General features: G+C 39.5%; 1 pseudogene across 1 annotated transcript; it reads left to right on the top strand.

Annotated features, from left to right (window-relative positions):
- Window positions 1-18216: 18216 nt before the first annotated feature.
- On the top strand, window positions 18217-38135 carry LOC144370813 (cytochrome P450 2G1-like; annotated as a pseudogene). Its single transcript, XR_013430769.1, has 5 exons — window positions 18217-18958; window positions 19519-19681; window positions 20974-21123; window positions 24573-24635; window positions 37537-38135. The product of XR_013430769.1 is annotated as a cytochrome P450 2G1-like (transcript).
- Window positions 38136-72089: the final 33954 nt, after the last annotated feature.

Below are 72089 nucleotides of genomic sequence, written 5' to 3'. Positions count from 1 at the left end.
ATTTTGGATTTGTGTACAGCCATGAGCAGGTGTGTGTTCATGCACAGATGTGTAAATGTTACAGAGCCGGGGCCTTTCAAGAAACCAAGGCCTTGTGAAGAACCCCCCTTCAAACCCAATTCTTGTGATCAATTCAGAAATGTTGCTCAGAGTAACATGAAGGAGTTTATTGAAGGGACAGGTAAAGGGAAAGGGGACACTCTCAAGGAAGAGAGTGGCTCCTCTCAGAGAGGAGAGGGACAACTTGCCTCTTCTGCATTCCAGTATCTTGGGGGATTCCAAAGAAGTTTCTAGAGAGTTCGGCCCAGGTTCATCCCTTGACTTTTGACTGACAGCCAGATAACATCAGACTTTCAAGTCCCCACTGCCATTGCAACTCTGTCACCTTTGCCCATGCCGATCACTTCTAATTGGACTCTTTGCCATATATTCTTACAGATTTTATGGTTAGGAGGAACTATCTTTATTCCCCAGAGTTTCAGGATCTGGTCACAAAAGTCTTCGCCTTAAGGGTAACTTGGATTCCTCTTGTCAACAATATTTTGGGCCTGCATTTCTCCCACAGTTAGCAGACAGTTTGCTGAGAAATGCAACATAGCCTGTTTACTTTAGCAGGCAGGATGCAGGTAAATTTCTTTTTGGAAAAGAAAGCACATGGGGGTCAGCACAACAGGCCGATTTGGTGGAATTATTCTCTCAACCTCATGTTCCCTTCATTCACATGTGTCTGTTCCCTAACACAAGGATATGATTACATATTCTGCCATGGGTTTCCATAGGTGAGGTGCTCTGAGGAGTCAGTGATCAGCTGTAAGACCCATTTTCAGAATCACCTGCTTCCTGCTGTCTGGTGAGGTAATGCAAATCTCCTAACAAGGAGGATCCTTGAGCAGTGTACATAATCTGAGCATTTGCATACATCAGGATCTCCACATTTCTTAAATGTTACACACACACACACACACACACACACACCTGTTTTTTAACAAATGAACATTCAGATCCACCAAAGAGAAATCTGTTCCCTTGGACTTTGCAATTTTCCAAACAGGAAGTGATTCTCATGTTTCTCGATTTCTGTTATCTATGTCTTACAACCTGGGTTCTATAAATGGTCTCTTCCTGTTCACTGGAGTGGGAATGAGAATGGACCCAAAGTCTCACACCCCTCTGTTGTTACCAACATGCTGGTCAACAACCGGCATCAGCATCAAGCCACATCCTTTCATTTGCATGTCTCCTTAAAGCGCTTCTAAAATCCTTGACTCAGGGAATCCTTTTTTTTTAAATATTTTTTTCTGTTTTAATATTTTTTTAGTTGTTAATAGACCTTTATTTTATTTATTTACATGCAGTGCTGAGAATCAAGCCCAGGGCCTCACATGTGCTAGGGAAATGCTCTCCCATGGAGCCACAAATCCACCCCAGGGAATCTTAGAATTGTGCAGTGACAAAACTGTCACATTCTAAAACTGTGGTGTCTAAAGTTCAGAACCTTGGAATGACAACTACCCAGAACTTTCACCTCAGAATCTTCGGATCACTGATGCTTGGAACTCTTGGTGCTCACAATTTTCATAGAACTTGCCCCCCACACATTTTTGGGAAATTATTCCAAGCACCTCAGTGGGAGCAAATGTTCATCCTCCAAGCTGAATGTTCCTATTGAGAAAGAGGAGAGGAATGAGAGGCTGGTGCCATTTGTGGGTTCTGCCAATGAGACACACCTCTGGTGGAAGACAGATGGCTGGTAGGTCTTTACCCTGTAAGAGGGGAGAGGAGAGAAAAAGAACAAGTACTAATTCTCATAACCCTCAAACTTGTGCCTGGTAAGAAAACCAAAACCAAAACCAGGAGTTCATCAAGGCATTTCTAGAGGTGCCACCAGCAGCCATTTTCACTTGTTCAAACAGGATGCCTTCAGCTGTGGGGCTCTGGAATGGCCAACTCTGCAGCTGTGCTGAGACTGAGATGGGAGCATGACCCCTGGATCTGGGCCAGGCTTTGCTGCCAACTTCTTGGGGCACTTTCTCATCTCTCCTTCCTCACAGTAGTGATGTGAAGGTTGACAGATAGGCCAGTTCTGGAGAGCTTCAAACCCTAAATGGTTGTAGGGATAGGTGGATGAGATGGGGTGATGTTTTGCGAGTACCTTTATTTCCACCAATATTTCCGTCAAACCCAGAGTTCCAAGAGTAAAGCCATACACATGCATGGCATGTACAAACACACACACACACACACACACACACACACACACACACACACACACCCCTGTTCTTGCCATGGTGACAACAGCCTAGGTTGTGCCAGAGCCTGTGCTTAGCCCCTTGTATTAATCCACCACACGACCAGCATGCTGGTTTTATACAAGAAGTTCGTAGCATAGAAGTTAACTAGTGAGATCAAAATAAATACACAAGACTCAATTACCTTTTTCTTTGACCAGGTCCAAGACCCCCCTCCCTCTAGCTCTCGCTTCTAACCACCCGGTGGGGCAGCAAGGCTTACTCAGGACTAGTAGGAGAGAGAGAGAGAGAGCATTCCAGGGAGTGGCCTTTTATTGGGGAACAAGAAATTCAGGGGAAAATTCTATTCAATGAAGGTCAAGGGGGGCAGCATTCCAAGGTCAGGGTCAGTGATTGGTCTCAGGGTCAATGGTCAGTCACACCTCCACATGGACAGGCTCTCGACCTGGAGAGGGTGGGGATTAGCTGCAACACAGTTTGGCCCAAATGCCTCATACCCAATCAGGGAGGTGCCCAGTCACGTGCGAGAATGGCTCCCCACATATTCCCCCTTTTTTTCTCTTAAAAATCAGGCGGTGGTTCACTCTTTTGAGTTTCTGCATTCTTGTTCCGAAGACTTGCCATCCTATAGTTACAATACAAAAGAGAATTAACAGCAAGGAGAACAATCCAATAATGTACCAGGCCGAGTGTTTAAGAATATTTCCAGGGTTAAATCCATTTAACTCCTTCAATATTTGGTTAACCAAAGAAGAAGGATCCGAAAAATCAGCTCTATTATTTTGAATGTCTTGGATATGATGATGAAATTCCAAAAGATCCAAGCTATTATTATTATTTTGCCAAATACCTAACAAATGGTTTTTAACCTTCTCCCAATCCCAGAGAGAAGCATTGTACTTGGCAGCTGTAACACACACATATTTATAATTTGCATGGCATTTAAGCCTTTCTTTAAATTTTATAGCTGAAAGTCCATTACTTATGTCTATAACAGTCGCCTCTAAGGCGTTTAATTTAGTCTCAATCCTTTCATCAAAATTTACTTGATTACGCAGAACCTTGGAAGTATTTTGAGCTAAATTATTAAGAAATTTTGCATGCTGAATGTTTTGAGACAATGTCAGAGATGCAAAAACAGTGGATGCAATGAAAGAAACTAACACCAAAACACCAACAATTATAATTCGAATAGCACGTTTAGGTCTTGCTAGCTGGGCATAAATTTGCTGCAAGACTTGTAAACCAGGATCAGCATACCATGGCTCTGAAATATTAGCAGGTAATAAAAGAGGGCTGGTGAATTATCAGCATTCCTTTTCCTCCATTATACCTAGTAATACAATTGGTTAGGTTACATTTATTACATGTGACAACATATCTGTCATCTATCCATTTAACTTTTACATTTCCAGTAATTAAAACATAAGGAGATTGGACACAGGCTCATAAGCCATAGCAAGATCCCTCCTTACAGTTCTTGCCAACAAATTTTGGTAAAGGCTTGTCTGTAAAATGTAAGAATTCTGAGGAAGCAATTAAGTGCCAAACATCTTTTTGAATACCACCCTCACTATAAGTCAAAATATTACTAACAAATACTGCAGTTGTCATAGCAGATTTTTTTCATAATTATCTCTTATCAATTTTTGGAGATCATTCTAAAATATACCCACTATCTTCAGACACCTTGTGTTGTACAGGAAAAGTATTTACACAATCCATCCATCTAGGAAAGGTGCCAATATCAATTGTAGAACTGTTTGGATAGTGGGGTGTCCATGGAGGTTTTGCAGAAATGACTGGCTTGTTATGGGAAAGTCTCATCTTAATTACTGATCTAGTATAAGGTTTTAAGTCTCCATAAATAGAATAATTAGTCAGTCTAGGTCTACCAGTTGCTGTCTTTTCCTCAAATGATACTTTCAGACAGCAGCATGTTTATCATGGAACCAACACAAAGGTAATTGGGCACCTTAGCCAGAATAATTAAATCTAGTCACATGATTGGGAATAGTATGAGTATCTGTAAATCCTCCCATCATGAATGAGTCATTAGTAAACACTGGAATAGATTCTCCAGTCCACACAGCTAGGTGTACCAGGGGTGGATCTGGGGAATATGTCCAGTAAGTGTCTATCTGATTCCCCTTTACCTGACAACCCAGCGGGGCAATTACTGTCACTACCATCAAGACTGGGGTCCTGTTCTTTCCTAGGAGTCGAATTATTCGGGAAGCCTGTGTTGTTAGCTTCTTCACATCTTCCCATGAAATCAGCTTTTTGGCTGGGTCAATCTGGTTTCTCTTTGTCTTTTTCCGATATCTCTTCCTTTTGGATGGGGGCTTCTCTGGGTCGATCTTCAGTCGGTTGAATCTCGGTTCTATCTCTTCCATGTCTGATTGCGCGTTCAGGCACCAAGATAGGATGAAAGGCACCTTCTGGAAAAATACAAGCATGACCTATGCCCCACATAATCACTGGGTCTGGGCCTTTCCATTGACCAGTCTGTAAATCTTTCCACAAAACTCTGCCTAAAGGGCCTGTTACTGTGGGAGACATTTGCCTCTCAGCTGCAGTGTGACCTTCTACGTCACAGTTTAAAAAATTTAAAACAAACAAGTCATGATTGAGGCTATTTTGAGGAGTCATAAACCTATTCCCCCCTTTTAATTTTTGTAATTGAAGCTTAATAGATAAATGAGCTCATTCCACAATGGCTTGAACTTGGGGGTTATAAGGAATTCCTGTTTTATGATTAATTTGAAACTCTTGGCAAAATTGTTGAAAAGAAGAGCTTACATAAGCTGATGCATTATCTGTTTTAATCTGCACAGGGCACCCTAACACAGACAAGGCTGCTAGGCAATGAGAAATTACATGTTGAGTATTTTCCTTAGTACATGCTGTGGCAAAAATAAATCTGGAATATGTGTCAACTATGACATGTACATAACATTGCTTACCAAATTGAGGAATATGAGTTACATCCATTTGCCATATTTGATTTGGTTTTAATCCATGGGGATTTACCCCTGATGGTGGAGATGGAGTGTAAATAACACACTTAGGCATTGGCTTACAATTTGACGAGCTTGTTCTCTGGTAATATTAAATTTTTTACGCAACCTAGAAGCATTTTGATGATGCAAGAAATGGGAAGCTTGTGTACAGTCATATGAAGACATCTGTTGACAAAAAGCTACTAATTTATCAATTTTGTCATTACCTGAAACTAAAGGTCCTGGAAGATTAGTGTGAACCCATATGTGTCCTATGAAACATGAGTATTTTTGCATTAGCACTGTCTTTTTTAAATTATGAAATAATTCAAATAACTCTTGTGATGAAGTATACCCAATAACTGAAGTTTCAATATTTTCGGTAACTCCAACTGCATATAAGCTGTCAGAATAAATATTAATAGGCTCATTTGAAAAGTAATTTAAGGCACAAATCAGAGCTTGAAGCTCTGCTCTTTGGGCAGAAGTATATGAAGTTTGCATTACCTCTGTGTGAACACGACTATAAAAACCTGCTTTACCTGAGCTTGAACCATCAGTGAACACTGATAAAGCTTCATCTATAGGGCGTGCATGCACAATCTTTGGAAAAATAAGTGATGTTAATGATGCAAATTGGATAATCTTATCACGAGGGTAATGGCTATCTATCTGGCCAGGAAAATCAGCAAAAGGTATCTGCCATAAGCTAGAAGTTTGAAAAAGCCAATTAGTCTGTTGAACAGAAAATGGAATAATTATGATATCAGGCTCAGATCCAATTAATTGTAAAATATTAGTTCTACCTTTAATTACTAATTGAGCAATAGAGTCATGAAAAGGAATCAATGTTTTTTGAGGGGAGTGGGCTAAATAAATCCACTCAATAACTCCTAATCTTTGCCATATGGCTCCTGTTGGGGTATGTTCAGCTGGAAATATTAATAAATACACTATTTCCTTAGGATCAACTCTAGTAAGCTGTGCATTTTTAATTGCATTTTCAACCCTTTTTAAGGCTGTTCTAGCCTCTAAGATCAGCTGATGTGGAGAGGTTGGAGAAGGATTTCCTTGTGATATCTGAAATAAAGGACTTAACTCACAAGTAGTTAGTTTTAAGAATGGCCTCAGCCAATTAATATCTCCTAATAGCTTTTGAAAATTATTAAGGGTTTGTACGGAAACTGTCTGTTCCGCTCTGGTAAATAAAGATGGCGGCCCACATGGTCGGCGCGATGACGTCAATTTGCGCGACCATCATCTACTTCCTCATTCTCGGCCCAGGGGAGGGCTGACCTGAAGTTTGTGTTCTGGCCAGGTGGGAATGATGATAAGAAGGCGGGCTCATCTGCGCCATCTTGATCCGCCACGTGGCGTTGAGTCCTGCAATATCTATTATCAACAGTAGATGGAGCCCTGAACTTAAAATTATGTGTGCCACATTCTCGCACAAAATGATTATTTTTCCCGCAGAGATAGCATCTTCTGCGGGGGTTTTTGTACTAATTCCTGCGGTTTTAGGGTTTCTTTCAGGGCCGCAGCTAGCGTTACTATCTGCAAATGGGTGGGATCAATCTCACAACACAAGCGGATAAACTCAGAAACTGTTTCCTTTTTACGATGCAGTCTGAGATCATCCTGACAATATTTATTCGTATTTTCAAATGCCAAATGCTTAACAATAAACTTGCACGCTCCTGGGTCTCCGATAGACCTATTTGCTGTCTGATACAATCGGGCTACAAAATTCGAATACGGCTCACTGGCACCTTGTTTGACTCTGGTAAGAACTAAATTGGACTGGTCCTTGGAAACTATTTGTTTCCAGGCACGTTTAGCACAGTCACTTATCTGATCACACACTGCAAATTCATATTTTAACTGTCTTTCCAAATCAGCAAATTCACCCGTTCCTAAAAAAATTTCTACTGGGGTCTGTAAATTTTGTTTTCTATTCCTTTTTGCTTGTTCAGTACAAAAATCAGCGCAATAAGATCGCCAAAGTAAGAAATCCCCTCCACTCAAACAAGATCTGGCTAACGAAATCCAATCACTTGGTGGAAGTGGTTGTGAGGATATGGTATCAATCAAGTTTTGTACAAAAGGTGAATTCGGACCATATATCTCACAAGCACTTTTCAATTCCTTAATAGTCTTAAATGGAATTACAGTATGAACTCCAACTCTTTGGTCTTGGTCATTAACCTGTTCAAAAACTGGGAAAAGTTGAAAACCGCTAATGTCTTCCCCCACCTCCTGTGCCTTCTTAATACCTTGCTGGAATGGGGTAAGAAAAGTCATTGTTAATTCAGAGTACCTGTTAAATTTTGTCCTTTTAGCAGATAATGGCTGAATTCTAATAGCCTGGGCAGGCGGCGTTAAACGCAGTCTGTTAAAATTTCTCCATAAGTCCTGAATTTTAATATCTGTTTCCTCTCCCTCAGGCTGCGACTCGTGGGAAGAATCTCCGCTGTCGCCATTTTGAAATTGGGCTTCTAAGCTACATGGTAGAGAAGGGCTCTGTGCCTCTCTAAGAATTTCTTCTGGATTTTCCTCTCTGGGAGGATCCGTCTATCTCTTCTGGAGGACTCTCTCTGACTGCGGAGGTTTCCTCTCTATGACCTTCCTCTCTATGATCTTCCTGCAGGCTACCCTGATCTTGTTCCTGCAAGTTTAAAGTCACATTCCTAACTTTCGGTTTAGCCCCAAGAGCTTTTGTTTTTAAATGGCTCAAGGGAAAAGAAATTAACTTAGCCTCAGGCGGATTTTCCATTTGAATAGACCTAATAGCTCTCTGAATGCCTTTCAATAGATCTTCAGGGGGCCATGAACTCTGGCCCATGTATTCAAAAAGACAAATTTCCAGAGCTGTCCATGTTTTCTGTATATTTTCTATGCCTCCAGGTAATTCATTAGAAAGGCAAACTTTTTGTAATTTCCTCCCTAGTTTCTCCTAAGTAAGTAAATTTGGGGATTCCTGGTCACAAAACCAAGGGCAAAATTCACCTACAACCTTTAAGAATTGTAATAACTGAGTTTTAAAATCTGTTTTCCTTTCTGATTAATTATGGTGTCTAGAATAGTCAGATACATCTCCTTATCCGTAGAAGTTGAATTTCCCATTTTAATTAATTTAACGTCTCATTCCTTCAGTACCTCCAGGTACTTTTGTGACCCCAATTTGTCACCAATTCCTTTATCTTTATAGAGCACTCCCACTCAATCTAGTTAAACTAAAATGCCCCACGTTGGGCGCCAAATCCACTGCACAACCAGTATGCTGGTTTCATACAAGAGGTTCATAGCATAGAAGTTAACTAGTGAGATCAAGATAAATACACAAGACAAGGTCAGGATCAGTGATTGGTCTCAGGGTCAATGGTTAGTCACACCCCCACACGGACAGGCTCTTGCACCTGGAGAGGGTGGGGATTAGCTCTGACACAGTTTGGCCAGAATGCCTCACACCGAATCAGGGAGGTGCCCAATCATGTGCGAGAATGGCTCCCCACATATTAACTTCCCAGGGCTACCAAGAAACAATAACACAGAATGGGTGGCTTCAAACACAGAAATGTATTGTCTCACAATTCTGAAAGCTAGGAGGTCAAGATCAAGGTATTGGCAGGGTCATGCCATTTGCAACACAAAAGGGAAATTTTCTGCGCCTCTTCCTAGCTTCTAGGCTTGCTGGAAATCTGGTGTTCCTGGGCTTCTAGCTCCATGACTGCCATCCCTGCCATTGTTGTCACCTAGCATTCTCCCTGTCTGGCCACCTTGGTATAAGGACACCAGTCACATGGATTAGGAATCCACCCTACTCCAGAGTAACCTCATCTTCACCACATCTTTCATGACTCTATGCTTAAATAAAGTCACATAGCAGGGGTCCTGAGGATTAGGACTTGAACCTTTTGGGAGCACACATTTCACCCCCATAACGTCCCTATGCATGGCATATTCAATTCTATAAACCAGCCTGTCAGGCAATTCGATGATGTCATGTTAAGGATAAGTTCACAGGTTCATAGGAAGTTTAGGAACCTGCTTAAAGTCACACAGATAGGACATAATGAAGGACAGAAAGTGGATACAGGACAGGAAAATTCTGATGTGCTTCTCTTGAGCTTTCAGAGAAGAGTTAGAGACAACTCTAGACCCAGAGGAACCCTGGGGGAGGAATCAGCTTTTGGGAGAATGTTTCCCAAGGAAAAGAGGTCAGAGGCTGGGATTTAGCTTCCCATCATTCCTCACTGAAACCCATGATGTTCCACTTTGGGCTGCCTGTGAACCTACATAGTATTTCCAAGAAAAAAATGCTGGAATAATTGAACATCCACATTGAAAAAATGAATCTAGACCCAGAGCTTACGGCTTTCACAAAAATTAACTCTAAGCATACCCTAGACCTAAATACGAGGTGAAAAACTGTGAAATGTTTAGAAAATCCAGGTGACCTGGATTTAGTGATGAAGTCTTAGAATAGCAAATGCATAATCCATGAAAGAAACAACAAATATGTTCAATTTACTTAAATTTAAAAACTTATAAGCTAAAGACTGAAAGAAAATATTTGCAAAGCATACTTTCAACACTGTATCTGAATAATACAAGAGCTTCTGAAATTTGATGGTAAGGAATAAAACAACACAATTACAAATAGAAAAAAATGGGGAAAAGATGTAAATTGGCATCGCATCAGAGAGAATGCATGCATAGCAAATGAGCAGATGAAAAGAAGCCCAACATCCTGCGTCATAAGGGAACCACAAACTAAAACCACAATGGGGGCTGGGGCTATAGCTTAGTTGGTAGAGAGCTTGTCTCACATGCACAAGGCCCAGGGTTCAACCCCAGCACCACAGGGGAAAAAAACCACAATGAGACACTACGGTAGATAAGATACCACTATGTACCTATTAGAAGGGCTTCATTTGAAACCTTGACAATCTTAAATTCTGGCAAGGAGATGAAGCTCCAAGAACTCTTTTTTATCACCAGTAAGAATGCAAAAATGATACAGTCACTTTGGAAGATAGATTGGCATTTTCTTAAAAGTCAAGCATATGCCAACCACGTGATCTAGCAACATGCTCTTTATAAAATTTATTTGTAACTTTTATACAAAACATGAATATTACAAATATTAATGGTTTACCATGTAATGTTTGGGTACATTGTGCAATGTATAAATCAGGTTAAGCATTTATCTCCTCAAACATCATTTCATCAAGGTAAAAATTTTCAGAATCCTTTCTTCTAGCATTTTGAAAGGGACTGTATATATTATTGTTATCTATAGTCACCCTACTGTACAACAGCACAGCAGAACTTCTTGCTCTTATCTAGCTATAACTCAGTAACCACTGATCAAACTTTCTCCAGTTCTCACCCCAAGTTGCCCAAGCCTCAGGGAACCACCATTGTATTCTGAAGTTTGATGAGATAAGCTTTTGTAGATTCCACACATGGGTAGGATCATATAATTCTCATCTTTCTGTGTCTGGATTATTTCACTCAACAATCTCCAGTTCACCACATGTTGTCACAAATAACAGGATATCATTGATTTTTGTAGCTGACAGTTCTCCATTATGTATATGTACCATATTTTTTTTTACCTTTCCTTGGGTTGGTGGACATTAGGTGTTCCCCACTTTTGAATATTGTGAATAGGGCTGAATAAACACAGGAAAGCAGATGTCTCTTCAACATACTGGTTCATTCTTTGGATAGATACCCAGTAGTGGGATTCCTGGATCATATAATGGTTATAGTTTTATTTTTTAAGGAAACTACATACTGTTTTCCCCAATGGCTGTGCTAATTTACATTCCCACCAGTGGTGTGCAGGGGTGCACTTTTCTCCACATCCTTGCTGGGATTTGTTGTGTTGTCTTTTTGATAATAGCCAATCTTACTAGGGTGAAATGACATCTCACTGTAGTTCTGATTTACATTTGCCTGCTGATTAGTAATGTCAACCATTTTTTTCATGTCCCTGTTAGTCATTTGTGTGTGTGTGTATAAAATAGTATACAAAATATATATAATTTAAAAAATCTGTAGTATTAATTAAAGAATTGTCTATTTAGATGTATTATTCAGTTTTTAATTATGTTATTATTTTTTATTGAGTTTTTGGAGTTCCTTATATGTTCTGAATATCAACCCTTTGTTCAATACACAGTTGGCAAATACTTTCTCCCTTTCTGTAGGTTGTTTCTGTATTCTATGATTGTTTCTTTTGCTGTGCAGAAGCCTTTTAGTTTAATGTAATTACAGTTTTGCTTCTGTTCCTTGTGCTTTAGGGGTCTTTTCCAAGACATACTTGCCCATTCCAATGATGAGCATTTCATCTAATATCAATTCCCCCTAAGTTATCCCCAAAAAATAGGATAGGAAGGAATTCTTCCAAACATATTCTGTAAGGCCAGCATTACTTGTGAAGCAAACCAGATAAGGACACATCAAAAAAAGGAAACTATAGGCCAATATAAAATAGTATACAAAAATCTTGATGAAAAATAGACACAAAAATCTTCAACAATAAACTAGAAACCAAATGCAACAACACACTAAAAATATTATTCATTATGGTCAAGTGGAATTCACAAAGGTTCACTGTGGTCGATTGAAATTATGTTATGGAACCAGCTCAGGTATTTGTCAACAGATGAGTGGATAAAGATTTGGTGTGTATACACAATGGAGTCTTACTGTGTCATTGAGAAGAATGAAATTATGTTATTTGCTGGTAAATTGATGAAATGGAGAACATCATGCTAAAATGAAATAAGCCAGAAACAGAAAACTAAGGGTCAAATGTTGTCTAGCATATGCAGAAGTTAGAGCCAATTAAGGAAAAAGGGGGAATCCCAGGAAAATCGAAGGAAGTTTAGTAGAATAGAGAGAATTGAGAAGAAGGATTCTGTAGTTTCTGCTCAATTTTTATGTGAAAGTAAAACTACCTTAAAAATAATCTATTCATTGAAAATAATAAGCCCAGACAATTCACCATGTAAACAGATAAAATGAGAAAAAGTCATATGATTGAATAAACATATGTAGAAAAATCATTTGGTGAAATTCAACCCCTATTCATAATAAAAATTCTCTGCAAATTATAAGTAGAAGACAACTTTTTCAGCTTGATAAAGACTCTATAAAAACCTACAGCTGATGTTATATTTAATTGTAAAAGATTGAGTAACTTCACTGCAAAATTAGGAACAAGCAAGTAGATATGTTCTCAACACTTTTGTTCAATGTATTACTGGAAATTCTAGCCAACATATCAAATCAAGAGAAAAATAAAAGACACTCATGTTAGAAGAGGATAAATAAAACTGTCTCTACTTGCAGATGAAACAATAGTCTATGCAAAAAAATCTCCAAGAATCTACCCAAACATACCTTCCTAGAATTATAAGTGAGATCTGAAAGGTTAACATATATGTGAAAATTATTATTTTTTATTATTTTTATATACTAGCAATAAACCAGAAGAAATAATGCTTTAAAACATAATACTACTATGGTCACTCAAATATACTTAATTATAAATGTAGCAACATTTTCACACTACTTGTATTCTAAAAACTATAAAACACTGATGAAAAATCAATTACTATGTAAATAAATGGAGATACATACTATGTTCATGGATTGAAAGACTCAATATAATAAAGAAGTCATCTCTCCTCAAATTGATCTATAACTTTAACACAATTAAATACAAGCAAGAATTTTGGTGGATTTATATAAACTTGTTTGGAAATCTACATAGACTAGACAAAAAAATTTCAAATAAGGATAAAATGGAAGGAAACACTCTTTCTGATTTGTTCCATGGGAATAAGGAAAATCTGTACTTAGACATTAATTTGTACCTTACAGTTTCTTGGGAGAAGAAAAGAACATACAAAAATTAGTACACTAAGTGTCCATCTTTAGAAATTTGAGAAAATCAACACAGAAAACTAATGATAGTGCAAGAATGAAGACAAAAATATAAATACAGACATCAAAGAAAACAATTTTAAGTCACAGTGGTTAGGATGAATTCAATTTCTATGTCAACATGGTAACATTACAAATTCTATCTCTTCTTTTTAGTGTGAAATAATCATTGATTCAACAAAAAAAGATATAAAGGCCCCATGTATCATTTTTCCAGTGGTACTATAGGGGAGGAAAATTTTACCTCACAGGGTATTTCAGCTGTCCCTAAGTAGAAAATTAACATTAGAAAGATTCACAGGAGAAAAGAATATGGTTTCTATCTTTGCAAGGGAATCTCTTCATGAAAGAGAAGACCCAAAGGAGCAGATAGAGCCAGATGCTAATATACTAAGTTCAAAAAAAGAGTAGTGAATTTTGAGCTTGAGCATGGGCTAATCATGGATGAGTACTAGAAAGATAAGGGTTATTTTAACAAGCTTTGTTTGTATAGAATTCTGTTTAATTCTCCCTAGATTCTACAGGTAAGAGCCCAATCTGTTAACACCTTGACTGCAATGTCATTGGATCCTAACCAGAAAATGCAGTGAATGCATGCTGAACTTTCTGCCTCCAGAACTGTGAGCTAATAAGTTTGTGTTGCTTCAAGATGTTATAATTGTGGTAACTTTTTGTACAGCAACAGCTAATGTTCAGAATTACTCTGTTCAGAGGCCAGTTTTGCCAGTGCTGTTGGCAAAAATTGTATACCATAGTTATTTTGTCTACTTGGTTGTTCAATACCTCTTTATAGTGGATACTTTCACCAGCTCAGGCTCAGGTTGACTCCTTTATGGAAATGTCATTAAAGTTCCTCTTGTCAGGCTGGGGGTGTAACTCTGTATAGTTCTTACCCAGTAAGTTCAAAGGAATAAGCTGATTCTAAGTACTGGAAAGAGAAGGAGAGGGAGAGAGGGATATATAAAAGGAGATAGGGAGAGGGTAAGGGAGAGGGAGAGGGAGAGAGAATGGGAGAAAGAAGAAGAAAGAGGAGAAGTTCTTCTTGCCCAGGAAATCTTACCCAGGGACTATGACTAGGATTCAATGGTTCTGTGGACTCCTTGAATTTATATCCAAAACCCACTGATTACAAATATTCATGCAATCTGTTTGGGAAACATCATTCAATAAAGCAGGGCTCTGTCTCAAAAATGAGTTCATAATAATCCAAAACAGTTATTTACTTTTCTATTAGGACAGTAAGAGGAAATTATGGAGCAAAAAGAAGAAGAAAAGTCAAGGTGGCAGAGACTAGGAGGTTATATTTCCCAATATCTGTCATAGATGTTAGGACCAAGAACATCGGCATATGTCTTATGTAAGTAAGAACTGCATCTTGTGTTGAGTGCATGTGACTTGGGGGATTGTTTGTTATAGCAGCTAGCTCACTAAGATGTGGGTCCCAGCACACCTTCTTGGAATTGTACAAAAATCCCTTCCCCTTTCTTCCTCAATTCGCCAGCTATCTGTGATTCTCAGTGGCACTGCTGCATCCCCACACCATTCACTCACCCCTGTCTCTTTGCTCTTCATCTTTTCTTCCACCAATCACCTTCCTCACCTGGCCTTCATATATGTGCTGCACAACTGCTTCATGGAATTATAAACTGTCTTCTACTCTCAGTGTTTCTTCCCCAAGTCTAAGCACCCAGCAACTCCTCTATTACTATTACTATTATTCTCTACAGTGCCTCCACTCCTTTCTTAGTTTTTCAGGTGAAATTGACTGTGGTCATTCATTTGTCAATCATTCTTTCATGTTAAATACATATAGACTTTTGAGTATGGTGGGTGATGGATTAATCCAGAAATACTCTGAAAAAATAATATACTTTAATTCTCTTACAAATGCTAGACATTCAGCAGTTGTCAGCACAAGATCATTATGGTTCTCCACAGGTTTGGGCTCTTCTACTTTATTGCTCTACTGTGTGTTTTCCACTCTCAGGATCACATCATGGTGCATGATGACTTCTGGGGCACCGGGCATTGATTACACATCCCAGCTGTCAGAAAAGAGGAAAGGACCAGGTGTGGTGGGACAGGCTTCTAATCCCAATGATTCAGGAGTCTGAGGCAGGAGAATTCCAAGTTTAAGGTCAGCCTCAGCAATTTAGTGAGGGCCCAAGCAACTTAGCAAAATCCTGTCTCAAAATAAAAAATAAGAAGGGCTGGGGATGTAGCTCAAGTGTTAAGCATCCCTGGGTTCAATCCCTAGGGCCAAAAAAGAGAAGAGAAGAGAAAAGGAGAGGAGAGAGAGGAGAGGAGAGTGAGGTAGGAGAGAGGAGAAAGAAGGAAATATAAGAAATAGAAGGAAATGGAGTCATGGAGTTAAGGCATGGTCATTGACAGAGATACCAAGAGGGTGCCACATGGCCATTCTACTAAGTCCCATTGGCCAGAACTGAGATATGTTGCCACATTCACCTGTAAGTGAGGCTGGGAAATGTATATTATTTAACTCTAGGTGGCTCTATGCCCAATGACAAACTGGAATTTCTGTTGCTGTGGAAGAAGAGATAAGCAGATTTCAGGGAACAATTGGTGGTCTGTATTAGAGTGCATATAGGCTTATTTTTCTAGGGATAAAATTTCTTATTTTTATCAGATTTCCAAACATGAAGGAACAAAAATTGTCATGAACCACTGAAACAAAGTGCAGAGAAACTGAGCTAAAACTAGACAGACAAATACAAAGAAGTGTCTATGATAGGAAGCCATACTGAGCTTGATGGAGGGGTCTTGGAACTTCCTGAAGTTTTATTCAAAACTCAGTGCAGACCCACATTTTTCTGTGAAGGAGGCTGAAAAGTTTTCATCAGGTTTTCATGAGGGTCCACAAGCCCTCAAAAAATGGAAAAGAAGCGCAGACCACACTATGGCTTCCACTGTACACGTGGGAAACCAAGGCCCTGAGGGAAAGGTTCCTGCTTGTTGTCACTGGGTGTCCCTGGGTAGGTGGAGCCATCATTAAAGTTGTGGTGTGTGAGTGTGTGTGTGTGTGTGTGTGTGTGTGTGTGTGTGTATCTTTCACCTCCTGACATTGGAAATGGCCCCACCCACTGCCTCATGGGTGCTTTTCCTGTTCAGATCATTCAGTTCTTGCAACAACCTGAGGCAGATCTCATAACACTTGTTTTATCGCTGCAGTAATTTGGCTGAGACAAGTGAGATGACTTTCCCTGGGTCACAATAAGTTGCCATGTTACTTTAAAAAAATGTAATCACGTTTATTTTATTGGTAGGAAACTAAGAAATTTCATGAACTAAGAAATTGATTGTAGAATCCATAACATGATCAAAGATTTTAAATAGAGTTCATGTCTTAACTCTCATTTCCCACTTTTAATCAATATAAAAATGACCTTTTTTAATGAGGTGGAAAAAAAGGATCCAATATTTACCATACTGAAAATAATCCTCCTTAATTTAATACTCCTTCTCTCTAACCTCTTTGCTTTCAGTAAGTAGGATTTCAGAGCATGAAAGTAGATGGGTTTTATATGGCTTCATAGTTCCTGAAAATATTAATTAAAATAAAATCCCAACCTAGAAAACATAGTAACTGATGCCACTTTATCAATTTTATACTTGTGGTACAGTGTATGGTTTCAGGAGTAAAAGAAGCAAGAGGAGTTCCACATGACACTTGAAACCCTGCATTATAACTTTTATAGGAACAAACTTCTGTAAGTTTTAAGTTTAGTCGACCCTGTTTATTCTTGACCTCAAGGGCAAGCAGGCCTGCTTACAAACAAGCAGCACCTACAGGTAGTTCTTAGGTTAAACGTGTTCACACTCTGAACAGTAACGTGGATATTATGAAGATGGTGATTGTATGTCACTAGTCAATGAAACGTCTTCCTTCCTTCACGGTTTCTTTAGTCAATTTTTTTTTCAGAAGACAACAGCTTTTCAAAAAAGTCTGAATCTTCTAAGGACAGCTCATCTGGTAAAAGCTAGAGCACCCCACTAGCCTTGGGATGTGATCCACAGCCATCTGCCAGATCCTTGTGATGCACAGATGTGTTCAGAGGAGAGAGAGAGAGAGAGAGAGAGAGAGAGAGAGAGAGAGAGAGAGAGAGAGAGAATAAGAAGAAGAAGGAGGAGGAGGAGGAGGAGGAGGAGGAGGAGGAGGAGGGAGAGAGAGGGGATATATATATATATATATATATATATATATATATATATATATATATAGAGAGAGAGAGAGAGAGAGAGAGAGAGAGAGAGAGATAAAGTTCTCATCATCTTGGGACTGTGGGGGTGCCAAGCAAATTTTTTCAGAGAAAATTTATAGTTGCCTCTGCTGGAGATGACCATTGCCGTCCCACAGTGGCCAAGTTTGTGAACAGGGTGCAGTTTACATAGACACCTGAAGAAGATCATGTCAAAGGCTGACTTTCCCCTCTCAGGAACAGAGTGAGCCAGTGGTCCCCATTGTCCTGGCATGCATACAGGAGCAAGATGTGGCGCAGGTTACAGAGGCCAAGTGGCTAAGCTTGGCAGTGATCTAGAAGCTTGGCCGAGCACCAGAATGGGGTTTCTAGGGGCTGGTGGGGGACCCATGGGCTATAGCCCCTCTTGCTGGGAGATTCATCACTTTGTCACTGAGGCATACAGATGCCATGCACACTGCTTGGTCTTTGGGAACTGTGTTTAGAATTTGTGATCTTCACTGGATCCAATCTGTGAGGCAGGAAAGAGGCACAGGAATTGGGAAGCAGGGCCCTTAGGAAAGTGATTGACTGTGGAACAAAGAAACTTCATGGTCGAACAGCAAGGAACTGGGTATGCTGGGATTTGAAGTTGGAAATGTCTAAGTGTTTACACACACACACACACACACACATACACACACACACACACACACACACACATATTCCAGCAAAGATAAATCCATAAACCAGCCTTTGATTGTTATTATTTAGTATCATCTTGAGTAGCAAAGACGTGTTGACTAATACCCTTTTAATAGACTTACTTTTCTTACTATTTGAAATTTTCATTTTTATTTATTAAAAAACATTTAGCTTCACCCTAACCAAAAGATGAACAGAAGAGTCAGCCCTGTTGTTGATCAAGACTTTCTGAATCAGCTTGAGAGATAGGGAAACTGAGGCCCAGGGTTGGATGTCTCACCCAGTGAAGAAAAGATGGAGTTTGAACTTCAACACAAACTCTGAACCCTAGACTCTGTAACCTAAGCAGATACCCGGCAGCCTTCCACAACCCACAGGAAATGCTACCAGGGGTTGAGCTGAGGGAAAAATGGAGGGACTGGAAATATGAAGAAAGGGGAATGGCCCCTGTAGATTTCCTTGGGTGAATTTGATTCACTTTTATCCAGGTGGGAGATTATAGGTTATATAACCCCTCCCCTCCCCTCAATAATGCAGTCTCTTTCCTGATGGTATCCATTCCCAGAAAACTTGAATCTCAGGGTGATCAGATTTCAGAACAAGCTGATCTCACAGAACCTATTTATGCAGGACCTGGGCCCAGGACACTATCTAACCTGGTGCCATGGAGCTGGGAGGGGCCTTCACCATTTTTCTGGCACTCTGCTTGTCCTGCCTGCTCGTCCTCATTGCTTGGAAATGAATCAACAAGAGGGGAATGCTCCCCCCAGGTCCCACACCGATTCCTTTCTTGGGGAACCTGCTCCAAATCAGCCCTAATGCACCTTTTCAGTGTCTCATGAAGGTAAGTTTGTCCATTTCCTCTTCTGGGGCTAGAAGCAATGAATCATATAGCCAGATACATGTAGACCTTATGACTTCTGAAACAGACTCTGAGAGACTGAGAACCTGAGAATTCTGAAATTCCAGGTGCATTGGAATAAAAGTCTCATGATCTCAGGACTTTGGAATCACAGTCTCAGGATTTTGGGATCTTATATCCTTGAACATAAGGACTCTCATACTTAGATTTTCACTAGTACTTTGAGACTCTGTACCATGAAATCTCAGGCTTCTAGGAATTCAGCATTTCAGAGAGAGAGAAGTGTAGATCTCAGAGTTCATGTAATACAGCTCCATCATTTTACAGATGAGGAAACTGGCATATAAGAGTTGAGGATGGTTTGTGCTCAGGAACCCAGGAGTGAAGATTTCCATGCCTTTTTCCCAATAGTCTTTCCAATATTACCTTGATCTGTTGTACCCATATTTATATCCTCTGAATTCTCCCTCCCCTAAAATCCTTGACTGGTTCCTATGTGGGCTCTAATTGACCCCTCCTCTGGTGTCTTGCTTCACTCCCAGCTCCGGAAGAAGTATGGCCCCATGTTCACTGTGTACCTAGGCCTGCGGCCAGTAGTTATTTTGTGTGGATATGAACTGGTGAAGGAGGCTCCGGTAGACTGAGCGGATGAGTTCAGTGGCTGTGGAGAAATGACTACATTAGACCAAAACTTCCAAGGTCATGGTAGGTAACTACAGTCACCAGAAATTATTACATCCTACTAAGTGTGTTCCAGGTTCTTTGATAAGTGCTCTACAGGAATTATTGCATTAACTCCTTTGAGAAAGCAATTAATATTGAACTAATTTTATAAAAAAAAAACACTGGTGAGGAGGATGAGGTAATGTCCCACAGAAGTGGTGGAATCGCTTTGCTTTGAATTGAAGACATCTGATTCTAACGTGATTACTTACTATGTTATTTCAGTTCTTACATTCAATGAATTAGTGTGTGACAATCTTTGTGCACCAGTGTATGAAGATAAGAAACAGCCAACCCTATTTCTTATCTTCATACACATACCTAGCACATAGGTCTCTGACTCTTCCACTTAGGAGAATTATTTTCTAGTGTTACCCACGTACCTACTGCTAACTCCCTATATACTTTAATCCAAAGCAGTTTCATTCTTTCCATCTTTTCATCTCTCTCTCTCTCTCTCTCTGCTTTTTTCTCCCTCCTATCCATTACTGAATAAATCCATCAAAGCATATTCATTATTCTTTATATGTAAACATCTTTCCATTATATTATGTATATATCAATTAATATTCCACGCATCCATCCATTTCTTAATCCTTCCATCATTTGTTTATCTCTTAATCTTTCCATCTACCTTCAAACCACTATCCATTCATCTCAAACCATCCACACATTAACATTTCACTTAGATACTCAATTTTTCAATCTTCTATCCATCAGTCATCCTAGTCATAAACTCTTCCTTTCATTATAAATCTACCCGGAAATGTTATTAAACAATTTACCAATCCACACAGCTGGTGATTTCTAAATAAATCTTACTACATGGTAACTCCATCAGCATAGGTATATTGATGTGCAAGTACAAGCTTCTGTATATACATATGTGTTGATCTAGAGAATCCATGTGGTGCACAGAAAATAGAACTGTGTTTTAATTCCAGGGTGCTGTATGTGTCATTAAACCCTACCTCTTCCACCTTCCCCTGCATTCACTAAGTAATTTACCCAGTTCTAGCTCTTTCCTACAGGAAACTCTCTCTAATCTCCCCACCATTATTCCTAGCCTGACTCCCTTTTCCTCTACCTCAGTCTGGACTGCTTTTGAGGGTACTGAAGGAAGGGAATCTTAGTCTCCCCATTGAGCCTGCAAAGTCAAGAGGAACTTCTTCAAGAATAAAAAAACTTTTATAGTTCACCCTATCCTTGCCTAGCACACAGCTGAGCACAGAGAGGGGAAGGGAGGCAGGAGCCTGACACTCAGATCCTGGCAGGTATAGCTATGGCCAATGGAGAACGATGGAAGATTCTCCGACGTTTTTCTCTGACCATCCTGCGGGACTTTGGGATGGGAAAGCGGAGCATTGAGGAGCGGATCCAGGAGGAAGCTGGCTACCTGCTGGAGGAATTCCGGAAGACCAAGGGTATGGGGGTCACAGGGGAGGGCTACTAGGTGACTGGGTGTTTATGGGGAGTATAGTCATAGAAGATGGACCTTGGTGGAAAAAAACACTCAAATGAAGAGGATGGAGAATATTATAGATTTGCCAAGCTATTAGCCATGTTCCATGGTAAAAATCAACATGGATGGCCCTCAGAGACCATTTGTCTAGAACTTTTTACCTCTGGATCTCACTGCGACTGTGTGCCCATAATATAATATGTAGACTAGGATGATATATGAGTTTGTGTATTTTTTTTGGAGGCAGGATCAAATTTCATTATGTTTATAGATTTTTATTGTGGTGAATAACATCAAACTTACCATCTTCACCAGTTTTAGTTGTACAATTCAGTAGGGTTAGGAATATTCATATTGTTGGAAAACAAATCTTTAAATTTTTTTTCATCTTGCAAATCAGAAACACTTTACCTATTTCATTATTCTTTTAAAAGGATTCCAGTTCCCAACCAAAAATAGGGTCTGGAACCAATGAAGTCTAGAGAGAAAAGACCCAGGGGCTGAGAAATATGTAAAGAAAAATATATAAGAGCTAGAAACAGAGATAGATTTCTTTAAATCAGAGATTTTCCATCTGGATTCCATGGATAATTTATCGGGTCTTTACCAAGGCTTTGAAAGGCCATGTACCCTCACAAGTTATTTGTCAAAATGTGCACTTGTAAATATGTACATTGTTCTGAAGCAACTGTTCCCAAATCTACTTCCTTGACCTGTGTTCCATTTTACAGATGGTGCAACTGAGGTCTTGGGAAGGATTTCCTCCATAGCCTAAGTGGAATCCATGGTAGAGCTAGACAGAGTCCAGGCCAATGCCGCCGCCGCCTCCTCCTCCACCTCCTCCTCCTCCTTCTTCTTCTTCTTTTCCTTCTCCTTCTCCTTCTTCTTCTTTTCAGTGCTGGGAATCGAACCCAGGGACTCATGTCTGCTAGGGAAGCATTCTACTACTAAGCTGCACTGCCAGTCCTTCTTTTTAAAATATGGCCCTTACCATTGCTTTCCTCCCAAATCTGTGACTCATTTTTCCCTTTTTTAGTCATAGATGGACACAGTACCATTTTTAATTTTTTTTTAGTTGTCAATGAACCTTTATTTTATTTATTTATATGTGTTGCTGAGAATCAAACCCAGGGCCTTACACATGCTAGGCAATCACTCTACCACTGAGGTATGACCCCAGCCCCAGATACAATACGTTTTTTAAAATTTATTTTTATATGGTTCTAAGGATCAAACCCAATGCCTCACATGTGCTAGGCAAGCATTCTACCACTAAGTACAACCCTGGCCCCAAATTTGTGACTCTTATCCACAACTGCATGTAAGCAACAATAACAAAAAATAATTAAGCCTTACCAGCATTTATTGAGTGTTAAATCCATGTCGGGCACTGTGCTAAGCATTTTGCATGGATCATAACATGGAATCTGCATGAACAAATGAGGTGGTCTTTAAGCCAGTTTGCAGATTGAGAAATTTAGACTCAAACTTCCAAATGAACTAATTCACATATACTATTAAACAGTAGATACAGGACCCAAATCTACCAATGAATGATTCCACATCCCTGATTACTAATTTTCACCTCCAACATAGACAATTTCCATCACTAGGTGCCCCCATTGATCCACCTTCTTCCTAAGCCGTACTGTTTCCAATGTCATCAGTTTGATTGTCTTTGGAAGCTGCTTTGACTATGAGGACAAGGAATTCCTAAACCTGCTGCAGATGATCAATAAGAGCTTCATAGAGATGAGCACCCCATGGGCACAGGTACCACTGGTCACTTCTCTGCCCACTTCCAGTCTGAGTTCAATAGGCACTTGCCTGTACCTCACTTAATCTTTCCCACAGCCCTGGAAGACAACTATCAATATGCCCAAATCTCTAGGAAGCCAAAAGCCACACCTGGTTCCCAGACTCAGCACTGCATTTTGAGCCCAGCTTCCTGATTCTAGACACAACCCGCCTGGTGACCACTACCCACTCCTAAATAATCCTCTTTGCCTGTTCCCTGCAGCTCTATGAGATGTACTCAGGAATCATGCAATATTTGCCAGGAAGACACAAACACCTCTACTATATGATAGAGGATCTTAAGGACTTTGTTGCATCCAGAGGCAATAAGATCAACAAGGCATCCCTTGACCCCCACCATCCCCGAGACTTCATCTTCCCATGCTTCACTCTATCCATAGATGGGATACAGAAACTGTGAAAATAGGAACTCTCACAACCTTTAAACATTTTTTTTAAGTTGATGAAATAAAATTTATTTTTATTGACATGCATTAAATGCATATATTAGTGGGTGATCACTGGTGTGATATTTCCATACATCATAAGGCAGGCACTGATCAAATTCAATCTTCCTTTTCCACCCACTTCTTTCCAATCACTAGTAATGACAATTCTTCTTTCTGGTTGAGTTTTTAGCTTCTGCATGTGAGAGAATATGCAGTATTTGTCTTTCTGTGTCTGGCTAATTTCATTTAACATAATGACCTCTGGTTTTATCCACTTTGCTGCAGATGGAAGGATTTCCTTCTTCCTTGTGGATGACTAGCTCCCCATTGTATATGGATATGGCACCTTTTTTCTATCAAAAATAAGATTCAAATCCAGAAATTTTAGTAACAAGGAAACTGAAAATCTTACATTTTTCCAGTCATGTATGCCAGAGACTTAATGGTTGTAGAAAAGCAGAGTGAATCTTTAGCGTTTTTGAATTTGGGAAATTTAGAAGCTTAGTTATTTTAAAAAATATATTTTTAGTTGTAGATGGACACAATGTTTTTCTTTTATTTGTTTATTTTTATGTGGTGCCAGGGATCAAATCCAGTGTCTCACAGTGTCTCACACATGCTAGGCAAGTGCTCTACCACTGACCCACAACCCTGGCTCCTAGAAGCTTAGTTTTTTTTTTTAAATTGGATCTCAAACTTAAAAAAATTTAAAGTCTTAGAGATGTAAAAGTTTAGCGGCTAAATATGTTGTATCATTGATTCTAAGAATTTTAGACATCTGTAAATTTCTATTTTTATCTTATAGAACCTTAGCCCTTGGATATTCAGATGCTAACACACAACAAGCGGGGAGGGGAAGAATAGAAATTCACTGGATTAGACAAAGGGGAATAAAGGGAAGTAGGGGTGGATAGGAAGAGAAAAGGCAGTGGAATGAATGGGACATAACTTTTCTATGTTCATATATGAATACATCACCATGAAACTCCACATCATGTACAACCACAAGAATGGTATCCTAATTAGAATAAGTTATACTCCATGTATGTATAATGTGTCAAAATATACTCTACTGTCATGCATATCTAAAAAGGACAAACAAAAAAGAATTCAACCTCAAATATTTGGTCTTAACCACACTCAACTTCTTTTTTTGCGGGCACAGAAACAGTGAGCTCCACACTACGCTATGGATTTTTGCTGCTATTGAAGCATCCTGAAGTGGAAGGTGAGTGTCCCCCCGAAATGGCCCATCCTATCTGGCACCTCCTGGTCCTACCAGGACATAATCTTGAAAATTTAGGGTCCACAACCTTAGATCACTATTCACCCTTCAGAACGCCAGGACATGGGATCTTGAAATCTCTTGATTGCGGGCTAGTAAACCAGCCTTCAACTTGGTATCTGTTGTAAGAGGCAGCTTCAAACCTCACACATGTTACCTTAAAGTCCTGGAGTTCAGAGAGGTTTGACGAGACTGAAACCAAGGGGGAGACTTTTCCAGCATTAACAGCTTCCTCTTTTGTATTTCTGGGTTTGTGGCTCTTTCTTGCTGCTTCAAGGCCAGTAGTGAAGATCTCTTCTTGCCTCCTCATCTGCCACATCTCCTTTTCCTACTCTGGTCCTCCAGCCTCTCTTATAATAGACGCACGTGATTGATTATACTAGGGCCCTTCTGGATGATCCAGGCTGATCTCTCCCTCTCGAGATCCTTTATTTAATGGCATCTGTGACACCTCTTTTGTCCTTTTGTTGTCCTTTATTACATAACTTCCACAGGCTTCAGGGATTAGGAGGTAGATGTCTTTGATGACCACATGGAGCTGAAGGCATTGCCAAAATCAAATAGAATTCATCTTCATTCGGCTACAGTCTGGTCTGGTTGGTAACTCTAGTTATGAGAAATTTGTTTCTCACTCACAAAAAAAATCTCCAATTTGGACACTCTTTCTAGTGAAGCAGTTTGAACCAATCCAAAGCCTTTTTTTTTTTTTTTTTGGCTAAAAGGCTGAGTGGGGAAGCCCAGCCGGAAGCAGGATATTGGCCTGCTCATCTGTCTTCCTTGGCTCATTGGTGTTTCCAAGTCCAGGTCAAATGCTCCATCTAGCATCCAGGCTGGAGGCCTGTTCCTCCCAGGGTCTGATGGACATTTCTTGATTACCACTGATGTGTCCGTCGTCAAGTGTGGATGATGGCCTTCACCTCAGAGCTCATTTGCTGGAGATTCTTAACTTCGTGGCATTCGCAAACAGAAGCTCCTTCTGCCCTCCCTGTCTTGTTTTCTGCCTTCTTCCAGACAAGATCCATAAAGAGATTAACCAGGTGATTGGCCCCCACCAGACGCCACATGTGGAAGACAGAGTCAAGATGCCTTACACAGATGCCATCATCCATGAGATCCAAAGACTGACAGACATGTGCCCATGGGTGTCCCCCACAATGTCATCCAGGACACTCATTTCCAAGGCTACTTTCTCCCCAAGGTTTGGTCACACTCTCACTGTTTCATTCTCCATGGCACCTTTCTCTCCACATGGTCCTCCCTTTCATGGATTAACCAGGCCTGACTCTGCTTGGATTCCAAAATCAAAAGAGGTCTGCTGCAGTTTGGCTGGGCACAAATCACGAGCCACTGAAGCAGGAACAAACTTTATTTCTGAAATCCATCAGCACACTCCACACAAGCTCTCAGAAACTCTCCTGAACGCCACGCGGCTCCTCCAGGAACCAAGAACCGGAAATTCCTCTTCCGGAAATCCCTCCTCCTGCACTTCCCCAACCAATGGGAACTCTCTGGGAATCCCCATGAGAACTCCAAAGTAGCTTGAGAACTCCAAAGTAGCAGGCCGAGGCAGATAGTAAAGGTCTAATATACAACTGAATCAATCCAGCATCATCTTAATGGCTTGCCTCTCAACCAGTACTATTGGCAAAATTCCAGGGGCCATTCTGACTCAGCTGTGGCTCTCAGCATCTCCCCCCTTCTGTTTAAACAACAAGCAATGTGGCTTAGGGACCGTGCCTGTTAGGTTGTCCAATACACATATGGTCCTTACCTGTCATCAGATAAGCTGACCTCAAGATGTCAGCCTCCTGTCTTAGGTTGGTACCACTGCAATTGGATGTTACCCATCACTGACTACCGGTCCATCATACAGCCATACTTGTGGATAGGTCTATGCACCAGTGTGTTGGGGGGTGAGGTTCTTTGCCTCACCTCTGTTGGCCCCCAAATTTTAGCTGAATGACAACCATCACAAGCAGAAGGGTGGAGGTTACAAAATGCCACGACACCAAGCCAATTGATGGCTCCTTTGGAAAAATTGTAACACCGGTGACACCATCAGCAAAGGTACTCCAGCACTACCACAGTTCGCTTCACCAACAGATAGTTCACAATGTATACAAGTGATACATAGTCCAAGCAAGTTCTGCAAGCAGTTCAAAGCAGAGGAATCTATCAATATGTCCATTTACTCCCAAAGTAAATCTACTCTTTGATTGAGCATTACTTGTTGAGTTATTATTCATTGATGCATCAGTTTATACAGTTTACTGTGATAGCTATCGAAGAAGCTGTAGTTTGGTTTTATCTTGTCTTCACCGGCACTAGGATGAAGATAGGAATTCTGGCAATGATGGCTAAAAAAAAATATGTAACATTCCAACAGGCACTAAGAAAACAATTTTCTGAACAATTTACATTATCCTGAACAGAATTATTAAGTATAATGAAAAGGAAAGGTGAAAGTAAACAAACAGATCTGTTAACCTCCTTATTTGTTCACATATTAAAACAATCCTCAACAGCTGTTTACCCAATTTAAATTAAACCATTTAAATCACGTGAATAAAAAAAATATTTGGATCCATTTTTTCATGAGTGCTCCTCATATATGATATATGGACATATGCACATACAGACATACAAAACAAAAGTGTGCACACATAACATACAACACATAAGACAATAGTAAAGGCCTTGTAACTTTACACATGTGAAATCTCCATTGCAATGTTTAAAAACTCCACAATCAAAAAATAAAACTGATCAGAAAAACTAGGTCTGTATGAGCTCAAAAAATAAAATAGAACTTTATGATGTGGGAAAAGGCAATAATAAAATAGATGTTGAAAAAAGACATCCTGGTTACCACCTGGGTTTGACTCTTTTTTAGATATCCCATCCTTTTTCCTGTAACTTGCATAATGGGTCTGAAGGTATTCCCACAAGCAAGCCCCAAGGTTTTTTTTATATTTGAAATAGTCTTTAATGGTGTTCATTATTTATTAGCCTCCAGGTGTGGGAGAACCACTGTTGCATATGTAAGAATAGCCAAGCTGGAGCTCTGGATATCAGCTGTTATGGATTTGAGTCAAATCATCTTCTTTTTGGTCTGTAGAAATTGCTTTGGTTAATCTCTCTGGAATCCAAATCAGCTGCTGTTCTCCCTGCTGAAACACACAAACAGAACTCCGACTCCAGACAATCATTGGGTCAGGACCTTTCCATTGTCCTGTTAGAATATCCTTCCAAAGTACCTTAGGCTTATGTCCAGTTTTTGGATACATATGCCTTTCCACAGCACTAAGCCCTGATGAATCCAAATTTAAAAAGTTTAGAGTAAAAAGGATTATTTTAAGTTTATCTTTGGGGGATATATACCCCTTTCCAATTCCCTCTTTTTGATTTAATAAGTACATTTTAATAGTTTGATGAGCTCTTTCAACTATGCCTTGTCCCTGTGGATTGTATGGAATTCCTGTTATGAGAGTAATGCCAAATGATAAGCAAAATTGTATAAAAGAGGTAGAAGTATAACCAGGACCATTATCTGTTTTTAACTGTTTTGGAACGCCCACAGTGGCAAAATTTTGTAAGCAATGAGCTATAATATCTTTAGTTTTTTCTCCGGCATGAAGGGAGCCCATCAAAAATCCAGAAGAAGTATCAACTGTAAAGTGCAAATATTTTAATTTTCCAAATTGTGGAAAGTGTGTGATGTCCATCTGCCAAATATGGTTAGGTATCAGTCCTCTAGGATTGACTCCAAGATTAACTTGTGGTAAAAAGGTCACACAATTTTGACATTGTTTTATTATTTGTCTAGCTTGTTCCTTAGTTATTTTAAAACACTTTTGTAAAGCATTAGCATTGACATGGAACCTTTTATGAAAATTTGTAGCTTCTAGTGTAGAGAAAATATGTATGTCATGTGTAGTTTTATCTGCTAAATCATTGTCCAAACTAAGGGCTCCAGGGAATCCTGTATGTGCTCTGATATGTCCTATAAAGAATGGATCTTTTCTGTCCCAGATTAGACTTTGTATAGTGGAAAACAAAGAGAAAACAGTAGAGGAAGGGGAAATCCTACTAGCATCTTCAAGGGATACTATAGCATTAACTATATACTGTCTATCAGAAAATAAATTAAATACAGAATCTTTAAACATCAGAGAAGCTTGTAATACTGCATTAAGCTCTTTTGAGCTGATTGTTTGGGTACTAAAAGTGTAAAAGTTTGATCAGGGTTAACTACTGCTGCTGTACCATTATTTGACCCATCAGTGAATATATTTGGAGCATTCATGATAGGTGTTTTTTTTTTTTTGGTCATTTTTGGAAAAACTACAAGATGCGAAGACCAAAAAGACAATAAAGGATTAAATGGTAAGTGATTATCAAATGAAACATTAGATTTACACATGATTGTTGCCCAAGTATTAACTCATTGGGTAACTCATCAATTTTATCCATTGTATATGGAGTAATAATTTTATTGGGAGAAATTCCAAACACTCCCTTTGCTGCTTTTATTCCTTTGAGTATTAATTGTCCTACAGCCTCAGGATACCTAGTAAGAATAGTGGTAGGAGAATAAGATAAATGTATCCACAATAATGGACCTTCTTGCCAAAATACTCCTGTAGGAATATTTTTTGTTGGTATTACAATAAATAATAAAGGCAAACTTATATCAATTCTATCCAAATGTATATTTTCCATATATGTTTCAATGATTTTTAATGCCTTTCTTGCTTCAGGCGTTAACATTAGGGGTGAATTTGGTTCTGATGGACCTTTTAGGATATCAAATAAAGGTCCCAACTCTCCTGTTGGTATGCCTACATAAGGCCTTATGCAATTTATGTCTCCTAATAACTTTTGAAAGTCGTTAAGTGATTTGAGTTGATCTACTTGTATTTGAATTTTTGGTGGACGGACCATGGTTTAGGATAATAGAACTCCTAAATAATTAATTGGAAAATTTAATTGTACTTTATCTATTGCTATCTCCAGATTATAATTTTTTAATAAGTTTGTAAGTGTGGCATAACATTCTAGCAATGTGTTTTATCTTTATGTGCTAATAATACATCATCCATATAGTGAAATATTTGTAGTTCAGGATTTTGATTTCTAAGTGGCTGGATTGCTTTGTTAATATAAATTTGACACATAGTTGGGCTGTTAGCCATCTCTTGAGGGAGTACTTTCCATTCAGATCTCTGATCGGGACCTTCATGATTTAGTGCAGGGATAGTAAATACAAAACGTGGACTAACCTCAGGATGAATTCTAATTGAAAAAAAAAACCTTTAATATCTATAGCTAAAACATACCAGGTTTTTGGCAAGGCAGACAATTGAGGAATCTCTGATTGAGCAGGTCCCATAATAACCATCTCATTATTAATGGCTCTTAAATCTTGCAATAATCCTTACAAGATTTCTTTTTAATGACAAAATGGGGGTCTTATAGGGAGATACAGAAGGTTGTATATGTCCCTCCACTAATTGTTGTTTGACCAGGTCATGGGCTGCTTGTATCTTTTCTTTAGTCAGGGGCCACTGAGGAACCCATACTGGTCTTTCTGATTTCCAAGTAATTTTTATTATCTCAGTGATCCCTTCTGAAAACCCAACCCATGTCTATCTATTCCTTGATCTATTTGCATTGGTGCTGCAATACCTTGTTCTTGTTCTCCTAATCTTTTTTCTTTCCTAAAACCTTGTCTAGCCCAAATAGTGGGCACATTTGGATTGATGTTATATGTTAATGTCAAACCTAATTGATCTAGGACATCTTGTCCCCATAAATTTATAGGAAGAAGATCCAATACATATGGCTGTATAATTCCTTCACATCCTTCAGGATCCTTCCGATCTAATACCATTGCACTTCTATGGGGATTAGTCGCCACTCCTAGGGCTCGAAGCGTTTGAGTGGCTTGTTATAATGGCCAATAGTTTGGCCATTCTTGATGAGATATGATGCTAAGGTCTGCACCTGTATCAAGTAGCCCATTAAATTCATGTCCTTGAATATTTAGTTTTAGCATGGGGCAAGAATCTAAATTTAAAGACAGCACAGCCCAATCTACACCTGTGGAGCTTAATCCCCTGGAACCTCTTTGTACAGTACAGCTTGAAAATTTATCATGCAGGCTGGGTATTATTAATAAATGTGCTATTCTATCTCCTAGTGAAATTACTGATATACCCTTTGGAGAACTAGCTATAATTTTTATTTCACCTTCATAATCAGGATCAATTACCCCAGGACTTATCATAACTCCTTTTAGAGTAGAACTGTGTTCTAACAATAAGCCTACTATTCCTTGGGGAAGAGGTCCTTTTACTCCTGTGGGAATGATTTGAACTCCCATCACTGGAGGTAGTACTGCTCTGGTGGAGGTGCAGATGTCCAACCCTGCACTCCCTCTGGTTCGTCTGATGAGAGATCTGATGAATAATGTGTCCTGGGCACTACCCTAATGGTGTTGCTGGGTTCCTCCATTGCCCTGTATATTTGTGGTCCTGGGCTCCAGAGCATTGGGCCCCTCTGTCTGTTTTTTGGCAATGGAGCCCGATGCCTTTCTCCATGATATTGTGGGTAAACATCTGGTCCTTGACAGTTTTTTGATAATGGAGTACCCTCTATGGTGGTTTGAGAATGGCATTCATTAGCCTAATGTCTCCCTCTACGGCATTGTGGGCAAATACCCGCTATTCTACTCCTTTGATACCTAGCTTTGTTAAACCCTCCCTCTATGGGGAAATTCCTTTTAAAATGTCCTGTTTGTTCACAATTGTAGCATGCTTTTGGCCTGGCAACTAAACCTGTTGTACTGCAGCTGCCAAGACTTGCCCTTTTTCATTAATGTCTCTACATAATTTAATATATGTGTTTAAATGTTCATGTTTCCATGGTCTAATGACCTCTCTGCACCAACGACTGGTGTCATGTTCAAGTTGGTAATGGATTCAACCATGCTTACAGTGAAGGGTGCTTGAGGACCATAGGTTGTTACAGCCTCCTTTAACTGCTTCACTGTTTTGAAATCTAAAGCACGGTGAATTCGCTACCCTCCTTCCTGGTCAAGTACAGGGCATGCTAATCTTTGAGGTCCTGTCTCAGGATCTCATCTATCAACTACGGGGTTGAGTGCCACTCAGCTGTCTCCATAGGTGGAGCTGTTGGTTGAATTACGCCCTCTGGTGATAGAACAGAGTTAGTAGCAGCCTCCTGTTGTAGCTTCCACCGATAGCTGTTTCTCCTCTAAGCTTTCTTCCTTTAAATTTTCTTCCTCTATCTGACTAGCTCGAGAGACCTTCTCTTTTGCTTGATCTAACATGTTTTCTACCATAGTCTGGACCTCTAACAATTTACTTAACACTCTTTCGGTTTGTTTTTTACTAATTTCTAATCTACTATAAAGATAACGCAATTCCTTTTAAAATGTCCTGTTTGTTCACAATTGTAGCATTTTTCAGCCTGGCATCTAAAGCCTGTTGTACTGCGGCTGCCAAGACTTGCCCTTGTTCATTAATGTCTCTACATAATTTAATATATGTGTTTTAACCTCCTTGTTTCCATGGTCTAATGGCCTCCTTGCACCATCTGTTTGTTTGCTCAAAGGCTAGCTGTTTAATTAATGGCATTGCTTGTTCTGTGTCCCCCAAAACTCTGGTAGCTGTTTGAATAAGCCTATCTACAAATTCAGCGTAAGGTTCATTAGCTCCTTGTATTATCTTAGATAATTGACCTTGTAAATCTTCATGTCGTTGGAAAGTCTTCCATGCCCTAACTGCATCTGCAGCAATTTGTGAATATATAGCAGGATCATATTCAATTTGTTGCTGTTGACCCTCATAAGGTCCTTTTCCTAACAACATATCTAGATTTCTTTGAGGGTAATTGGTGCTGCATTTCACCTAGCCGTCTCCATGCAAAATTCCTCATTGGCAACCTTCCATAACAAATATTGCCCTCCATTTAGCACAGCTTTACACATGCTAGCCCAGTCTGCTGGCATCATGTCCAAGTTGGTAATGGATTCGACCATGCTTACAGTGAAGGGTGCTTGGAGACCATAGGTTGTTATAGCCTCCTTTAACTGCTTCACTGTTTTGAAATCTAAAGCACGGTGAATTTGCTGCCCTCCTGCCTGGTCATGTACAGGGCATGCTAATCTTTGAGGTCCTGTCTCAGGATCCCATCTATCAACTATAGGGGTTGGGGGCCCCATAGCATATGTTGTCTCTATAGGTGGAGCTGTTGGTTGGACACTTATGCCCTCTGGTGATAGAAAGGTGTTAGTATCAGCCTCCTGTTGTAACTTTTTCCCTAATAGTTCTTCTTTTAAATTTTCTTCCTCTGTCTGACTAGTTCGAGAGACCTTCTCTTTTACTTGATCTAAAATGTCTTTCTCTAAGGTCTGAACCTCTAACAATTTACTTAACAATCTTTTGGTTTGTTTTTTTACTAATGTCTAATCTACTATAAAGATAACGCAACCCAACAAGATAACACAAAACAAAACCAAAACAGAATGAAACAAAAATGGAACAAAAAATTGTTGTATCAATTTTCCTATTTTCTTGACATGTGCATTTGTGGTCTATTTCTATCTCTTCTTCAGGGGCAAACAACTTCAAACCTTGAGCCAACCATTTTTCCCAGTTTGCCTGAGAAAGTTCTAGGGATAGGCAGCTTGAAACAAAAACAAAACAAATCAAAACAAGAACACATTGTTTTTTGAAATGGTCACCCATTCTCTTGCCTTCCCTTAGGGGCAAACAATTTCACTTACCTCCAGGCTTCAGGCATTCCCCATAGGCCGCCAAATGCCGCAGTCTGGCTGGGCACAAATCATGAGCCATTGAAGCTGAAACAAATTTTATTTCTGAACTCCACCAGCACACTCCACACATGCTCCCGGGAACTCTCCCTAATGCCATGCGGCTCCTCCAGGAACCAACAACCAGAAATCCTTCTTCCGGAAATCCTTCCTCCCGCAGTTCCCCAACCAATGGGAACTCTCCGGGAATCCCCACGAGAACTCCAAAGCAGTGCGAGAACTCCAAAGTAGCAGGCCAAGGCGGACAGTAAAGGTCTAATATACAACTGATTCAATCCAGCATCATCTTAATGGCTTGCCTCTCAACCAATACTATTGGCAAAATTCCAGGGGCCATTCCAACTCGGCTGTGGCTCTCAGCAGAGGTCTGGTGGGTCCAGGCTAGTATGGCTGCAGACTCTTGGTTCACCACCCCCTGTCAAATACTGATTTCTTCGAATTGCTCCCCTCTTCACCCCAGGGCACAGATGTCTTTCCTGTGATTGGTTCAGTCCTCAAAGTCCCCAAATACTTCTGCTACCCAGATGCCTTCTATCCTGAACACTTCCTGGATGAACAGGGACGCTTCAAGAAGAACGAGGCTTTCGTGCCTTTCTCCTCTGGTAGATTTCAATGTATGGGTTTCCCTAGGGACATTGTAGAACCTTTTCTTGAAGCCCAAGTCAGAGTGGAAGCTGAGGACTATGTCCTGAAACTCTCAAATCCTAAAATCCCTGAATCAGGGAATATTAAAACCACTGGCTCTCATGTTTAGAAAATGTTAGAGTAGAGCAGCAAGATTTTCCTATTAAGAACCAAATACAAAATATTTTAGTTTTTCCCAGCCTTGTGATCCTTGTCTGAACTACTCACCCCTGCTATTGTACTATGGAAGTGACCATCAACAACACTGAAACAGATGAACATATGTGTGAGCCTATGAAATTTTATTTATGGACACTGAAGTTTGAATTTCATACTTTTGAAAAATCTTTGAGGAACTCAAATGAAGAGAAGTTTGAAATTCTTGGGTCCTTTAGAAACTTTCCATTGGAATCAATGGAATCTGAGGCAGAGAGAAGTAGCTGCCAGTGTTGAGCCCTGCTAAGAAGCAGGTCCTAGCTGAGCATGGACAGGAGGAGCCCACCGAGTCTTGCTAATGACCCTATAAAGTGGACACAGTCATGACTCTTGAGATGCTGATGAGGCAGCTGAGGCCCAATGGGGTGATCAGCCCAGATGCCTCCCAGGCCCTCAGTACCTAGCAGATAATGCCTGACCTCCCACCCTGTTCTGTGCCTGCAGGAAAACGCATCTGCCTGGGGGAGGCCCTGGCCCGCATGGAACTCTTCCTCTATTTCACCTCCATCCTTCAGAACTTCTCTTTACGTTCACTGGTCCCCGTGGCAGACATTGACATCACTCCCAAGATGTCAGGCTTCGGCAACATCCCCCCAACTTACAAGCTCTGCTTTGTGGCCCACTGAGCGCCCCCTACTGGCCAGGCAATACCTGTCTGAGAGCTGAGCTCTTCCTCTTGCTCCCCAACTCACCCACCCTCCTCATCTCTCCAAATTCTCCCCACACTCTCACTACTGTGATGGGACCATAGGTCAGAGGATGACATCGAAAACCACACAGCTGTATGTCTTTGTTTTAGAAAAGCAACAAACTGCCCAACATCTGGCACAAGCCCGTAGGTGTAAATTCACAGTTTCTTCTGCCTTGTTTCTGGCTGCAACAAACTTCTGTAGATTCTGTCTTTAAGTTGTTCCCTTGCCTGAAGCTGATAGTGATCATAATATAGTTCACGATCTTTTCTGGTTTATTTTGATGTGCATTTCCCCCAATAAAATCAACACAGAGCTCAAGACTGTTACATATAGGAAATTTATTGTGCATTGTGTGAAACAGTATATAAAGTACAGAAAACCACCTGAAGTGAGCTTTTGGACTTCCTCATCACTGGTCATCTTCTCTGACAGCCCCATCTCCAGGGACTCCTCCCTGGTTGCGCCACCACACGTGACATTCTAGCCTTCAGCATCTTGAGTGGCATTACTGTCCCCCCATAACTTCTTTGCCATCCTCACTCTCCTGATTGCTCTTATAATACCCAATTCTGCACACTCCCCATTCCATTTTGAAGATAGTTCACTTGTTCATAGCCTATTATTCCATTTCTAAACTCCTAATGAGTTATTTTATTTATTCAACCAAAACATATCAAATATCCAACATGTGTTTGCACACCATTCATGGATGTAGGATCTCTCAGTGAAAAATAACTGATAAAACTCTCGCCCTCATGGAGCTTAGGTGCTAGTGCAAAAGGTTGACAATGAAGCATAAAATTTGATGATTTTAAATAGTAAAGCTTCCTATGTGTTGGAGCATAATTGGTTGGCTTACAAAATCAATGGGAATTCTGGAAAAACGGACTATGAACAGAAATAGGAAAATATGAAGCTCTGATAGAACCATCCAGTAGGGGATGCTGCCACCTCATTCAGCCCCAGTCATGAACACCATAGCCCAAGACTAATGACCTCTGCTGCTGCTGGAGACAACTTCTTGTTTGTGTCTGTGTTTTTGTGTCACACCCTCAATATTCTAGGCAGGATAATTCAATTAGCCACATTTTAAAGACTGGGGACACAGGATGTGGGAAGGAGGAATAAATGGTTCTTTGAGTTGTGATGGGGGGAGCAAGGACTTGCCTTTGATTAGGGATATCATAATGAATATGCTTGCAAAACCAGAAGGGAGTTTTTTTAATTTTTAATTTGTTTTGATTAGTTATACAAGACAGTAGAATGCACTTATGCACTTTGATATATCATACATAAATGGGGTATAATTTCTCATTTTTATGATGTATAATAAACACTAAATGCCCTTCTGTACATTATGTGGATAGGGCCCCCTGGGAAGCAGAGGTTTAGTTCCAGGCAGGAGTGCATCGTTTCATGGGGCTGGGGGTGAAAGCATGTGAAGGAAAAAGAGGAAGGAAGGAGAAGCGTTCAGGAAAAGTCTCCAGACCAACGTGCAGTTGTGACAACTGTGGACAGTATGAAGAGAAGGCAGAGCTGGGCAGGGAGGGACCCGGACCACCATGCTGAGGCAGCAGATTCCCCAGTCATCTCAGAAGTACCTCTCAAGTGACGACTGCTGTTAGGAGTGTCTAGGATTGGGCAGAACAGGCTGTGACTGACACCTTGGCTTATGCTCAGTTCTGTCCAAGCTGTCTTAGAAGAACCCAAACCTGCTCCAAGCTCAGTGGGTCCTGAAGATGCTGCAGCTGGGGGCTCACATGCTCCTTGCTGCTGAATGGCAAGTTCTTCTTCCTGCAACGTTGCTGCTTATTCTTCTCCTCCTCCTCCTTTTTTTTCTTTTTTTTTGGTGCTGAGGATTGAACCCAAGGGTACTCTACCACTGAGTTACATTCCAAGCCCCTCTCATTTAAAAATATTCTTTCGTTCAAACATTTTTTATCTTTTGTGGTGCAGGAGATGAACTCAGCGGCCCTGTACGTGCTAGGCAAGTGTTCTACCACTGGGCGACTCCCCCAGCCTCCCCTAGACCTTTTAATTTTTTTATTTTGAGCCATACTTAGGGCTTCGCTAAGTTGCTAAAACTTTTCCTCAAACTTGTGATATTCCTGCCTCAGACTCTGGAGTTTCTGGGATCACAGGTGAGCACCAACATGCCTGGCAAATGGCAAGTTCTTGAATGAAACTCCAAATGGTGCATCTCCACATCTGTGGCAGACACAGATGTACAAAAGTTGTCATCAAACACTAGACCCAGTCCCTGACCACAAGGACGTCACAGTTCAGGACATTAGTTTCTTCTATGAGGGACATTCAGTAAGAAGTACATCCTTTAATCTAACAAAGAGAAAAAGCCAATTTACATAACAGAAATAATACAGATGCAGAAAGAAACCCCACAGATGATCTTGATGACTGTACAAATTGACCATTGAACATCGTTTTTCTTCAGCAGGATGCTGATGGGATTGAAAGATATCAGAGAGGTAGAAGTGTTGCCCTGAGGGATGGCTCCGCCGTACAGGTAAATTCTGTTCCTCACAGTGTTGTCCAGGAGACCTGGAGGTTCTAATTGTGGAGAATGTGAAGGGCTCTCTCTGGTCCTGTCCTTAGCACCCTCCTGTCAGTTTGCTGGCACTTGGATATCACAGTTTGTCATGCTGCTTCCCCATGAGACAGGTTGGGCCTTTCTTTTTGAAGTTCTGTAAATTTAAGGTGACACACTGTGGTTTTGTGTTTGAGTCTTTGATTACCAATGACTGGTCTTTTGTGTGTTTTTGTATATGCTGCATTTGAACTTTAATAACCTGTGAATTAAACTCCTTGTCCATGTGGTTCCTCTACTGTCAGGATATCTCTCACTGACTCTAAGTTGTTTCACAGTTAGGAAAGTATCTCATTTTGGGGGGAAGGTGCCAAGGATTGAACCCCAGGGGCACTCAAACACTGAGCCACATCCCCATCCCTTTTTATATTTTATTTTGAGACAGCGTCTTGCTAAGTTGCTCAGGGCCTCACCCAATTGCTAAGGCTGGCTTTGAACTTGGAATCCTCCTGCATCAGCCTCCCAAACTGCTGGGATTACAGGCACGTGTCACCTTACCTAGCTAGTAATCCCACTTCTGGTGGTGGTTAACAGGATTGTACCTCATGCTCTTGCTCTTGAATTTTCATTTTTTAAAGTTATTTCTTCTGAAGTAAAATCACTTCTAATTTTTCTTTTTCTTTTTTAACGAGCTATCTCTGGTTTTAAAAAAGGCTTTTTCTTCTGTGCATGTGTTCATCTAACCATTCCATTAGGGCATACAAATGTCAAAATTATGAGGACATAATTTTGTGCTCATAATGTTCTTTCCAACAACACTTGAATACGGGAATTCAGTACAAGGTAAATGATGAGCATGTCCAACAATAGAGGTGTGGTGGATCCTACCCAATGGGTTATGCTGATCATTGAAAAGTCAAAATCTAAATTCAGCCACATAATGTTATGTCATATGTATAATTAAAATAGTAATAAATGAAAAATTACATTTTAAATTCTGCTGAAATATGTATTACGAAAAATTCTGGAAATTCTTTGCAAACATGATCAGTGACTCCATTTTTTTTGCAGTGTATTAAATAATTAATTGGTATTATTCTTTAAAAAAGAGAAAAGGTCAGACTCCTTGAAATACATTAACAATAATGTTTTAACAAAATCTCTCATTTCCTGTAAATACCAGACTGAGACAAAACCAGACATCACTCCCACAGGTTTCTTCTTTCTCTCCATTGGGTTTTCCCCATGGGTGAGCATCTGAGGAGATTCAGGTCCCTCCCATTGCAGGTGAGAAGACCACCTTCCTGCTCTCCGGCAGCTACCTGCCAAGAGTTCTCTTTAACCACTGAAGTAATGGTTTTAAAGACACCAGTCATAACCTCTTCTTCCCAGTCTTGGTGGGAAGAGTGTGAAACACAGCTAGTACTTCTTTCCCTGGCTCTGAGTGTCCATCTTGATAATGCCTAGTTACATGGGGCAAATGATTGCTGGTGGTGTATTTAGTAGGACTTGGGAACTTTTAAATTCTATTTAGTTTTAATCTATTTAAATTGAAGCACTGATACTTGATTCATTTATTAAGACAAATATTTGGGACAATTAAATATTTGATAGAAGAGTTTAATTTTCCAGTGGTAAATTTTATTACATCTAAATGCAGATCAAGAATCGCAAGAAAGAGTAGAGTATATAGGTCAACATATCCCATATATGTAAAATACTCACCAGATTTAGAAGACATACTGAGAAAAGGGGTTGTAAAATCTCAATAATAAGAAAACAATGAAAAAGCAATGAGTATTTTAAATACAATTGATAAATAAATATATGAAAAAATGTTCAACATCTGTAGCAACTAGAGAAATGCAAATCAAAACTACTCTAAGATACCATCTCACTCCAGTCAGAATGGCAATCATAATAATACAGGCAACAATCAATGTTGGTGAGTATGTGGTGAAAAAGGTACACTCATACATTGCTGGATTGCAAATGGTGCAACCACTGTGGAAAGCAGTATGGAGATTCCTCAGAAAACTTGGAAAGGAACCATCATTTGATGCAGCTATCCCACTCCTCATTTATAACCAAAGGACTTAAAATCAGCATACTAAAGTGATGCAGCCACATCAATGTTCATAGCAGCTGAATTCACACTAGCTAAACTATGGAACTAACCTAGGTGCCCTTCAGTAGATGAATGGATAAAGAAAATGTGGTATATACATCCAATGGACTATTACTTAGCTTTAAAGAAGAATAAAATCATGGCATTTGCTGGTAAATGGATGGAGTTGGAGAATATAATGCTAAGCAAAATAAGCCAATCCCAAAGAACCAAAGTCTGAATGTTTTCTCTGATATACTGCTGCTGATTCACAATAATTGGGTGGGGTGCTAGGGAAGAATAGAGTTATTTTAGATTAGGTAGAGGGAAGTGAAGGGAGGGGTGGGGCTTGGGGATAGGAAGGATAGAGGAAACAGATATTATTACCTTATGTACATATAAGACTACATGTCCAATGTGGTTCTACAACATGTGCAATCAGAAGAATAAGAAATTAAACCCCATTTATGTATATCAAAGTGCATAAATGCATTCTATTGTCATGTATAAGTAATTAAAATAAAAAATTATAAAGTAACAACAACAACAACAACAACAAAAGCCAATGTAGCTTTTTAAATTGGTAAATAAGGCTGGTCCAAATGCAGTGGTGTTTATGACTAATTAAATTGGCAAATAATTTTTACACCAAAGACTCTTCATCAAAGAATATATATAAGCAGCAAATAAGTATAGGAAAAGTTTCCAAACATCATTATACATAATGAAAATATGAATTTAAACCATAAAGAAACATCTGTACATATTATAGAAACACTAAAATAAAACAAAAGTAGCAACTGCTGGCTAGGATACAGAGTAATGTAAAATTCGGTATCTCTTCTGGAAAATAGTGTGGCAGTTTCTTATAGACACAAACTTACCAAATAACTCAGCAATCCAATCCTAGGTATTTGTAAAAAATGAAAGAAAAAGAAAAAAGAAAACTTTTAAAACAAAATTCTACACCAGAATGTTTATAGTAACTTTGCTGTATTTTTCTAAATTGACAAATAACAAAATTCAAATACCATTTGCAACATTTTGTTCTATAAAATATACCCTGTGAATTCTCTAATTAACATATTAATAAGTTTCTATACTGATCTGTTTTTTGGTGGAAACTGTTAAAATGTAATACTACTCTTAGGAATTTCCAGTATATATAATACATTGTTATAACTCTAGTCTTCATATATTGTACAATAGATTCCATTGTTACCGAAAGCTTGGGCCTTGACCCTGATGCAAATTCAATGATGAGGACACTGTTTGAGAAGAAGTATAAAGAAGGTTTATTGCTTTGCTGGCAGAGGAGAAGCACAGGGGACTCCTGTCCCTGATGGTGTGATTTTGCCCATCAGGGTGAACAGAGGGTTTTTAAAGAAGAGATTCATTCCATATGTTCCCTGTGGGTAGTTGTGATTGACTTGTTGATTTGGGAGACAACCATTTCTTGGATCTTCTGGTGCTATCCCTGAGTTCTGAATTACTCAGTTCCTATGGTAGGTGTGTGCTCAAAGACAGAGAACTCAGCCCAGGAGGGGAACAAGGTAATCCTGTTGGGAGAAGAGAAAAAGAAACACATCCATTTAAAAATAAGCCTCAGTGGCAGAGCAGCAGGGCTCTATTCAAAGGATGAGTTGGTGCACTGTTACACCATGGACACGGATTTCCAGTCTAATGGAAATTTCATCTATGGAGTCTTTACTCACAGTGACAAAACCTGCAGACAGCCCCAAAGCACTTCAACAAGTAAATGGAACTGCAGCCCATCAGCCTAGTAAAATAATACTGGGCAACCACAAAATAAGTACTATGCGGCTGGGGTTGGGGCTCAGTGGCAGAGCGCTTGCCTAGTACATGTGAAGCACTGGGTTTGAGCCTCAGCACCACATAAATAAATAAATAAATGTATTGTGTCTATCTACAACTAAAAAAAAACCCCAAGACTATATGTCACCGTGTGCACAATCAATGAAAGAAAAATAAATTAGACTTCATCAAAACAATTTTTTTAAAAATAGCTTTATTTTTTAATTTTTATATTTTTTAGTCATACATGACAGCAGAATGTATTTTGACATATAATACATACATGGAATGTACATACATCAATCATATTGTCTATTCTATTCTGATGCCCTTCCTATCTGAAAGTTTTTATGCACCCCAGGACTTACTATTCAAGAATATATGAAGAATTCTTTCAGTTGACAACCAAAAGATAGTCAAACCAAATAAAAAGTGGGCCAAGGATTTGAATAGGCATTTTGTTTTTTCAAAGAGAATACATAGTGGCCAAGATGACATGGAAAGATATTCAACATCACTATCAAAGAAATGTGAATAAACCTCATGTGACACACATGCCACTTTGCGCCTGTTGAGATCAATGTAAATGGAAAGAGCTTCTGGCTTGGACTTTGAAAGGTAGAGAGCTTGAGAGCCATTTGGCTCATTTTCACAGCCAGAAAAAAAAGCTGAAATAACTGAAAATTAATTCTCAGGTCCATCAGAAAATTATCACAGAGAAAGCAGGTCCTCTGAATGCTGGAGAGACAGAGAAGAAGAGGGAATCACAGCTTACCTAAAACAGAAGCCCCTGGAGCCCAAAGTGGAAGGAACACTGACACTGTCATAGATGAAGCCCTGGGCCTGAGAGTGGCCTAGTTATGGGTTAAGAACTCCGCAGGAGTTCTCAAGTCTGAAGAGGGACTGTTGTGAGGTCAATGTCCAGGATCCCAGTTGTAAGAAACACGCTTACCTGTCCAAGCCCAAAAAATGGACTAGGAAACAAAAAACAGTAAAAAGCGAGGCTTTACTTTTTTTTTTTAAATTGATTGTTCAAAACATTACAGAGCTCTTGATAAATCATCTTTCATACATTTGACTCCATTGGGTTTTGAACTCCCATTTCTACCCCAAATACAGATTGCAGAATCACATTTGTTACAAACTCACATTTTTGCATAATGGCATATTAGTGACTGCTGTATTCTGCTACCTTTCCTATCCCCTACTATCCCCCCTCCCCTTCCCTCCCATCTTCCCTCTCTGCCTCCTCTGCTGTTGTTCAATTCTCTCCCTTTTTTCCCCCTCCCCCTTGCCCATAATAACCTCTTATACTTTTGTGTATCATTGAAGGTCTCCTACCATTTCCATATCCTTTCCCTTCTCTCTCCTTTTCTCTCCCCCCATTCGTCTTTGTTTACTGTTAGTCTTTTCCTCATGCTCTTCCTTCCTGTTCTGTTCTTAGTTGCTCCCTTTACATCAAAGAAGACATTTGGCATTTGTTTTTTAGGGCTTGGCTAGCTTCACTTAGCATAATCTGCTCTAATGCCATCCATTTCCCTGCAAATTCTATGATTTTGTCATTTCTTAGTGCTGCATAATTCTCCATTGTATATAGATGCCACATTTTTTTTATCCATTCATCTACTGAAGGGCATCTAGGTTGGTTCCACAGTCTAGCTATTGTGAATTGTGCCGCTATAATCATTGATGTGGCCGTATCCCTATAGTGCGCTCTTTTAAGGTCCTAAGGGAATAGTCTGAGAAGGGCGTTAGCTGGGTCAAATGGTGGATCCATTCCCAGCTTTCCCAGGAATCTCCATACTGCTTTCCAAATTGGCCTCTCCATTTTGCAGTCCCACCAGCAGTGTACAAGTGTACCCTATTCCCCACATCCTCGCCAACACTTATTGTTTGACTTCATAATGGCTGCCAATCTTACTGGAGTGAGATGGTATCTTAGGGTGGTTTTGATTTGCATTTCTCTGATTGCTAAAGATGGTAAGCATTTTTTCATGTACTTGTTGATTGATTGTATGTCCTCCTCTGAGAAATGTCTGTTCAGGTCCTTGGCCCATTTATTGATTGGATTATTTGTTATCTTATTGTTTAATTTTTTGAGTTCTTTGTACATTCTGGATATTAGGGCTCTATCTGATGTGTGAGGGGTAAAAATTTGTTCCCAGGATGTAGGCTCTCTATTTACCTCTTTTATTTTTTCTCTTGCTGAGAAAAAACTTTTTAGTTTAAGTAAGTCCCATTTGTTTATTCTTGTTGTTAACTCTTGGGCTATGGGAGTCCTATTAAGGAATTTGGAGCCCGACCCCACAATATGTAGATCGTAGCCAACTTTTTCTTCTATCAGACGCAGTGTCTCTGCTTTGATATCAAGCTCCTTGATCCATTTTGAGTTAACTTTTGTGGCTGGCGAGAGAAAGGGATTCAATTTCAATTTGTTGCATATGGATTTCCAATTTTCCCAGCACCATTTGTTGAAGATGCTATCCTTCCTCCATTCCTTCTATTTTTAGCCCCTTTACCAAATATAAGATAGTTGTAACTTTGTGGATTAGTCTCTGTGTCCTCTATTCTGTACCATTGGTCCTCCCGCCTGTTTTGGTACCAGTACCATGCTGTGTTTGTTACTATTGCTTTGTAGTACAGTTTGAACTCTGGTATCGCTATACCTCCAGATTCACACTTCCTGCTTAGAATTGCTTTTGCTATTCTGGGTCTTTTGTTTTTCCATATGAATTTCATGATTGCTTTATCTATTTCTACAAGAAATGCAGTTGGGATTTTGATTGGCATTGCATTAAACCTGTAGAGAACTTTGGGTAATATCGCCATTTTGATGATGTTAGTTCTGCCTATCCATGAACAGGGTACATTTTTCCATCTTCTGAGATCTTCTTCTATCTCTCTCTTTAGGGTTCTGTAGTTTTCATTGTATAAATCTTTTGCCTCTTTTGTTAGGTTGATTCCCAAGTATCTTATTTTCTTTGAGGATATTGTGAATGGAGTGGTTTTCCTTATTTCCATTTCAGAGGTTTTGTTGCTGATATACAGGAATGCCTTTGATTTATGCGTGTTGATTTTATAACCTGCCACTTTGCTGAATTCATTTATTAACTCTAGCAGCTTCTTTGTAGACCCCTTTGGGTCTGTTAAGTATATTATTATGTCATCCACAAATAGCGATAATTTAATTTCTTCTTTTCCTATTTTTATGCCTTTAATTTCTTTTGTCTGTCTAATTGCTCTGGCTAGTACTTTGAGAACTAAATTGAATAGAAGTGGTGATAGAGGGCACCCCTGTCTTGTTCCAGATTTTAGAGAGAATGCCTTCAGTTTTTCTCCATTTAGGATGATGCTAGCCTGAGGTTTAGCATATATAGCTTTTACAATGTTGAGGTAAGTTCCTGTTATCCCTAGTTTTTCTAGTGTTTTGAACATAAAGGGATGCTGTACTTTGTCAAATGCTTTCTCTGCATCTATCGAGATGAGCATATGGTTCTTGTCTTTAAGTCTATTGATGTGGTGAATAGCATTTATTGATTTCCGTATATTGAACCAGCCTTGCATCCCAGGGATGAATCCTACTTGATCATGGTGCACAAGTTTTCTGATATGTTTTTGTATTCGATTCGCCAGAATTTTATTGAGAATTTTTCGCATCTAAGTTCATTAGAGATATTGGTCTGTAGTTTTCTTTCTTTGAAGTATCTTTGTCTGGTTTTGGGATCAGAGTGATGTTGGCCTCATAGAATGAATTTGGAAGAGCTCCTTCTTTTTCTATTTCTTGAAATAGCTTGAAAAGTATTGGTATTAATTCTTCTTTGAAGATTTTGTAGAACTCCTTCCGCTGTATACCCATCCGCTGTATACCCATCTGGGTCCAGGGCTTTTCTTGGTTGGTAGTCTTTTGATGGCTTCTTCAATTTCTTCCTTTGTTATTGGTCTGTTTAAATTGTGTGTGTCTTCCTGTCTCAATCTGGGCAAATCATATGCCTTAAGAAATTTATCGATATCTTCACTATCTTCTATTTTATTGGAATATAGGGTTTCAAAATACTTTCTAATTATCTTCTGTATTTCTGTAGTGTCTGTTGTGATATTGCCTTTTTCATCCCGTATGTTAGTAATTTGAGTTCTCTCTCTTCTTCTTTTCGTTAGTATGGCTAAGGGCTTGTCTATCTTATTTATTTTTTCAAAGAACCAACTTTTAGTTTTATCTATTTTTTTCAATGGTCTTTTTTGTTTCAATTTCGTTGATTTCTGCTCTAATTTTAATTATTTCTTGTTTTCTACTACATTTGCTGTTGTTTTGCTCTTCCTTTTCTAGATTTTTGAGGTAGTGTGAGTTCATTTATTTGTTGTTGTTTTTTTCTTTTTTTGAGGAAAGAACTCCAAGAAATGAATTTCCCTCTTAAAACTGCTTTCATTGTGTCCCATAGATTCCGGGAAGTTGTGTCTGTATTATCATTTGACTCTAAGAATTTTTTCACCTCCTCCTTTATGTCTTCTGTTAACCCATTGATCATTCAATAACATATTGTTCATTTTCCATGTGGTGTAGGGTTTTTCCTTCCTTCTTTTATCATTGATTTCCAACTTCATTCCATTATGGTCAGATATCGTGCATGGTATTATCTCCACGCCTTTATATTTACTAAGAGTTGCCTTATGGCATAATATATGGTCTATCTTTGAGTAGAATCCATGTGCTGCTGAGAAGAACGTGTATCTACTTGATGATGGTTGGTATATTCTATATATGTCGGTTAAGTCTAGGTTGTTGATTGTGGTGTTGAGTTCTATAGTTTCTTTATTCAGTTTTTGTCTAGAGGATCTGTCTAATGGCGAGAGCGGTGTGTTGAAGTCACCCATAATTATTGTGTTGTGGTCTATTTGACTCTTGAACTTGAGGAGGGTTTGTTTTATGTACGTTGCAGCTCCATTGTTTGGTGCATACACATTGATAATTGTTATGTCTTGTTGGTGGATGGTTTATTTTAACAGTATATAGTGCCCTTCTTTATCCTTCTTGATTAACTTAGGTTTGAAGTTGATTTTATTCGATATGAGTATGGCCACTCCTGCTTGCTTCCGAGGGCCATGTGAGTGGTATGATTTTTCCCAACCTTTTACCTTCAGCCTGTGTATGTCTTTTCCTATCATATGAGTCTCCTGAAGGCAGCATATTGTTGGATTTGTTTTTTTTTATCCAGGTTACTAGCCTATGTCTCTTGATTGGTGAGTTTAGGCCATTAACATTTAAGGTTACAATTGAGATATGATTTGTACTTCCAGTCATGCTTCTTTATTTATTTATTTTAGTTTGGCTAGTTTTACTTTTTGGTTATTTTCCTCCCCCTTTACTGAGATACCTCCTGCTATTGGTTTTGGGCACTATTTTTCAATTCCTCTTCTTGTAGTATTTTGCTCAAAATAGTTTGCAGTGCTGGTTTTCTTGCTTCGAATTCTTTTAGCTTTTGTTTATCATGAAAAATTTTAATTTCGTTGTCAAATCTGAAGCTCAATTTTGCTGGATACAGTATTCTTGGTTGGAATCCATTATTTTTCAGCGTTTGAAATACATTGTTCCAGGATCTTCTCGCTTTCAAAGTCTGTGATGAGAAATCAGTCGTTAACCTAATTGGTTTACCCCTGAATGTAATCTGTCTCTTTTCTCTCATAGCTTTTAATATTCTCTCCTTGTTCTGTATGTTGGCTATCTTCATTATTATGTGTATTGGAGTTGGTCTATTATGGTTTTGAATGTTTGGGGTCCTGTAGGCTTCCAGGATTTGGCAATCCATTCTATCTTTCATCTCTGAGAAGTTTTCTACAATTATTTCATTTAATATGCTGTCCATTCCTTTGGTTTGAATCTCTGTGCCTTCTTCTATCCCTATGACTCTCAAATTTGGTTTTTTTATGACATCCCTTATCTCTTGAATAGATTGCTCGTGGGATTTAAGCATCTTTTCTGTGTTGACTATACTCTTTTCAAGTTGATAAACCTTGTCTTCATTATCTGATGTTCTGACTTCTACTTGATCAAGTCTATTTGTAATATTCTCGTTTGAATTTTTAATTTGGTTTATAGTTTCCTGCAATTCTAGGATTATTGTTTGACTTTTTTTAAGTTCTCTATCTCCTGGTAGAGCTTGTTCTTTGCCATTTGAATTTGTTTGTTTAATTCATTTTCAAAATATACTTTTATTTCTTGGACTTGCTGTCTCACGTCTTCTCTAATATTCCTTTCCATTTGAGTTAGGTATGCCTTGAGTTCTTTCTCTATCCCTGCTTCTCATGTTTCTATGTTCTCCTGTAGAATTAAGTTGTCTTGCATTGTTTGTACTCCTTTTTTCCCTTGTTTTCTCATGTTGTCCACATTACTTTCCAGCTCTTTTTGATTGTCGTGTTTCTGCTCTCTTCTATAGCTTTGTTTTGGTTCTGTATTACTCTGATGTCTCTCCTTTGTGTTGTTAAACTATGCCTGCTAACTTGGATTCCGCTGGGATGGAATTCCGAAGTCCGAGCTCCAGTGACGACACTACTCTGCTATGGCGGGCCCCAGGCTCCTTGCCGGGGTGTCCTAATGGGGGGGTGTGACTGGACTATCTCTGTTTGGTTTCAGTTCCTGGTCGCGGTAGGCGGGCGGTCTCCAGTCGCCCAGTATCACAGGCCACTGGCGGGTGATTGGTCGCCTGTGAGCGGCGTTCTCCTACTGCCCAGTTACGCAGGCAGTGGGTGAACTGTCGCCGGCGGGCCTGCAATTTCCAGCCACCCACTCGCGAGGGTCTTGCCTCTAGTCTCCTGGTTTCTCCTGCTAGTCTTGGTTTCTCCTGTTTTGTTGTTGCAATCTGTAGGAGAGTGGTGGTGGATACTGCAGCTTTCCAAGATGGTGGCCGCTGACTGCCTTGGTGGAGTGTCCGCTGTGGGGGATGGGACTGTACCGCTTCCTTCCCTGTCTGAAATCCCGTACTCAGCCCAAGGGTCAGTGTGGGCTTGGCTGGCGGGATTCCACCTAATCGCAGTCACTAATCTCCCTGCTTGCTAATTAATCGCTTCTCTGCGGTGCCACGACTTCTGTAGCCACGGGGCAGGCTGTGCGAATCAGTTGGCCTGGATCTCCGGGGTCCTGCTGTTGGCTATTGGGATCCCCAGCACTCTATCGCTTTGATTTTTTCTGCTTGCCCCTCCCCCAGCGCTGGCTAGCCAGGTTTCGTTTTGGCTGCTGCTGAGAGGAGGGGTTGAAGGTCAGGTGTCTCTAGTTTTCCCCTAGTCTTTATGCAGGCTCACTCTGGTACTCCCTCCCCCGGAAAGCCTAGGAGAGATTTTATGCAAATTCCCCGATGTCTGGGGGGTGAGGTGAGTGACACACACCTGTTTTGATGTTGCAATCTGTTGGAGAGTGGCGGTGTATACTTCAGCTTTCCCAGATGGTGGCCGCTGACTGCCTCGGTGGAGTGTCCGCTGTCGAGGCTTTACTTTAATGACTGTCTTGAAACATCGGGTGCTGGTGGTCAGGGAAACCCAGTTGGGTAAACCAGAGTTTTATCCCTCAGAGGTCAAGATCCTTCTCCCAGTTCCTCTTTGGCTGAGTACTATGGGGTACATAATCTTTCCAAACATTGCCTAGGTTTTACCATCTCCTAATGAGTTATTTAAAGAAATGTACCTTTAGTTGTACTCACCTCCCTTTGTTCTATTGAGGCAGAAAAGTCTCTTGGACTGAATGCCTTTGGGCTTGTGCACAGTTTGACTCTGTGGGTCAGGTGGCCCCTTCCTTCTCACTTCCTGTCAAGCAGCTGTGACTTTTTACACTCCATTATTAACTACTTCAATCTTTTCACTTTGGTCTCCCAGCCAGCTGCCTTTCTTTCATCCCAAGTCAGTTTACATTTAAAGCTAAATACTGTATTCTGAAAATGGACCACTGGACTTTCCATTTCCCACACCATCAGATCCCATGTTGAAGACAGAAGAGAAACCCTCTTGTGTGTCTGGAAAAAGGGGAAAGTAACCCTTATGAAATGAATTCAAGAGTATTTCTGTGCTCTGCCTGATTTCAAGGGCAAGGACTTAAGTAGGGCCTAAGTAATATGGAGGCAGGGAAACATCTAACTCCAACCCCTCTAGCTTTCCTGTCTTACAGAAGGAAATCCTGACAGTGTTTGTGAAGTTCACACAACAAAGGCACAGGCCCTGGGAAAGCCCAGCTTTACTCAAAGTACTATGAAGGTCTGCTCTCCCTTTGCACTTTACCTTTATGTCCACAGGGATCCTGTGTAAGTACACAAGATTGTGGTGAAAGAACTCAGATACTGATGCCATAATCTCATTATGCCCAGATGCTAAGTGAGAAGGAGTTTCCAGGAAAACCTAATGATGAAGGCAAAAGGACACTAGAGGAAATAGAAACATTGACATCTATGGCTACAGTAAGCAGGAAGTATAGAAGAACCCATAGCCACTGGAAGTAAATCCTCATACCCAAGGCCTACTTACCACAGTGTATTGCCCAATCCATCAAAATCCAGCTTCCATCAAAAACATGACCCCAAGGCCTTCCAAAAGGCAAGAAGGAATAGTGTGAAGAGACAAATCCAGGAGCACAGCTGTTATGGGCAGCCATGGCAGAAAACACTCTTTTGAGTCCAAATTTAAAATCTAACGAGAGCTTTACTTACTTGGCCAGGGACTGTTACCCACTCACAGAGACTCAAGCTCTGTGGGAGAACAGCTGCTTCCTGATCTGTTCCTTGAGAATTTATGGACAAAAACCACAACTCAGTGGCTTGCTTAGTATCAAGTAAGTAAGCCAATCACAGAAATTAAAACATGAATTAGCAGGACCTGTGGGCTCTAAGTAGGACTGGAATTTTCCAGTCAGCAAGCAAGTAAGCATCAGAAGCTAAAAAAAAGCAATTAGCTTTTTTTTAAAAAAAAAAATTATTTATTTATTTTAGTCATACATGACAGTAGAACGCATTTTGATATGTAATACATACATACATGGAATGTACCTACATCAATCATATTGTCTATTCTGCTGCCCTTCCTATCCTCCCTACTCCTCCCCTCCTCTGCCATCCTTTCTCTCTATCCAATCTAATGTGACACACTTTTTAAAAAATTTTCTCATTACAACATCCTATATGTATTCTGTATAACAATGAGGTTCTCCTTCCATCCTCTGTGCAACTCTCCTTCTCTCTCTTTTTTCCTCCCACCTCTCTTCTCTATTTAGTGGTAGTCTTCTTCTCATGCTCTTCCTCCCTACCCCATTTTGAGTCACCCCCCCTTATATCAGAGAAGACATCCGGCATTTGTTTTTTAGGGATTGGCTAACTTCACTTAGCATAATCTGCTCTAATTCCATCCATTTGCCTGCAAATGCCATGATTTTATTATTTTTTTAGTGCTGAGTAATATAAATGCCACATTTTTTTAATCCATTTATCTATTGAAGGACATCTAGGTTGGTTCCACATTCTAGCTATTGTGAATTGTGCTGCTATAAACATTGATGTGGCTGTGTCCCTATAGTATGCTCTTCTTAGGTCTTTTGGGTATAGTCCAAGAAGGGGAATAGCTGTGTCAAATGGTGGTTCCATTCCTAGCTTTCCAAGGACTCTACATATTGCTTTCCAAATTGGCTGCACCAATTTGCAGTCCCACCAGCAATGTATGAGTGTACCTTTTTCCCCGAATCCTCGCCAGCACTTATTGTTGTTTGACTTCATAATGGCTGCCATTTTTATTGGAGTGAGATGGTATCTTAGTGTAGTTTTAATTTGCATTTCTCTGATTGCTAGAGATGGTGAGCAATTTTTCATGTATTTGTTGATTGATTGTATATCCTCTTCTGAGAAATTTGTGTTCAAGTCCTTGGCCCATTTGTTGATTGGGTTATTTGCTTTTTTGTTGTTTAACATTTTGAGTTCTTTGTATACTCTAGAGATTAGAGCTCTATCTGATGTTTTAGGGGTACAAATTTGTTCCCAGGATGTAGGCTCCCTATTCACCTCGCATATTATTTCTCTTGCTGAGACAAAACTTGTTAGCTTGAATTCATCCCATTTGCTGATTCTTAGTTTTAACTCTTGTGCTATAGTTGTCTTATTAAGAAATTTGGGGCCTGCCCCCACGTGGTGAAGATTAGGACCAACTTTATCTTCTATTGGATGCAGAGTCTCTGGTCTGATTCCTAGCTCCTTGATCCGATTTGAGTTGACTTTTGTGCATGGTGAGAGAAAGGGATTCAATTTCATTTTCTTGCATATGGATTTCCAGTTCTCCCATCACCATTTGTTGAAGATGCTATCCTTTCTCCATTGCATGGTTTTAGCACCTTTGTCTAATATAAGGTAGTTGTAATTTTGTGGATTTGTCTCTGTGTCCTCTATTTTGTACCATTGGTCTACCAGCCTGTTTTGGTGCCAGTACCATGCTGTTTTTGTTACTATTGCTCTATAGTATAGTTTAAAATCTGGAATCGCGATACCACCGATTTCACTCTTCCTGCTTAGAATTACTTTAGCTATTCTGGGTCTCTTGTTTTTCCAGATGAATTTCATGATTGCTTTTTCTATTTCTGCAAGGATTTTCATTGGGATTTTGATGGGAATTGCATTGAATCTGTAAAGTGCTTTTGGTAGTACGGCCATCTTAATAATATTAATTCTACCAATCCATGAGCAAGGTAAATCCTTCCATCTTTTAAGGTCTTCTTCTATTTCTTTCTTCAGGGTTCTATAATTTTCATTGTAGAGCTCTTTCACCTCTTTTGTTAAGTTGATTCCCAGGTATTATATTCTTTTGTGAATGGAGTAGTTGTCCTCATTTCCATTTCAGAGAATTTGTCACTGATATACAGAAATGCCTTTGATTTATTGGTATTGATTTTATATCCTGCCACTTTGCTGAATTCATTTACTAGTTCTAGAAGTTTCTTGGTTGAATTTTTTGGGTCTGCTAGGTACAGGATCATGACATCGGCAAATAGTGCTAATTTAAGTTTTTCTTTTCCTTTATTTATGCCTTTAATTTCTTTCATCTGTCTAATTGCTCTGGCTAGTGTTTCAAGAAGTATGTTGAATAGAAGTGGTGAGAGAGGGCATCCCTGTGTTATTCCAGATTTTAAAGGGAATGTCTTCAATTTTTCTCCATTTAGAATGATGCTGGCCTGAGGCTTAGCGTATAGCTTTTACCATTTTGAGGTAATTTCCTGTTATCCCTAATTATTCTAGAGTTTTGAACATAAAGGGATGCTGTATTTTGTCAAATGCTTTTTCAGCATCTATCGAGATGATCATATGGTTTTTATATTTAAGTCTATTGATGTGATGAATAACATTTATTGATTTCCATATATTGAACCAGCCTTGCATCCCAGGGATGAATCCCATTTGGTCATGGTGCACGATCTTTTTGATATATTTTTGTATCCAATTTGCCAGAATTTTATTGAGGATTTTTGCATCTAAATTCATTAGGGATATTGGTCTGTAGTTTTCTTTCTTTGAGGTGTCTTTATCTGGTTTGGGAATCAGGGTGATATTGGCCTCATAGAATGAATTTGGAAGTACTCCCTCTTTTTCTATCTCCTGAAATAGATTGTAGAGTACAGGTATTAGTTCTTCTTTCAAGTTCTTGTAAAACTCTGCTGTATATCCATCCGGTCCTGGGCTTTTCTAGGTTGGTAGTCTATTGATGGCTTCTTCTATTTCCTCACTTGATATTGGTCTGTTTAGGTTGTTTATATCATCCTGACTCAATCTGGGTAGCTCAGATGCCTTAAGGAATTTGTAGATGCCTTCACTATCCTCCATTTTATTAGAGTATAGGGTTTCAAAACAATTTCTAATTATCTTCTGTATTTCTGAGTTGTCTGTTGTGATGTTGCCTTTTTCATCCCATAAGCTAGTAATTCGGGTTTTCTCTCTTCTTCTCTTTGTTAGCATGGCTAGTGGTCTATCAATCTTATTTGTTTTTTCAAAGAACCAACTTTTAGTTTTGTCAATTTCTTCGATTGTTTCTTTTGTTTCTATTTCATTGATTTCAGCTCTGATTTTAATTATTTCTTGTCTTCTACTGAATTTGCTGTTGATTTGTTCTTCTTTTTCTAAGGCTTTGAGGTGTAGTGTGAGGTCATTTATTTGTTGGCTTTTCCTTCTTTTAAGGAATGAACTCCATAAAATGAATTTTCCTCTTAGTACTGCTTTCATAGTGTCCCAGAGATTTCGATATGTTGTGTCTGAGTTTTCATTTACCTCTAAGAATTTTTTAATTTCCTCTTTGATGTCTTCTGTAACCCTTTGTTCATTCAGTAGCATATTGTTTATTCTCCATGTGATGTAGGATTTTTTCTTTCTTATTTTATAATTGATTTCCATTTTCATTCCATTATGATCAGATAAAATGCATGCTAGTATCTCTACTCCTTTGTAAGTGCTAAGATTTGCCCTGTGACATAATATATGGTTTATTTTTGAGAAGAATCCATGTGATTCTGAGAAGAAAGTGTAACTGCTTGATGTTGGGTAGTATATTCTGTATATATCAATTAAGTCTAAGTTATTAATTGTATTATTGACCTCTATGGTTTCTTTATTCAACTTTTGTTTGGAAGATCTGTCCAGTGGTGAGAGAGGTGTGTTAAAATCTCCCATGATTATTGTGTTGTGGTCTATTTGACTCTTGAACTTGAGAAGAGGTTGTTTGATGAAGTTAGCTGCACCATTGTTTAGGGCATATATATTAATGATCATTAAGTCTTGTTGGTGTATGATTCCCTTGAGCAGTATGTAGTGTCCGTGTTTATCTCTTTTGATTAACTTTAGCTTGAAGTCTATTTTATTTGATACAAGTATGGACACCCCTGCTTGCTTCCGGGGTCCATATGAGTGGTATGATTTTTCCCAACCTTTCACCTTCAGTCTGTGTATGTCTTTTCCTATCTAATGAATCTCCTATAGGCAGCATATTGTTGGATCTTTTTAAAAAATCCATTCTACTAGCCTATGTCTTTTGATTGGTGCATTTAAGCCATTAACATTTAGGGTTACTATTGAGATATGGTTTGTACTTCCAGCCATATTTGGTTATGTATGTTACTTAACATGATTTGCTTTTTCTCTATGATTAGTTTTTCCTTTACTGTACTACCTCCTGCTGTTGGTTTTCATTGTTATTTTTCATTTCCTCTTATTGTAATGTTTTGCCAAGGATGTTTTGAAGAGCTGGTTTTCTAGCTGCAAATTCTTTTAACTTTTGTTTATCATGGAAGATTTTTATTTCATCTTCAATACTGAAGCTTAATTTCACTGGATACATGATTCTTGGTTGGAACTCTTTTTCTTTCAGCATTTGAAATATGTTGTTCCAGGATCTTCTAGCTTTCAGAGTCTGTGTTGAAAGATCAGCAGTTATCCTGTTTGGTTTACCCCTAAATGAAATCTGCTTACTCTCTCTTGTGGCTTTTAAGATTCTCTCCTTATTCTGTATGTTGGGCATCTTCATTATTATGTGTCTTGGTGTGGATCTCTTATAATTTTGTACATTCGGTGTCCTGTATGCTTCTAGTATTTGGATTTTTCATTCTTTAAGTCTGGGAAGTTTTCTAGTATTATTTCATTGAATAGATTGCTCATTCTCTTGGTTTGGACCTCTATATCCTCTTGTATCCCAATAACTCTTAAGTTTGGTTTCTTTATGTTATCCCATAATTCTTGGATGTTCTGCTCATGATTTCTTAACTTTCTCACTGAGCTGTCTGTGTTCTTTTCAAGTTGAAAAACTTTGTCTTCGTTGTCTGAAATTCTATCTTCTAAGTGTTCTACTCTGCTGGTAATACTCTAATTTGAATTTTTAATTTGGTTTATTGTTTCCTGCATTTCCAGGATTTCTGTTTGTTTGTTTTTTTTTATATCCTCTATCTCCCTATAGAGTTGATCTTTTCCTTCTTGGATTTGTTTATGTAATTCATTGTCAAAATGATCTTTCATTGTCTAAATTTTCTGTATAATGTCTTCCTTGAGACTCCAGATCATCTGAAGCATGTATATCCTGAACTCTTTATCTGACATTCCATCAGCTGCGGATATTACCTCATCTAATGTTGAATTGACCTGTATTGTTTGTGGTCCCTTTTTTCCTTGTCTTTTCATACTGCTCATGTTTCTTTCTAGCTTTGTGAAACTGTTGTGTTAATGGTTTTCCCCTTATATATTTATATTGTTCTTGTATAGCTCCAAAATCCCTCTTTTGTGGAGAAAGACATTGTTAACAGTTCCCAATATACAGTACATCATCTAAGCACAAGTTTTCATTATTAATACATTTATAGTTAGATTATAAGTCTACAGATATTGGTTTTAATTATTATTTAAGAATATAGTCATCAGTTTCATAAAAGGCATACCATATCTGGTGGCATATAGAAAACTTAATTTCAGATGAAGGATATTTTACTTAGAGGGAAAGTAGTGAGGGTATGAGGTTAAACTAACTTTGGAGAACTCTAACCAATAGACTGGTAATTTATGGAAGAATGCATAGACTTAACCTCCTATCTGTATTTAGATAGTTACCCTATGTATAGATAGCAAAAGTTAGGAGGTTGAAAGTGGGATAGAGGGAATATGAATGAAGAAAAAAAATAAATAACAAGGAAGAAAAGAGAAATAAGAGAGAAGAAAAAGGAAAGTAAGATAGAAATAAAGAAAAAAATGGGGGGAAGGTGGGGTATATGCAATTCCTCTATATTATATGGTTTTGGTGATTCGGTTGTTCATGCACAGTTCTTGGTTTCACATATGTTGAGGTTGTGAAAGAAAGAGAAGAAAAGAGAGAAAGAGAAAAAAAAGTCTCTCAGAACACTGTTTTCCTTGCTTCCAGTAGGTGGCGTTGTCTATTCCTACCTTGAGCCTCTGTGTTCAAGGTGGCGGATATAGCCAGTGTGAAAGGACATGAGCTTCCACCTGTATCTTCCCTACTCTAATCTCTGAGGTGGGAAACCAGGTGCCTGTACAGTTGTTGTTCTGCGTTGATAGCTACAACCCCCAAGCTTGTGGGAAAATTTCTTGAGTTATCACAGCTAAGGGTGGGGAGGTTGAAACCGGGTACCTGGATAAGCCACAGAACTGTGCTGGTAGCCACACCCCCTTTGATGGGTTTTAAGGGTTGATGGGCTTCCTCTGGGATAGCACTCGGGGCGGGGCCTGGCTTCCTCCTCCAGTCTGGCTTGGCACTGGGCTTCCTCCTCCTGTCTGGCTTGGTGCCGGGCTTCCTCCTCCCAATTAGCTTTTTAATTCAATTGACCACATTCCTGGGTTCAAGAAGGTGCTAGACAACCATATCCTGAGGGGTTGGCATGAGCAAGAATTTATTTCAAAGTCATGTAGACCCACAAGTGCCCTCAAACCCAGGATGTAGCTCACCAAGAGCAATACTTCATGTGAGTGGGGTATAATTTATGAGGTACAAAGTACAGAAAAATAAGTTTTTATAAGAAGACTGCTTTCCTTTCTGTTTCCCAGAAATGGGTGACGCAGTTCTCTCTTCACAGGGACAGTAACAGAAAAAACCAAGATGGAGTCTAGAACAGCTAAGATGGAGTCTCATATCTTTTTGCTCCTATGACCATAGTGACTCCATTCCTGCTATCCCAGTAAAGCAGGAATTGTTATAAGTGATTAGTCAGTTTCTACCACAGCAATTGTTTTACACACTCAGTAATAGTAACTTATTTGATGCCTACTTGAAACTACAGTCACCTAATAGTCTACATACACACTCTTATCTATCATTTTACTAATATCTGTAACCCTTATGTCCTTTATCCTGTGCAAGGCTTCAAGATCAAGGTGATATATTTGTTCATGGATACATTAATCTTACCTTATCTATATTAACCTATTAGCCTATATTTATCTATAACTATACTGACTTATCACTGTTCACTGTTCTATATCCTTTTCCTATGGCTTAAATCCTATGTCTTACAGTTACATGATTTTACTACTTTTACTTAGGCTTACTCCTGATGAACTTATCTATATATTTATGTTATACTTATGTCTTACTGTTGCTTATCTATATTATCTTACCTTATTCCTACAGTCTATAACCTATGCCTATGACTTACTGATTATCTATGTTATCTTGCCTTATACCTATAATCTATAACCTATATCTATGACTTATTGATTATATTGATCAGTTCACACCACCAGCCTCAGGTATGGCAGAGAATTGGGATTTAACAGATGAGGAATTATGACTAATTATATTAAAAAGGAGCCACCAACCCACAATTATGTATTCGGCAAACTATCCTTGAAAGGCAAAGAAACAAAGCTTTCTCCAACAATGAAAACTAAGAGACCTTGTCACTGGTGGATTTGATTTATGAAAATATTTAAAGGTTTCCAATGAGAAGGAAGGTGATATGGGTCAGAAACTTGTATATACAGAAGAAAGAAGATTAGAAATAACAGATTAGAAATAATAAAGCCTTTTATTTTTCGAATTCTTAGTTGATCTAGTGATGATCATTAAAATGTTATAAGAATGATGAATTCTTATATCAGAGCATATGGATAAGTGAAATGAATGATAGCATGCCTCAAGGGAAGAGAGAAAGGAACTTGGATTACTCTGTTCTAAATTGCCAGCACCTCCCATGTAACAGTATGGTGTAACTAGATGTGGATTAAGAGTTGCTGAAAACCATGTCTGCAAACTTAGTGTAAACACATACACACACACACACACACACACACACACACAAATCTTAAAAAGTATAATTGATGTGCTGAGATACAAAATAAAGTGTAATCAGATAAAAACAAGTAATACCAGAGAAGGCAGAAAAATGGGGAACATTTTAAAAGATCCAATTGATAGAAAACAGGTACAAATAGGATAGGCATTAACCTGAATGTGCCAACACTACATTAAATACAAATGTTGTAAATATGCCAAATAAAACTCAGAGAATGATAGAGTGGATACAAAAGTAAGACTTTCCTACATGGTGACTACTAGAAACCTACTATAAATATAAAAATACAAAGATTATAGGTAAAGAGTTAGAGAAAGATATACAAAACTAACAAAAATACCAACAGAGCCAATATAGCTACATGAGACAGGAGACTTCAGAGCAAACAAAATTATCAGGCATAGATAAAGGCATTACACAGTTGTGATGGAACCCAGGTTTATTTACTTGCCACTCAAAAAGGGCAATGACTTAAGGACAAGTTGATGGGGCAAGGGAAAAGATTTATTTGGAAAATTACCTAAGCAAAGAAGATGGGAGGCTGTCACCAACTAAGATCATCTCTGGGTGCAAAGGGCTGAGATATTGAGCAGGGACAATGAGAAAGAAGGCTACTCTTTGAGTAAGATCTTGTTCATCCAAGGCCTGTGCTGTCTTTTCTCTGTGGCAATATCCTTGAGATAACAATCTTCTTTCCTCTCCTGAGTCAGTCTCTATAATTTAAAAATGTTTTTATTAGTACCTTAATCATACATGATAGTAGGGTTCATTTAGACATATGCATGCATTCATGTAATATAATTGCTCCATTTCAATATCCGGTTTAGATAAATACATTTCTTTCCTGAAAGTTGAACATTATTCCAATTTTAATTAAAAAACCAGATTACCACACAGCAAAGGAAACAGGTCAGTATGGGAAGTAAAGGGACATATCATAGCATAATAAACAAGAGGCAGAAAGATAAGAGCATTCTTGAATCAGGGACTACTGTAATCCTTGGCTCTGATCTTTAGGAAAACAGAAACAAATATGGTGATAGCATTGCACAAGGGTGAGGAACTTTTCTTTATAAGATTAGAAGAATAAATATTTTAAGCTTTGAGGGACAAAATCCTCAATGTCACCTACTCCTTTAGGTTGCTGTCATATGAAACTGATCACAAACTTCTACAAAAAATGAACGAATGTGGCTGAGTTCCCAAATAATTAAAATTTTCAGTTTATATAATTTATACAATTATATAACCAAATACTCTGGTACTTTTGGCTTTTCAAAACCATTTTTCAATGGAAAAAGCTTGCCTACTTTCAACCTACATGAACACAACCAACAGGTAGATTGGTTGGATAGACGGTAGTTTGCGCATCATGGTATGAAATTCAGCACAATGGCTTTTTATAGGGTGGAAATCATGAGAAACCTGGACTCAGCACCATGCATGGCAGTTGGACATCACTGCAGCACTTACCAGTGGTTGGTCCTGGGGAGTCACATCAGATCTCCATCTGTGAGATGGACCTTCATCTCTTTAAACCATGGGAAGGATGCTCACAAAGAGTATTATGTAAGTGTGAACTTTTAGTTTTTTCTCCCATCAGTGTCTGGAACTTGATGGATTTAAAAAACTTTTGGGGAATTAAAATGAACAGAAGTTGGAAGTTCATGGATCCTTTAGAACCATTCCCTGTTGGACTCAGTGGAATCTGAGGCATCAGAGGCATTGTGCCAGTATTGAGCTCCTCTAAAGGCAGGTCCTAGCTGAGCACCAACAGTAGGAGCCCACTAGGTCTTGCTACTGACCCTATAAAGTGGATACAGTCATGATCCTTGGGATGCTGATGAAGCAGCTGATGTTCAATGGGGAAGGCAGGACAGATGCTTCCAGGCCTCAGCACCTTGCAGGTGTGACCACAGAAAAGCACATCGGCCCAGGGGAGTCTCTGGCCAGCATGGAACTCTTCCTCTACTTCACTTCATCCTGCAGAACTTCTCCTTATGCCTGCTGGTGCTGCCCTAAGACATTGATATCACTCCCAGATAATTGAGTATAAGTAACATCTTGAGAGCCTGTGAGTTGCACTTTACGGCCTACTGAGTACTTCCTTCTTGGAAAGCAAATAACCTTCAGGTAATAGAGGTCTAATGTGTTTCCAGGTGCACCTACCCTCCTCATTGCCCCAAATTCACACAAATACACTAAGACAAGTCAGTACTGCTTCTTAGATGGGACCACTGGTCTTTTGGGAATTGGTGTGGGCCTTCAAGAGGTGGGTCTTACTGGAAATACACAGCCACCCACCTTCAACAGGCAACAGAAAAGCAATGACCCTCCTGAGATTCAATGTAAGATTCAGGTTTTCCATTCATCTGATCAACTCTGTTTGTTTCTGTCTGTACCAAATTCTTTATATATATATATATATATAATTCTTTATATATATAGTTTTAGGTAGACATGATATCTTTATTTTGTTTTTTATGTGATGCTGTGGATTGAACCCAGTGCCTCACGTATGCCAGGCGAGCACACTACCTCTTGAGCCACATCCCCGGCCCCTGTCTGTACCAAATTCTTGTTGCATATTCTATGTCTTTAAGTTTGCCCCTGCACGTGGGCCAAAATGTAGTCTGCATTCGTTCTCCTTATCATCTCCCTCCCCTAAAAACCAAAATCCAAAATCCAAAACCCAAACCAAATAAAACAGAAAGCCAAAAGCGTCCAGGAACTCAAGGCTCTCACATATAGTAGGTTTATTATGTGTTGAATTGGATATCATTGTGGAATACCAAAACCATTCCAATGGCCTTTTAGGCTTCTATTACTCTTTCGTGTTTTCTCTTAGATGAATAGTGGATATTTACGACTGGTTTTGCCTCCCTGTAGAGTGCCCCAGCCTTAACCACTTTGATCTTTACACCTTCAGAGGCTGTCTTCAGTACTGTCTGGGGCTTCCTGGGAAGAAAATGGTCTCTGATTCTAGCTGAGGTGGATCCTGATGGTGCTACAGGTGGGGGCTGTCTGCTCACTGCATTTGAATGAAGATCTGAGTAGCACATTTCCACGCCTTCCACAGACACAAACACCCACATCTTTAAAGCTATGATATTCCTTCCTCAAACAGCATTTCAGAGCTACCAATGCACTTGGCAAGTTGCTATGGTTTGGATATGATTTGAATCGTATTCTCCCAAAGGTATTTGTGATTACAGATTTGGGACCTAACGGGGGTAGATTTGGAAGGTGGTGTGGACCTTTAAGAGGCAGGGCCTAGCGGGAAGTCCTTAGGTCATTGCTGGGCGGTGGTGGGGGAGATAAGGTCGTTTTTTGGTGACTCCTTGGTAGTTTTTGCAAAAGGTGGAGACTTTATAAAAGGGTTACCACAAAAAGAATAAGCCTGGCCCCATCCTACTCTGCTCTTGGTTCAAGAATGTGGCCACTCTCCTGCAGGAGTGCCTGGCGTCTGCCATGGAACTTCTTCAGAGCTTTGTACCGATGCCATTTAGACTTTGAACTCCAAAACTGTGACTCAAATAAACCTCTTTTACTTATGAAGTTAGCTGCTGTGGGGAATGGGTTGGAATGTCAAACTGACCAATACGTAAAGTCAGTGCCAAGAATGAGATTTTGACTACACTCGAAGAGGCTCAAGTATCTTTGGGATTGGTTCACTGGCAGAATTTGGAGAAACAGGCTAGGGAAAGCCTGGAATGCCATAAGCAGAGCATTACAGGCAATTCTGGTGAGGGTGCGGCCTTTTCTTTGTTGCGGGACTTTTTTTTAAAGGTTCAGTTTTCTCACTTGTCAATGGTCTGCTCAGGTTGTCTATTTCTTCGTGGCTCAGTACTGTGGATTTGTGTCGAGGAATTTATTCATTTCTCTTACATTATCCCATTTGTTGGCAAATGGTCACTGATAGGAATTGCTTATTATCCTTTATATTTCAGTGAAATCAGTTATATTGCCTGCTTTTCCAGTTGTGATCTTATTGACTTGAGTCTTCTTTTTTCCTCATCTCAGAAAGAACCTGTTGACTTTGGTTTTCTTCTTTAAAAAAATCAATGCTAAGTTTTATTGATTTTTCTACTGTTTTTCTAACTTCTATTTCATTTAAAAAGTGTTTTTATGAGTGCATTGTAGTTATGTGTAACAGTGAGGTTCATTTTGACATAAATCACACATGCATGGAGTATAATTTGCTTCACTTCAGTTCCCAGCACTTCTTTGCCTTCCTCCACCCCGCCCCCAATTTTCCTTCCTCTAATCTACTGGTCGTACTTCTATTTTAATAGATTTTTAAAATTAGTGCTTGATATATATATATAAAGGTGAATTTAATGTGGCATACTTATGTATGTACATAGTATAATTTGGATAATTTCATTCCATTGTTCTTCTCTTTTCCCATCCCTCCTCTCCCCACATCAATCCTTTTCTTTTCTCTGCTTTACTGATCCCCCTTCTATTTTGGTGGGGGGGATTTAACTCAGGGGCACTTAACCACTGAGCCACTCCACAGCCCTATTTAGTATTTTATTTAGAGACAGCATCTCGTTAAGTTGCTTAGCACCTTGCTTTTGCTGAGACTGGCTTTGAACTAGAGATCCTCCTGCCTAAGCCTCCTGAGCCATTGGGATTATGGGCAGGTGCCACTGTATTTTTTCTCACTTCTATTTTTATGGGATTTTCCCAACCTCTTTTTCTCTTCTTATTTTGGTCTATGATATTTGTTATTTTCTTCCTTCTGTTAACTTTGGGCTTCAGTGTGTTCTCATTTTTTTTTCTAGTTCTTGGAGGGAACTTATTTGATAAATTTTTCCTTTTTCAATAAAGGAATATTCCAGTATAAATTTCTCTCTTAGGATTTCTTCTGCTGGAACTCATAAATTTTGATATGATGTGTTTCCATTTCCAATTGTCTCACGGTATTATTATTTCCTTTTTATTTCTTCAGTCACCCTAGGGGTTGTTAAGAAATGTGTTTGATTTCCTCTATTTTCATGTGCTCCAAGAGTTTTTCTGTTATTTATTCTTGTTTCATGCCATTGTGACCTAAAAAGATACATATTTTTAACTATCTTAAATAAGTTTTATTTTGTGACATTCTGGACAATGTTCCAGGGACATTTGAGAAGAATGTGTATTCTGTTGTTGGGTGGATTGTTTTTGTGTTTGTTGGAGCTGTTGGGTCTAAAGTATAACTCAATTCCAGCACTTTTTTATTGATTTTCAGGCTCTATGTTGAAAATAGGGTATTGAGTTCCTCTGATATTACACTATTGCAGATTATATCTTCCTTATAATAATTTATTAATTGCTTTATATATTTAGGTGCTCCAATGTTGAGTGCATGTTTTTACAACTGTTAAATCTTCTCCTTGAATTAATCCCTTTATCATTAATGTAATGACCTTCTCTATCTCTTCATATATACATATTTTTTACTTTGAGTGTATTTTATCTAAGTATAGCAATTTCTGTTTTCTTTCAGATCCCATTTCCTTTGGAACATCTTGTTTGCCAAATTTTCAATCTGTGTTGTCCTTACTAGTAATGTGTCTGGTAAGTGGCATATGGTTGTCTCTTGGTTTCTAAGCCATTCTATCTTTTTATTGAAAAAGTTAACCCATTCACACCTAACATAATTATCAATAGGAAAGAACTTCCCACTGTTCTTTTATATTTTCTTTTCTGATTATTTTGTAGGTCCTTCTTTTCTTTCTTCCTAACTTGCTATTTCCCTTTGTGGTTTGATGACTTTCTCTGATGATGGTGCTGTTTAAAGATTTCTTTCTATATTTGATGCAAGGTTTTTGCTTTGTGGTTACCATAAGTCTTACATAACTGTCTACTTTCAGCTGATAGCAACTTAACTTTAATTGAATACAAAAACTCTACATTTGCCCTTCCTCCCCTCTCATCTTTTTTGATTTTGATGTGAAAATTTACATTCCTAATAATTTTTATTCCCTCACAGTTTATGCAGCTACAATTGTTTTTAATAATTTTATCTCTTACCCTTCTAGTAGGGGTGAAATTGATTTTCATACCTCCTTACAGCATTTGAGACGTCTGAATATGATTATGTGTTGCTCATACTATCGAGTTTTTTTTTAACTTTTATACTTTTTACTTATGAATTAGCAGCCTTTTGGCTTCAAGAACTTCCTTTAGCAATTCCTTTAAGTCTAGTGCTGATAAATTCTCTTGGATTTTTTTTTGGTCTAGAAAAATATTTATTTTTTTCTTTTTTTCTAAAGGACAGCTTTTCCAGGCATTCTTAGTTAGCAATTTTTTTTCTTTTTCTTTAGCACTCTGAATGCGCCACCCTGTTCCCTCCTGGCCTGCAGGGTTTCTGCTAAGAAATTCACTGAAAGCGATATTGGGTTTCCTTCATATGTGATACGTTTCTTATTTCTTTCTGTTTTTGTTATTTTTTTTTGTGCGTGTCTTTGACTTCTGATAATCTGATAAAGTTATATTTGGGTGAATGTCTCTGGGTTGAATTTGACTACTGGCAACCTCTGAGTTGCTTATACCTGATATTGTTGTCCTTTCCCAGATTTGTGAAACTGTCAGCCATTATTTCCTAAAATATGCTTTTTAGAAAGCATATCTTTTTATGCCTCTCCTCCTTGAAATTGTATTATGTAAAGGTTGGTTTTCTTGATAAGTTCCACAATTCCTGTAAGCCTTCTTCATTCTTCTTTTTGCTCCTCTAATTGGACAATTTCTAATGTGGTATCTACTGGCTCACTGTTTCTTTCTTCTGCTTGGTCAAGTCTGGTTTTGAAACTTTTTATTGATTTTTTTTTCAGTTAAGTTATTGTGCTGTTTCTCTCTAGGATTTTTATTTTTTCTATTTCTTTGTCAAACTTCTCATTTTATTCATAAATTGGTTTCCAAGCTTCATTTAATTTTCCATCTTTATTTTTCTGGAGTTTCCTGAACTTTGTTTAGAGTATTATTCTAATTCTTTGCCAGTCAGTTCATGGTTATCAATTTCTTCCATGTCTGTTGGGTCTTATTAGATTTTTTTGTTGTTGTATTACTTTCCTGATTTCATTGTCCTCATGTCCTTACTTTGATGCCTGCACATTTGATGATATACCCACATCTTCAGGCCTTTTCTGGTCTTTGGTGGTGATAGATCTTTATCATTTAGTGTAGCCTGGGATTCTGGGTGGACCACCTAGTAGTAACCCCAAAGAGACAGACCTTGGTGCCAGTTCTCTCACTGGGCTGTGTCACTTCCTGTGCTCTGATGTCAAATTATATGCTACCGTGTTCCATGAGACCAGTGGCTAGACTCTGCCAGCATTGACAGGGCATTGTAATGATCTCCGAACAGGAAAATGTTTTCTTCCCTGCTGGGTCGTGCTATGATTTGGAATCTATAGCTGGGCAGGTTCATGTGCTTGTCTCTGAGGCTGATTGAGATCTTCAGGTTATTGCTCAGGCACTTGGGGTGGGAAAGATCAGAGCTTGTTCTGAACAGATATTTGTGGAGGTGCACCTGCCTCCCAGCTTAAGATAAGCATAAGAAAAGCACTGAGGCTTGGTGGAGTCACCAATGAGCAGTGGCACTGAGCAGGGCCAGATGGATAATTACTTCCATGGTAATGGCTGACGTGTAGTTGCCTCTCAGCCTGGAGAACACTTAATGACAGGACCAGGGCTTAATTGGATCACTTCTTGGCTGCTGGAGTTGGGTGAGGTTCAATGCTCCTTCTGTGGATAATCACTGAGCTGCAGTTGCCACCTACCTTAACCTCTGAGAAGAATGAGCCAAGCACCAGGGCTGTGTGGTGAAGCCAGCTAGGACCTTAAGCTTGGTTGTCCCGTGGACTGTGCTTTCTGCAATGTGAGGCTATTTGCTGGTCTCTTTGGCGTGGTGCCTCTGTTAGCAAGTTGCTGAGGTCATTATGCTGGTTGCGGTGAGCCCCACTTCTATTCTGTTTCTAACTGATCCAAGATGTGTAGTCCTGCCAGGACTCCTGATTTTCCAATGGGACAAGACAGGAATAAGCCTCCTGCCAAGAGTCACAGAATGATGGGGAAACTGAGTGTCTGCCTCCAATTTGCTTTTTCCATGGCAGAAACCAAGGGTCAAGGGGAATCTTCTGTGTATCAGTGCCAGCTTGGGGAAGAGGCAGTTCCTTCAGAGCAAACTGCTCCTCTGAATGTTTGAACATGTTTTTTCTCAGTTTTATGGTCCTATGCCGCGACCCTCAACCGGCAAAGGAAGACAGGATTCTTCCTGGCAACACAGGATTCTTCCTTCAGCAGTTTATTCAGGCCTTTATTTTGACATGTCTTCTAGCTTCTACTACTACTACTCCTACTACTCCCTCACCCGAGCGCCCCAGCCTTGATAAAGCACATCAAGCCCCAGTGCACAACTGCCACGTGGACTTTGTTCATAGGGTGCCAATTCACAGCGCGCCAACTCATTCTGATAAGGAGTTGTTTGTGGGGCTGGGGATGTGGCTCAAGCAGTAGCGCGCTCGCCTGGCATGCGTGCGGCCCGGGTTCGATCCTCAGCACCACATACCAACAAAGATGTTGTGTCCGCCGAGAACTGAAAAATAAATATTAAAAAATTAAAAAAAAAACAAGGAGTTGTTTGTCACAGACTACAGCGGAAACCAGCGCCATCTTGTAATGGCGGCCACAGTTCACAGAAACGGCTCACCACAGCTCCCCCTTTTTGTTTCACTAAGACAATACAGGCGAGAGTAGAGGTCCTATCCCACTGTGCAGAAGTGGCTGCAATGTATGGCTCAGCCCTAAGGAGGCGCCTTCCCCAGATCCGAGGCCATATCAGCCGATGCCTTTTTTCGTGGGGCGGGGCATGGACGTCCAACCCGCATGCAATAGGACATGCTCTCCTTGAGGTCCACTTCAAGGATCACTCAAGTGCAGTGCCTTGCCTCGCATCCTGTATCGTGACGATGGTGGACGAAGGGGGACAGCTGAGGCTGCCTTCGTAGTGCAGACAAAATTAAGTTGGCAACACCCCAAGAGAAAGGCACAGAGAGTAAAGCAAAAGATAAAGGCCAGTGTGGAAACCCACCTTCGTGCAATGGTGACAAGACCCGCAGAGTGCAAAGGCTTTCCAACACTAGAAGGATGACAAAAGAAGGACATGTCGATCCCAGTGCAATGTTATAATAACTTGGGGTGCAACGACCATGTCAAAGATTTACTGTTTAAGATGCGCAAGCCAGACCTGTGGCAAGTTGCCATTTTCTAAAGCAGCAAGAGCTTGGACGAGCATTGCCTTGTCCCGAGCATTGCGGGCCTTGAGACGACAGAGAAGCCACAAACAAAGAATCACACCAAAGCAACACATAGTACCAAAAATGCCTACTCCCACCCACTCCTTAAAAAAGGAAAAGGCAGAAGATATCCAAGTGGTGAATTGACTCAAGGTCACTGGATCGACACGGGTGTTGTTTAAGGCAGCTATCCGAATTAGTTGAGACTGGATCAGCTCTTTCGCTGTCATGGACCAATTTCCGGCCAAATAAGCACCGATGATGCGGGAAGCATTCCTAGAATCATTAAATCTGACAGGGGTTATGCATAAATGTGCACGTTGGTCAACACAACCTAAAAGTACCATAACAGACAATTCATCTACTTGAGCTTGAAGTAAATCTATTCTTTGGTTAGCAAACCTGCCCTGCCCCAGAAGCATATCCTTATCCCAGGCAGGACGTCCTGCTGCATGATTTTGAGCAGCCTGTTCTACTGCACCCTCTAACATGAATGCTCTCCAATCTAGATATTTTCCCAGGGAGACACAGGCTTGGACTAAGCCAGCCCAATCTGAGGGGGTCATGCAGAATCTAGTCAGTCCTTCCACCTGAGTAAGGGTGAAAGCAGCATCTATGCCATAAGTACGGACAGATTCTGCCAAGGTTTTAATTATTTTAAAATCTAAAGGCTCATGATATCTTCCCCTATTATTGTCCTGAAAAACTGGGTATGCTAGTCCCATATCTGTATTGATTGTTCTCCAAACTTGAGAATGAAAAGTCCTCCCGGAGCCTTGGACTCCACCCACACACAGGGGTGGAACTACTGGAGGCGCGGGGAAGGGTGGAGCAGCATCAAGTACTGGCTCCTCCTCTAGATTTTCCACCTCCTCTTCAGAGCCAGCCCTATCCTCCTCTACACGGGATGCCTTCATACCTTGCGTCTCCCGTTTTTTCTTTTTCATTTTTATCCTACGTAATTGCTGTAACAAAATATCAAGGTCCTCAGAACTCTCTGAGCCACTTGTGTCCTCAGGTGTTTTAAGTTAGGCCAAGTCTGGATAGAGCCTTCTCCTAATTTTATGTTCAGTCTCTTTTGCCTTTTTACTGCTTTTACTCTTAACACTTTCTGCCACTTCGCTGTGGGATCCCTCAGATTTTTCCTCATGCAATTGCTCAAGAACAGCTTGACCCTCAATTACAGCCTCTTGACATTTACCATCTGTTATACATCCTCTAACCAGCTTCCACATTGGAATAATGCCATATTTTAAAGTTCCTTGCTTATAAGCAAAGTCAAGGTCTTTTCCTAACTTGTCCCAGCTGGGAATCGTAAGACTCCCTGAAAAGGCAAACCAAGGGGCTGCGATATCAGCCTCTCTCAAAAACATCTGCAATGTGCTCTGTTTCACTTTAAGTTCCTTAGAACGTAGTAACCCGTCCAAGGCCAGCAAAATTGGGCTTGAGGAGTTAACACCCATAATGTTTTCAAAACTATGAAGATGTTTTCAAAACTATGAAGAAAGTGAAAGTACAAAAGCCCCGCTCTCTCTCTCTCTACAGAGGAGCGTCCTATTTTATTATTTTTCCCCACTCTCTCTTTAATTACCGAGGAGCGCCCCACTTTCATTTGCGGATTCCCACTTACCCGGGAACTTACCGGTGCACCACCCTGACTGCTGAAAGTTCTGAATCCTGGGTTCGAGGAGGTGTCCCCGTCCGGGCCACCAACTGCTGCGACCCCCAGCCGGCAAAGGAAGACGCGACACAGGATTCTTCCTTCAGCAGTTTATTCAGGCCTTTATTTTGACATGTCTTCTAGCTTCTACTACTACTACTACTACTACTCCCTCACCCGAGCGCCCCAGCCTTGATAAAGCACATCAAGCCCCAGTGCACAACTGCCATGTGGACTTTGCTCATAGGGTGCCAATTCACAGCGCGCCAACTCATTCTGATAAGGAGTTGTTTGTCACAGACTACAGCGGAAACCAGCGCCATCTTGTAATGGCGGCCACAGTTCACAGAAACGGCTCACCACAGTCCTAGTGGGGTATCTCAGCCTCACTCCCAAGCGCTGGAACATTCATGAAGGTACTACTACCTGCTGTAGTGGTGAGTTAGATTTCCAGGCTGAGCAGGATAGAACCTGAGAACCCCTATTCTCCCATCTGGTTGGTACCACTGCATGTTCTAGCTTTTGTCTCACTTGTCTTTGCTCCCCAGAGACCTCTCCTTAACCTCTGAAAATTCACATTTCTTCCTGTTGTATCCTCCTGTTATTACCCAGGGGCTGTATTCACGGGGTGAGGTGCTGGGGGAGAGGGAGCATCCTGTAGTGTGTGCATATTTCTCAGTCTTTTAGTGACCTGTGCCCAGGAGCTGTGACTCTCACGAATGTTTCCCCATTTGTTTGTCTATTTCCCTGTAGGTGAGAGAAAGGGCATGGCAGCTGGACTTGTGTGTTTTCCTTTCTACACTTTGAAGGCTGAGGTGGGCTGGAGCTGGGTGTGCCCCTTCACCCAGGCTAGTTAGTCTAATTGGTTAGTAAAACCCCAGTCAGCTAGACTCTGGTAAGTTGGCTTCCTGTGAGGGAAGGCCTCCTAAGAATATCAGAATGCCTGGGGCATTGCAGAATGCCCACTTCCTCCCTCTGCTCACCAGGAGCATTGATCTCCTATCTACAGACTGAAAAGAGGTGGGGTTCCTGGAGGTAAAGCAAGAAAGTGTGTGTGTGTGTGTGTGTGTGTGTGTGTGTGTGTGTGTGTGTGTCTTCCAAAAACGACTCCTCTGGAGTTTTTACCTTTCACACTTGGTCACACTGAACCACCAGCAACCTGCCAACTGCAGTTTAGCTTTCCTGATTCTCAGATGTTTGCTCCTGGGATTCTGCTCTAATAAGTTGTGATTTTTTGTATCTACCTGTATTTTTCTTCAGTTTTGGGGTTAGCAGTTTTTCTTAACACCTCAGGTCTCTGATAGATCTAAAATGAGTTGTTGATTTTCAATTTGTTCAGTTTTTTTTCTTTTGTGGATACAAGGGATAATTTCTAACTCCTTCTGAACATTTACATTTATTACATTTTAATTAATTCAAACATTTGATTAAATTATTGGAAACATTTTAAGTAACTTTGGAACAACTTGGAGATGTGAATCTATCTTTTCAATTTTAAGTTTTATAAAATCTAAATACAGATCAAGTACTTCTGGTGAAAATATAGTGTTCAAATTAAGATGTGCTTACAAAGACATGACGAAATGTTTTCTCCCAAAGACTGAGAGCAAGACATGGATGTCTGATTTCGCCACACCTTTTTAATATCTTACTGGAAATTCTAGCTAATAAGGTAAAAAAGAAACTAAATACATACAATTTGGGAAGAATTATTCTGAGAAAAATACTCAGATTATTGGATTGGGTCTGTGTAATATATCCAAGAAAATATACACAAAAAGTTTCTAGAACAAATTCCAGGACACAACATCAATGTACAAAATAAAGTGTTTGTGTGTGTGTGTGTGTGTGTGTGTGTATTATATATGTATACCTATATACACACATACAGACAGGCAAAGGAAACTTGGAAATCAAAAATTTAAAAACAGTACCTCTATAATTTGGGCCTGGAATGTCATTCAAATGCCCATGTGTTAAAGTGTGATCTTCACTTTGATCTTCACTTTGGCATGATTAGTAAGTGATGGAAACCTTGGAGGTGGGACCTAAATGGAAATCTTAGGTCATCGGGGGCATGTCCTCAAAGGGGATTATGTGACCTGAGTCTTGATCTTTTTCTTTGCTTCCTGGACACCAGGAGGCGAGCAGCTTATTCCACCACATACTCCCCACCATCATGTGCTGATGGTTCAAAGCAATCGGGCCAAGTGGCCGTAGGCTAAAACCTTTGAAATTGTGAACCAAAATAAATCTTTCCTCATTTTCAATTGATTATCTCAGGTATTTTGTTGAAGTAAAGCAAAGTTGATAACTAAAGTACCACATACAATAGCCATAAAAAGTGAACAGAATTTAGAGTATAAATGCTGAAAACTACAAATCACTGGTGAAAGATATTAAGAAGCTTAAATAAACACAAAAACTGCATATGATTTATCATATGCAGAAATTAGAATGAATATTCAATATTGATAAAATGTAAATTCTTCTGACATTATAGATTTGACTTAACCCAAATCAAAATCCCTACAGTATGTTCTGTGGATATCAATAAGTTAATTTTAAAATGTACATGGAAAAGCAAAGGAACTAAAACATCCAAAATAATTTTGAAAAAGAAAAACATGGAAAACACATACTTTTTGATTTTAAGATTTACTATAAAGCAATAATAACTAAATATGATATTAGTGAAAAGCTACACACACTGATCAATAGAATAGAAGAAAGAGTACAGAAACAGGCCCATATACATGGCAAATTGAAGTTTGAAAATGTGCAAAGTTAATTCAATGGAGGAAGCACAGCATT

This window comes from Ictidomys tridecemlineatus, chromosome 15 (assembly GCF_052094955.1).
Source record: "Ictidomys tridecemlineatus isolate mIctTri1 chromosome 15, mIctTri1.hap1, whole genome shotgun sequence".
Lineage (NCBI taxonomy): Eukaryota > Metazoa > Chordata > Mammalia > Rodentia > Sciuridae > Ictidomys > Ictidomys tridecemlineatus.
This window is presented reverse-complemented; position numbering and strand designations above follow the sequence as displayed.